Source organism: Lithobates pipiens, unplaced genomic scaffold (genome assembly GCF_037356315.1).
Source record: "Lithobates pipiens isolate NorthernLeopardFrog02 unplaced genomic scaffold, aLitPip1_a1.2 Scaffold_19, whole genome shotgun sequence".
Lineage (NCBI taxonomy): Eukaryota > Metazoa > Chordata > Amphibia > Anura > Ranidae > Lithobates > Lithobates pipiens.
Window position 1 is genome coordinate 55,907,779 of NW_027507764.1, and position 72,089 is coordinate 55,979,867.

Consider the following 72,089-nt stretch of genomic DNA (forward strand, 5'->3'; position numbering starts at 1 on the left):
AAAAGACACAAGTCCATCAAGTCCAACCTATGTGTGTGATTATATGTCAGCATTACATTGTATATCCCTGTATGTTGCAGTCGTTCAGGTGTTATCTAATAGTTTTTTGAAACTATCAATGCCCCTCGCTGAGACCACCGCCTGTGGAAGGGAATTCCACACCCTTACAGCTCTTACAGTAAAGAACCCTCTACGCAGTTTAAGGTTAAACATCTTTTCTTCTCATTTTAATAAGTGGCCACGAGTCATATGTCCCTTCTTTTGAAAAGTTTTATCCCTATTGTGGGGTCACCAGTACGGTATTTATAAATTGAAATCATATCCCCTCTCAAGAGTCTCTTCTCCAGAGAGAATAAGTTCAGTGCTCGCAATCTTTCCTCATAACTAATATCCTCCATAGTGATGGACAAACTTCCGACTGGACGTTTTGCGAACGTGATCCGCGAACGTGCCCAAATGTTCACGAAACGCAGGTTGGCGGCGGACCCCATTCACTTTAATGGCAGGCGAACCTTAAAAACCTGCAGGTCATATTTTCAGCCACAAAATAATTACTAGCTGTGCACACATAGTCCCACCACATGGACACTGACATAACAAAAGTATTAAGTGAATCTGGGATCGACAACGACAAGCATTCTTTTTTTATCTGTGAAATGTTGTCAATTCAGGAGCGTACTATACTATCTTTCTATATTTGAAAGTATTTTATATGTATTACACCCCTATATACTGCACACCAAATAGTACACCTATAGCAGTCCTCAAAAGGACGTTTGTGGACCTAATAGTAGCTAGATAGTGAATTACAGACTGTCCCTGCTCCAAACAGCAAACTCTATCCATATACTGAGAAAAGACAGCTGCAGAATCGGTCAGCACAGCAGTGCACTATAATATAATTTCTATATTTGAAAGAAAGTATATTATAAGTGTATTACAACCCTATATACTGTACACCTATACTAGTCCTTAAAAGGACTTTTGTGGACCTAATAGTAATAGCTAGTGATAAGACTGACTGTCCCTGCTCCATACAGCGTCCTGTCCCTACACTGACAAAAGACAGAATGTAAAATGCCCGCCAGATCAGGTCTATTTATAAGGTAGGGGGGAATGTCCAATTGTCCATGTGCTGAAATGTCTCAATTGGCTGTCCTGTACCCCATGATGGATGTGTCATGGGTCAAAGTTCTTCACAATGTAAACTAAAATGGCCGCCGTGAACAGTGCCATAGGTCCGCCAGTTTGGCGAATTGGATGTTAGCATGAGTGCCTTATTGCAATGACACAAAATAAATAAAATGTTTGCATGCAAAAGAATATTTTTACCATGAAGCGTGTAATCAAAACATCCAGGGCCGGTACTAGACTATTTTGCTCCCTAGGCAAGACCAGTTACTTGCACCCACCCCCCAAAAAAAAAAATGTAGACATCCACCGGGGATGAGCAGCCCAGGACTCCATCACTGACACTGAACCCAGGGGTGGTTCAAAAGCATGTTCTGACTGAACTTAACCACTTCAGCCCCGGAAGGATTTACCCCCTTCCTGACCAGAGCACTTTTTTGCGATTCGGCACTGAAACGCTTTAAGTGACAATTGCGTAGTCGTGCGACGTTGCACCCAAACAAAATTGGCGTCCTTTTTTCACACAAATAGAGCTTTCTTTTGGTGGTATTTGATCATCTCTGTTTTTTGTTTTTTTTGCGCTATAAGCGTCAATTTTGAAAAAAAAAAAGCAATGTTTTTTACACTTTGCTATAATAAATTTCCCCAAAAAATATATGAAAAAACATTTTTTGTTTCCTCGGTTTAGGCCGATATGTATTCTTCTACATATTTTTGGTAAAAAAGAAATTGCAATAAGTGTATATTGATTGGTTTGCGCAAAAAATTACTGTGTCTACAAAATAGGGGATAGATTTATGGCGTTTTTATTATTATTATTTTTTTATTAGTAATGGCGGGGATATGCGATTTTTATCATGACTGCGACTATATGGCGGACACATCGGACACTTTTGACACTATTTTGGGACCATTGGCATTAATACAGCGATCAGTGCTATAAAAATGCACTGATTACTGTGTAAATGACACTGGCAGGGAAGGGGTTAAACACTAGGGGGCAATCAAGGGGTTAAGTGTGTCCTAGGGAGTGATTCTAACTGTGGGGGGCTGGGCTACCACTGACATGACAGCGATCACTGCTCTCGATCACAGGGAGCAGTAGATCCCTGTCGTGTCACTAGACAGAACAGGGAAAGGGGCCTTGTTCACAAAGGCATCTCCCCGCTCTGTGGCTCCGTGACACAATCGCGGGACACCGGTGGACATCGAATCCGCGGGACCCGCGGGCACAGTCACGGAGTACATGGCGGGCGTGCGCCCACAATGCCGGGATTTGAAGGGAACGTACCTGTACACCCATTTGCCCAGCCATGCCATTGTACATCATCGTGCACTAGTCGGCATGTGGTTGTAAGGTCATGCTCTCTAAAGTGAGCGTACACACATAAGGGGGGAGCACTTGAGTGAACACGAGCACACGAGTTTTATCACTAGTACAAGCTGTAAATAATTTTACAATGGACTTTATTATCTAATGATGTTATTTATTCATATAAAATTTTGATATCTGTTTGCACGTAGCACTTTTTGTCACCGGATTGCTTTAATTATTTTTGCATGTATTTGGATCACGATATTTGGTATATGAAGTTTTTGATCCTATATTGTATGACATTTTTGGAGTTTGCACAATAACACTTTATTTGTTCATTTATTAATACTAAGGCACTTTATATATTCTAGTATATATTCGGATTATGAGGTTTATGTTTTGATTACACGCTTCATGTTAAAAATATTCTTTTGCACGCAAACACTTTATTTATTTTGTGTCATTGCATCAAGGCACTCATGCTAACATCCAGATAGCGCAGCATTGCCTTTATAAGTATTGCTTTTGCACGTCCGGGACGTGATCAGTGCAAACAGCTGTCCTGAGAGGAGGTGTTACATATTTACATACGGTAGCTCGCAAGATTTATTTGTTTTAGAGTTTTATGCAACAGTGATCACCCCTGGTGTAAGTGCTCACTTACCAGATTGATATGACCTCTATATGTATTGTAAGAACATCAAAATGCACTTTGTATAACACTTGAACTAAGTCAGACTTTGAAGGCAGAATGGACCAACACTTTAAAAAAAAAGAAAAAAACACATATTTTATTGTACATAGAAAATGAGAAATACATAGACATACAAAATTTAGTTAAAAACATATATATATATATATACATATATATATATATATATATATATATATATACATATATATATATATATATATATATATATATATATATACAATTGACCACAAAAAGGGCCAGAAATACCCAAATTGTGCTTAATATTGCATCATCACAAATGCGTGAGCCCCTGTGCGTCTACTCGTTTCGCTGGTCCGCTTCCTCAGGACATACACATAGGGGGGATTATAAAGACAGGTCTCACTGGCCTAGGCGTTGCTATTCTATTTTTGAGAAAACAAAACACGTGTTGAAAGCTGCATAAAGAAGAATGTCAACAAATTCGCTGCCAAAGTCAACTCCTGCAGCCATACGGAGACCCAGGGAGCTGGCTGTCATGGTAGCTCCCTGGGTCACCGTAAGGCTGCAGGAGATGGCTTTGGCTCTGGGAAAATGTGCAGTGTCACTGCTGGGAATTCACTTCATATCTAATCTCCTATTTAAAATTATGTAATGGATATTTTGCCACTATGATCTGGCTGCTGTTTGTGCAGCGACCTTTTTGACATTCTTTTTTATGCAGCTTTCAACACATGTGTTTTCCCTAGAATAGCAACTCTCTGATTAGATCAGATGACTTGGGATACTTACTGCTTAGTACTTTTGGTTCCGGTGCCCGCCCAGGAGACTTTCCATGCAGGCGCTAACACACTTAGACCACTGAGACCTGTTTTTATAAACCCCCTATGTGTGTCCTGAGGAAGCGGACCAGCGAAACGCGTAGACGACAGGGGCTCAGACATTTGTGATAATGCAATATTAAGCACAATTTGGGTATTTCTGGCCCTTTTTGTGGTCGATTGTATGTATGTTTTTTAACTAGATTTTGTATGTCTATGTATTTTTCATTCTCTATGTACAATAAAATTAGATTTTTCCTTTTAAAAATGCGTTGGTCCATTCTGCCTTCAAAGTACGACTTATGCCGCATACACACGACCCGACTTTTCGAGGGACTAGGTCCGACGGACTTTCGGCGGAGTTCTGACAGACTTTCTGAATGAACAGACTTGGCCACACACAATCACACCAAAGTCCGACGGATTCGAACGTGATGACGTACGACCGGACTAGAATAAGGAAGTTCATAGCCAGTAGCCAATAGCTGCCCTAGCGTCGGTTTTTGTCCGTCGGACTAGCATACACACAAGCGGATTTCTCGGTATCAACTGGGTCCGGCGGAGTTCCGGTGGAAAAATTTAAAACATGTTCTATTTCTAAAGTCCGCCAGATTTTTGGCAAGCAAAGGTCCAATGGAGCCCACACAAGATCGAACTGTCCAACGGACTTGTTCCGTCTGACCTTTGCTGTCAAAAAGTCCGGTCGTGTGTACGTGGCATTAGTAGTTCTCCCTCTTTTTAGTTCAAATGTTAGTATACGGACGTGGCTTAGGAGTGATGGTAATATTTATGCACTTTGTATAAGTAATTCTCTCCTACAGCTCTGCCAACTCTTCAAGGACACCAAGAAGGTGTAGGGTACACCTTTAGCTTTCCCTCATGCGCCTTTAGCTGCATACATCAGGTTTTTGTTTCTGATGTCACTCCTCCTGAAAGTGATCTTTTCTTTACCTTCCCTGACTGAGACAAATCCTTGTACATTTGTGTCTCACACATTCTTCATCCCAGACACTGCCACTCACAGCGGGAGGGTTTCAGTGACAGAGTCAATCCAGAAAGCATTGGACAGGACTAGGTGTGGCCAGGTGCCAACTGACAACCTACAGACTTGTGAATCAGCAAAATCAATGCTGGTAGCCATGTCTCCTGCAACATATTTTTCCCCCCTGTAGTGGCAGTGGGCACAGCCAACAGGGAGGTGACAATACTGCTTTGAATTCAGGAGCAGTGCTGCATTGTTGCCACACCATCACAGGAATCTGCCGCTGAAGTTCACAATGCCAGTGGTATAAAAAATTACCCATGCAGTCCAATAATGAAGTCTACCAGTTGTATAAATGAAAAAATGATCAGGAAATCATTTGCCAAATTGAGCGACAGCAGAGCCTGACATCCTATGTCCTGATTGACTCAGATCTGTGTGGTCCAATGACAACTACGACTCCAGGAAACAAACGTTTTTTTTCTCACAATTAATTATGACTACTCAAGGTATGCTAGGCTATACCTGTTACACAGCAACAGGGGTGGGACAAGAGATGGGCGGGAGGGGCGGCTTCCCTGGACGCAATGGTTTACTGTAGGGATTGGGTGTCTTCCTTCTGTTACAAGGCTGACAAGGGCAGTGACAGCAGCAGTGATTTTGACATGCAAGCGACTGCTGAGTGTAGCAGCCTCTAAACATCCACGTCATGAACTGGAGGGGGGCACAGTTTAGCATCTTTACCTTGGGTACTGGATGGATGACCTTGTCCCAGCACTGACAGCAAATATGACATTTCAGATAAACTTAAACTTTGGCAAAAATGCTTAAAGTACTCGGCATAGATAATGAAACAGAGTAGACAAATGGTAAAACAAAAGCTATTTTGTTGATGCATAGCATCATGTTCCAGAATACAGTACCATACAATCCAGAACAATATGGCAGAATCGTGCTTTTTGATGTGGATATGCCAACCACACATGGGGAGAAGCAATTATGACAGCCAGTTATCTCCAAAACCATTTACCTGAAAAAGCAACAGAGAAAACTCCATTCAAGTGTAGTGCTCATTCCCGCAGGAGCTCGCAGTTTAAGGTCGCCAAGGTCTTTTCCTGTAGTTGCACCCACAGCCAAGCAGTGGTACATCCACAGTTGCACCCACAGACACAGTGATAGTCACTCCTTTGGCTCAATGAACAGTCTAGGGGTATGCTTTTCTGATACTTTATTGCAGAACATGAACTTGGATAGGAGTAGGGTAACTGTGGGATACTCCAGTAACTTTGTTATAAATCTGAGGACACTAATCTTCCTCCTATTATTGTGATTAGAGTCCTTGCACCAGCAGTTAGTGGACTTAGCTATACCAGGACACCAGACATAATGTCCCCTTTAAGCAATGCTGACTCTAGCACCTGAGGAATAGTAGCAGCACATAGTTTTAGGGAACTCTCACTCCAGTCTGTGCTCACTAATGTCCTTGTATAGTTGGATGCCTCCTCCCATGGGCGTCCGCAGAACTTTTTTCAGGGGGGGGGGGGGCATCATTTTAGGGTCACCCATGCACCGCCCCTTTTTCGACAATGTAATTATCACATTATCATCTTTACATGTTCCCATAGACCTTAATGGGGTTCATTTTTCAGCTCTGAACTTTTGCTATGCCCGAAAGTTCTGGTGCAAACTGAACTGGGGGTGTTTGGCCCATCTCTAGTTGCACAACACTTTTATTTCTTTTGATGCTTTTAGGCACATGTCACTGTCACAGCTTCCTGGACTGTCACCAAGGCACTGCCCTTCATAACTGTCACAGTTCTCATAAAGCACAGTTCAGGCAAGATCTCTCTTGCAGCACTGACATAGGGAATCATGGTGCAAATAACCTTTCTCGGGGTCATCCTGGGATTTCTGGGGGAACGTCAATACCAGTTCAGGTAAGTTACATTCTTTCCCTCTGTATGGTGGAGGAGAATGCTTTTCTATAATAACAAAGGTAACATTTACTTTGTATAGAGACACTTTGTTGCATATTATGTACCTGACCCCTACTTAGGCAGCCTATAGACTTTCACATGCCAAGAAACTACAAATCCCATAATTTACAAAATGTAAGAATGAAACCTTGCTGTAGTAAATACTGTTTCTCAAATTAAACATTTTCAGATCCTGACCATGAACTAATGATGTATTTATTGATATTATTTTGTGAAATTGTGGCTAGTTTTAGTTTATGGCTCACTTATATAAATATATATACATTTATATAAACTTGTAAATGTCTAAAACTTATATAAACTTATAAAAGACTCATAATAAATGTATGAGAGAAAAAGAAAACTTCCCTCACATATGGGACTTTAAGGGCTCTAAGGAGGGTGCAAACCATCAAAACTGTATGAAAAAAGTATTTTTATTGGTATCAAAATATATGTTAAAAAGGCAGTTTAAAAGGTATTATCAATACAGTACCTAAACCATAGCTCCCAACTGTCCCTGATTTCGAGGGACTGTCCCTGATTTGGAGCAATGTCCCTCTTCCCTCTTTCCTCCTCATCTGTCCGTCATTATGGTCTGAACTATATATTGTATATAAAATGCACTATTTATCTTTCAAAAAGTGTTTCCCAGTGCTAAACCTTTAGGGTCCTTTCTCACGGGGAGGATCAGTGCTGATCCGCCCCGTGGATATCCGCTTGCTCAACAGGGATCGCCGGAGCGATCTCCGCTGAGCAGGAAGATGACAGGTCTGTCTCTGCACACTGCGCAGGGACGGACCTGTCACAGCGCCGCTCTCCCCTATGGGAGATCGGGTGACGACGGACCGCAGTGATCCGATCCGATGACGGATGGAAAAATAGCTTTTTCCTCCATCACACTTTTTTGGATCGGAGCGGGTTGGATGTCAACGGACTTGTCACCGCTGACATCCGACGTTTCATGGACCTCTATGGAGCATCCGTTCAGGTCCGCCTGAAAAACTGAACTGATCGTCCGTGTGAAAGGGGCCTAAATCCAATTTCTAAATTGCTGCATTTGTAAATGCCAAAATCCAATATAAAGGAATAATAGTGGTAAAAAGCACTTGTGGGTTTAACCAATCATTTTTTTGTATACAATTCTCCTTTAAGGAGGGTGTGGCAGGGGTGTGTCCTATGCCTACATACTTTTGCTAATAGGTGTCCCTCATTCCCATTTCAGAAAGTTGTGAGGTGTGCATAAACAAATGAAAAGATGATCAAAAACCACAAGCCAATGTACGTTTTTTTCACTTTTAGATGTACTAAAAAAGTTGTTTTAGTACATGTAAATATAATTAAAAAAAAAACTCTCTGCATTGTCACCAAATCAATAATAATGTCCATGTGTTGACTGATTCATCTGCTTAACCACTTGACCACTGGGCACTTAAACACCCTTAATAACCAGACCAATTTTCAGCTTTTGGTGCTCTCATATTTTGAATGACAATTACTCAGTCATGCAACACTGTACCCATATGAAATTTTTGTCCTTTTTTTTACACAAATGGAGCTTTCTTTTGGTGGTATTTAATCACCTCTCGGTTTTTTAATTTTTGTGCTATAAAAGAAAAAAGACAGAAAATTCTGTAAAAAAATGAATTTTTCTTCGTTTCTGTTATAAAATTTAGCAGATTAGTAATTTTCTTCATAAATTTTGGCCAAAATTTATACTACTACATATCTTTGGTAAAAATAAGTACAAATTGGTGTATATTATTTGGTCTTTGTGAAAGTTATAGAGTCCACAAGCTATGGTGCCAATATCTGAAAATTGATCACACCTGAAGTACTGATGGCCTATTTCATTTCTTGAGACCCTAACATGCTAGAAAAGTACAAATACCCCCCAAATGACCCCCCATTTGGAAAGAAGGCATTCCAAGGTATTTAGTAAGAGACATGATGAGTTATTTGACGTTGTCATTTTTTCCCACAATTCTTTGCAAAATCAAGATTTTTTTTCCTTTTTTTTTTTTCACAAAATTGTCATATTATCAGTTTATTTCTCACACACAGCATATGCATACCACAAATTACACCCCAAAACACATTCTGCTATTACTCCCGAATACGGCGATACCACATGTGTGAGACTTTTACACAGCGTGGCCACATACAGAGGCCCAACATGCAGGGAGCGCCATCAGGCGTTCTGGAACACCCAGGACAATTCTGACATTTCTCTCCTACATGTAAAAAATCATAATTTATTTGCTAGAAAATTACATAGAACCCCAAAACATTATATATTTTTTTTAGCAAAGACCCTAGAGAATACAATGTTGGTCGTTGCAAATTTTTATCTCGCACGGTATTTGCGCAGCAATTTTTCTAACACTTTTTTTGGGGGAAAAAAACAGTTTTGTGCTTAAAAAAAACCCAAAACAGTAAAGTTAGCCCAATTTTTGCATAATGTGAAAGATGAAGTTATGCTGAGTAAATAGATACCTAACATGTCACTCTTAAAAATTGCACATGCCCGTGGAATGGCGCCAAACGTCGCTACTTAAAAATCCCCATAGGCAACGCTTAAATTTTTTTTACTGGTTACATGTTTTGAGTTACAGAGGAGGTCTAGGGCTAGAATTATTGCTCTCGCTGTAACGTTCACGGCAATACCTCACATGTGTGGTTTGAACACCGTTTTCATATGTGGGCGGGACTTAAATATGCGTTCGCTTCTGCATGCAAGCACATGGGGACAGGGGGGCTTTAAATTTTTTTATTTTTTTTTATTATTCATTTTACTTTATTTATTTTAGTTTGACATTTTTTTCCCCAAAAATACATTTTTGATCACTTTTATTCCTATTACAAGGAATGTAAACATCCCTTGTAATAGGAATATGGGATGACAGGTCCTCTTTACAGTGAGATATGGGGTCAATAAGACCCCGCATCTCACCTCTAGGCTGGGAAGCCTGAAATAAAAAAAAAAGATTCTGGCTTTGATCGTATTGGCGAGTTGGTAGAAGCACCGGAGGGCGGGGCATCTATGGCTGGGTATTGCAGGGTATCTCCAAGTATGGCTGGGTATGGCAACTTATGGAAGGGTTTTGCAGAGTATTGGCAGGGTATTGCAGAATATTGGTAGGGTATTGCAGAGTATTGGCGGGTATTGGCAGGGTATTGCAGAGTATTGGCGGGTATTGGCTGGTATTGCAGAGTATTGGCGGGTATTGCAGAGTATTGGCGGGTATTGCAGAGTATTGGCGGGTATTGCAGAGTATTGGCAGGGTATTGCAGAGTATTGGCAGGGTTTTGCAGAGTATTGGTGGGTATTGCAGAGTATTGATGGATATTGCAGAGTCTTGGCGGGTATTGCAGAGTATTGGCAGATATTGGCTGGTATTGCAGAGTATTGGCGGATATTGGCTGGTATTGCAGAGTATTGGCTAGTATTGCAGAGTATTACAGAATATTGGTGGGTATTGGAGAGTATTGCAGAGCATTGGCTAGTATTGCAGAGTATTGCAGAGTATTGGCGGGGTATTGGAGAGTATTGGCGGGGTATTGGAGAGTATTGGCGGGTATTGGAGAGTATTGGCTGGTATTGCAGAGTATTGGAGAGTATTGGCAGGGTATTGGAGAGTATTGGCTGGTATTGCAGAGTATTGGAGAGTATTGGCAGGGTATTGGAGAGTATTGGCAGGGTATTGAAGAGTATTGGCTGGTATTGCAGAGTATTGTCAGGGTATTGAGGGGTTAAATTCGGTGAGCAGCGATGTGGGCACTGCAGATGCAGCCCACAGCGCTGCTGACACCGATCTCTTCCCCCTCCGCTGTACCGATCGGTACAGAGAGGGGAGGGAGGAACCAGCGTCATAACATGATTGAGCGGCCGTTTACCGTGATCAATGATGCGCCGGGTCCCGGGTCGTGAGAGCAGAATTCTGGGAGGCTGTTAATTAACGGCCTCTCAGAGTTAAACAACCACCCTGAAGCCGTTAATAGGCTATGGGCTGGTTGTTAAGTGATTAAAGCAGAATTTCATTCTCCCAATCAACACTGATTTTTTTTAATTCCCATGCTGCTGGCATTAGTAAATAAATAGGAAACATATTTACTTGTTTTAAACTTTATTTTACATTTCTTCAGTTACTTCCTAGTTTCCATGCCTAGGCAAATTATATCATACGTCCCAGGAGCCTTCAGCAGTGGAGGAGAGGAAGAGGGGTTTTCTTAGCTAAGCACACCCTCTTGCTGCAAGCCTGAGTTAAGGGCAGTTGGATTGCAGGAAGTAAATGCTACTGCCCTTATTCAAGATGGCAGTAGCTAGAAATGCTAGAGTTTTTTTTTTTTAAGTGATTTCTCAGCAAAATAAAGCACAGATACATGGATGGATATGTGAGTTTGCTTTTGTCTATTAAGAATTAATGAAATAGCATTTTTGGCTTGTGGTGCGCAGATGCAGTATAGTTCCGCTTTAAACACTTTCTTAATTTGGAGGGTATATGGTTTTGGTGGGTGAGTCTTAACACTGAGTGGCTGCATATTTGCGTATCGGAATATAAATACAATAAAGCCAAGAGCTTGTGGCCTGCGTACTTCAGGCACAGTTACCGGCGACTAACAGAAAGCCTCCAAACGCTACTTGCGTTCGGGAGTGTTCCAATCATGTGACCGCTGTGACAGCCAATCACAGCAGATACATGATCATAAACCCCACGCCTCCTGGCATCTGAAACCCCTTAAAGGACCAGTAGGCGCTGGCACCAAGGACTTTAAAATGGTTCTAAAGGCTCAAGGTGTTTTACCTTCATGCATTCTATACATGAAGGTAAAAAATCTTCTCTGTGCAGCAGCTTCCCAGCCCACCCTTATACTTACCTGAGTACCCTTGCAATCCATTGACATGCTTGAGAGCCTTAGCTCTCCGGGGACTCTCTCTCCTCATTGGCTGAGATAGCAGTAGGAGCTGGCAATCACAGCCAATGAGAAGAAATTTAGAACTGCTGATAACTAGTGAGCTGTGAATGGCTACAGCTAATCACATGGTACAGGTTACTGTGATTGGCCTGGGTACCATGTGATAGCTGGAGGCCAATCATGAAATAAATGTATTCATAACAGTTCTGTTGACATTGTGATTGGGTGAAAACAGAGGTTGCAGGAGCAGCATGCTGCTCACCTCTAACCTGGAACAGGCTGGATGACATACATGTACGTGATCCAGTCTGTCTGTGCCAGCCACCTGCAGTAAATGTACTGTGGTCAGTCAGCAAGTGATTAATCAACGTTGTACTACCATATTCTAAAAAAATGGCAGTTAGCTGGATTTGTACCTCTGAACTCACTCGGGCAGCTAAAGGGCCCATGAACGGCTATGATCTCAGCTGTAATTGGACAGTCACAGCTGAGATCACAATCACAATGTAGAGAGCCAAACAGATTGTCTCTTTACTTTGTGATCACTGCAAATCAATCACAGTCATCACAAGCATAAACACTAGTAGTGTTTACAAACATTCAGCACATTCACAATGAAGGAAGCTCCCCTTCCTCTGTTATGATCTGTGAACATTTGTGAACAATACAAGATTGCCAGAATAATGGTGAAGAGTGCTAAAGTGCCAATGATTGTGGGATTTTCTTTCATGGTCGGGGGAAGTGGGGTGGGCTACTAATCAGCAATGATTGTGAGATATTTTTTTGGGGAGTTTGGAGGTTCAACTGCCACTGACCACCATTAGGTGTGAGAAACTTTTCAGGGGGTTTAATGTGACACTGACCACCATTGATTGTGGTATTGTTTTCAGGGGCTTTAAAGTGTCAATGACCAGGTTGACTGTGAAATCATAAATGATAAACATAGGCAAACCCAAATTTGTGTTTTTCCTTCCTATAGAAAAAAAATTAAAACATAGTGGTAAGTAAATACCACCAAAAGAAAGTTCTATCGGTCTAAATTAAAAATTAAAACAATTGGGTACAATGGTGCATAACTGAATAATTGTAAGTCTATCACAGCACTGAAAACTGTAAAATGGGCTGGTATTGAAGGAGTATTACATGCTAGCACTCAGACTAGCACAAGTGATTAAATAAAGCATAGGCCACAGTTTTTCTAAGGGGTTCCCTCCTTAATATGCCCACCCAGATCCTTTGTCTCCCGTTTATGAAACGCTACCTTCTAAACTTGGTAAGGGTAGCAATTCCTGTTGAGGAGACCATCCCAGAGTCTACATTTGTGTAGATCTGGTGCCCAGATCAGAACGCAGTCTGAAAGTGAAGATTTGTGCATCCCGGGCGGCTGACGATAGGCATGGTGTTGGTGTACAAATCAGTATGCCAGTGTAAATGGGCCTTGAAACTGCAGAATGATTGTCATGGACTTCAATAAACATTGATTAACTATAGCTGAAGCCCATAGAAACATAATTAAAACTACAGCCAGCATCTCCATTGAGATCCATATTTAGTGCACATTGGCTTCAAAAGTGCATTAAGGACTCAAAGAAGGCTCCCTGGCTCTTGTGAAATGTGTTGGAAATGCCGAATGTCCTTTAAAGTAGAGAGAGAATTTAGAGTTTTAGATATTTTGAAATGCAAACAATATATTTTTGCCAAACCTAGAGGTCATTATTCAGGTTCTGCATGAAGTTTACTGAAACATTGCAAAATAAGTCAGAGTTCAAGTTTTTGGCCATGTCTTTTTTTTTATTTATTTTTTTCTTGCATTGAAGTCAGTTAACATTACAAATTTTAGAAACTCAGCATTGAAAATAAAGGTAAGTAAAGATAGTCAAAAAAGTTACCCTTGTCTAAAGTGTGCCTATTATCAAAATAAAAGCTCATTAATTATGGCCATAGACAAGCAGACGTCTTGTCACGAACAAGGTGAGGGGGCATTTGCCCAAGAAGTTGTTAAGTGCTTGTGTGTAACAATGGCCATAGTTAGAATCTCACTTTATAGTCCCCTGTGATGAGACCCCATACTGCTTGAGTGTTGGATTAAGTCATCAGATTGGGCTGTCTATATTCACTCTAAACTTTGGACTCAATAGACCCATTGTATAGCTCATCACAGGGGTCTCCAAACCTTATGAACAAAGAGCCAGCTTACTTTCCTTCAAACTTTGGGGGGGGGGGGGGGGGGTTGGACTGTGGCCAGTGTGAATAGAAAATGCCCTGGTGTCAATGGGAATAAAGAATACCCCAGCATTGGTGTCAGTGGGAGGAATATTGCCCCAACATTGGTGTCAGTGGGAGGAATATTGCCCCAGCACTGGTGTCAGTGGGAGGAATATTGCCCCAGCATTGGTGTCAGTGGGAAGAATAATGCCCCAGCATTGGTGTCAGTGGGAAGAATAATGCCCCAGCATTGGTGTCAGTGGGAGGAATAATGCCCCAGCATTGTTAGTGTCAGGGCAAGAGATAGTGTACCGGCATTGGTGTCAGTTGGGGGATAGTGCTCAAGAATTGGTGTCAGTTGGGGGATAGTGCTCCAGAATTGGTGTCAGTTGGGGGATAGTGCTCCAGAATTGGTGTCAGTGGGAGGAATAGTTCTCCAGCATTGTTGGTATCAGGGCAAAGGATAATGCCCCAGCATTGGTGTCAGTGAGAAGAATAGGGCCCTGCAGTTGGTACCAGTGGGAGGAATAGTCTCACATCATTGGTGTCAGTAGGAAAAATAGTTCCCTATTGTTAGGGTCAGTGATATGAATATTGCCCTATTGTTGGTATCAGTGACGGGAATTATGCCCTGTTGTTGGTGTAGAAGGAATAGAGCCTTGTATCAAGAGGAGGAATAGTATGCCGAGGGCCTAATAAAGGCAAGCAAAGGGCTACATCTGACTCCCGGGCCACAGTTTGGAGACCACTGGCTCATCATCTAAAGATTACAGTCCAATTATACAATCCCCTTTAAATGTACCATCATCCATGTAGTGCAAAGGTCTTTTTGATAATTAAAAGGTCTGTTAAGACACTAAATAAGTGAGTCTATTTATACTTGTGCATTAAGGCAATGGCATTGATTTACTAAAGGCAATTAGACTGTGCACTTTGCAAATGCAGTTGCTCCAGAGCTTAGTAAATTGGTAGAGCTTCACTGTGCAAAAAGTACCCAATCACCTGCAAGGAAAATAAAAAGACAGCATTTTTGCTTGCATAGGATTGGATGATGGAAGTCAGCAGATCTTTAGCTCTAGGTGTGGTGTAAGGTGAAATTCATTGGCAATGGCACCTCAACCCATTGTACAGTAGAGCCCAATATACTGCAGAGCCTAATAAGTTATGCTGATTATGATTTTATTTTATTTTTGCAGCCATAGAGCTGGCTACTTCAAAGAAAAGGTAGAACCTGTTGATCTTCCCAACTGTCAGCTTGTGAAAGGAATTGGTATGTATGCAATAATTCATAAACTTTCAAAATATTATATTTCTTTGCAAACTTCTTTTTTATGGGGAGGGACATCTTTTAAGGGTGATAGCGATCAGTTTTACTAATGATATGTGAGGAAAAATACTCCATTGGAAACTTTTAAAACGCACTTTTTTCAAAAACATACAACATAAAATATTTTTAAAAATGTTTGCCTTCTTTCATTTATATTATAAACAATAAAGAAAAAAACCCAGTGGTGATCAAATATCACCAAAAGGAAGCTCCATTTGTGTGAAAAAAAATGAAACATTTCGTTTGCGTACAGTTTTGCATGAAAAGGCAATTGCCAGTTAAAGCGGGAGCTTTTTTTTTTTAAGTCAGCAGCTACAAATACTGCAGCTGCTGACGTTTAAAATATGGACACTCACCTGTCCAGCGCGCCCACGATGTCGGCACCCAAAGCCGATCTGTCACTCGACTCTCGGGTGCTGCCGCCGCCATCTTCGGTATGGGAATCAGGAAGTAAAGCCTTGCGGCTTCACTACCTGGTTCCCTACTGCACGTGTGTGAGTCGCGCTGCGCAATACGGACGGTCCCTGCTGTCTCTGGGACCCGTGTGTTTCCCAGCAGACAGCAGGGAAGGGACAGGAAGTGGCATAAATACCCGCAGATTCTGCCGCCATCTATGCCCAGAAGTGGGTGCAAATACCTGTATTATACAGGTATCTGCACCCCCTCCCCCCTGAAAGGTGCCAATTGTGGCACCGGAAGGGGGTAATTTTTTTCCGATATGCGAAAGTTCCACTTTAGGGTGAAACTCCGGTTTAAAGTAGTGCAGTGCTGAATAGCAAAAAAAAATGCCCTGGTCTTTAAGAGGGTAAAACCTTTTGTAGGTCAAGTGGTTAATATGGTGGCTTTCTTATACCTGGTGGAGCCCCAACAATGTCCATGGGAGAGACAGCTTGTATAGAGTGATCGGAAGAGAGCGTAAAACCATAATGCCACGTACACACGACCAGACTTTTTGACAGCAAAGGTCCGACGGAACGAGTCCGTCGGACAATTCGATCGTGTGTGGGTTCCGGACCTTTGCTTGCCAAAAATGTGGCGGACTTTAGAAATAGAACATGTTTTAAATTTTCCCACCGGAACTCCGCCGGAATGAGAAATCCGTTCATGTGTGTGCTGGTCCGACGGACAAAAAACTACGCTAGGGCAGCTATTGGCTACTGGCTATGAACTTCCTTATTCTAATCCAGTCGTACGTCATCACGTTGGAATCTGTTGGACTTTGGTGTGATTGTGTGTGGCCAAGTCCGTTCATTCGGAAAGACCGTCGTACCTAGTCCCTAGAAAAGTCCGGTCGTGTGTACGTGGCCTAAGGATCCCTCCAGATATGAATTTTGATTCATCACAATGAAAGACTCCAACAATTGACAACCAACACACTACAGGGATTAAGCACAAATCCTCCTTCATCAGGATCTACATATATTGTGGAATCTGGACATGGTGTTATTCCTGGATTGTAATTCTTCATAAACTGTAGTTAAAAGCTCAATTGTCTGGCTGTACAATGTTTGTGTTTGAAAGAGTGTACATTTATTTTGGCATAATTAGACATTGTAGGAAAAGTTTAAGTATAGAGGGTGCCATTACTGATTTCTCTGAAGGTACTTTTGCTTCTCTAGCTTTCAAGGTGATCCAGTGGCTTTCTAAGCCATTCTCCCTGAAAATCATTCTTCTCTGCTTCTCTAAGCCAGAAATAGACAGGCAATTGTTTATAGCAATAGGCCAGAAATGACAGCCCTTGTATGATGGGTGACATTGTTAATAACTATGATTACTTTTTTTTTATACAGAGTATGGCTCAGAAGATATTCATCTTCTTCCCAATGGACTGGCATTCATCAGCTCTGTAAGTGCAATGGTTCTTATTTATGGATTGATGCTGCCCCCAGCTAATCTAATTAGTAGTGGTTTTCCAGGTACACTATATTACCAAATACATTGGGACACCTGCCTTTACACACACATGGATTTGAATGGCATCCCAGTCTTAGTCCGTAGGGTTCAATATTGAGTTGGCCCACCCTTTGCAGCTATAACAGCTTCAACTCTTCTGGGATGGCTGTGCACAAGGTTTAGGAGTGTGTCTATGGGAATGTTTGACTATTCTCCCAGAATCGCATTTATGAGGTTAGGCACTTGGACAAGAAGGCTCGGCTCACAGTATCTGCTCTAATGCATCTCAAAGGTGTTCTATTGGGTTGAGGTTAGGACTCTGTGCAGTCTAGTCAAGTTCCTCCACCCCACACTTGCTCATCTATGGCTTTATAGAGCTTGCTTTGTGCACTGGTGTGCAGTCATGTTGGAACAGGAAAGGGCCATCCTCAAACTGATCCCACATCCCACATCCCACAAAGTTGGGAGCATGAAATTGTCCAAAAGGTCTCGGTATGCTGACGCCTTAAGGGTTCCCTTCACTGAAACTAAGGAGCCAAGCCCAATCCCCGAAAAGCAACCCCACACCATAATCCCCCCCCCCCCCAACCAAATTATTTGGACCAGTGCACAAAGCAAGGATGAGAGAGTTTTGGGTGGAGGAACTTGACTGGCCTGCACAGAGTCCTGATTTCAACCTGATAGAACATCTTTTGGATGAATTAGAGTGGAGACGGCAAGCCAGGCCTTTTCGTCCACTTCAGTGCCTGACCTTACAAATGTCCTTCTGGAAGAATGGTAAAACATTTCCATAGACACACTCCTAAACCTTGTGGACGGCCTTCCCAGAAAAGTTGAAGCTCTTATAGCTGCAAAGGGTGGGCCAACTCAATATTGAACCCTACCGACTAAGACTGGGATGCCATTAAAGTTCATGTGCGTGTAAAGGCAGGCGTCCCAATAAGTTTGGTAATATAGTGTATGTCCTAATAGGTTATATCTCTTTGAAGGGCCTGAAATACCCAGGGATGAAAAGCTTTGCACCAGACAGACCCGCAGAAATATTGCTTGTAAATATGAACAACGACATCCTTCTCCCCGAACCACTACAGCTCAGTGAAGGCATTGATGCATCTTCATTTAATCCTCATGGGCTCAGTGCGTACGTTGATGAGACAGGTAAGGAACTACAACCATATTCTATTCTCCATTCACTCCCCTAACCCAATCTGGTGATTTGGATGTTTAGGTATTTGTCAGAAGTAGTTTAGCTAAGGTGAAAACCCTCAATTTTACTCAAGAAGCTTATTAAAGTGTTTGTAACCCCAGCATTTCACATTCCAGATAAGTGCCTGCTGTGCCGTGTACTTGTATGAGAAAATATCCTGTTCTCGTTGCAGTGCTTTCTTTATGTAAAATTCCTGCCAGTCCCTATGCTTTCCTATTAAAAACTGACCACACTAAGCAGGAGAGTACACCATGGTCAGGTCTCTAGCTGTGCTGGGAACTCAGCCTGCTCTCTTCCAATGATCAAACTTGTCCAACAGCCATTCATTGGGAGGTGCTGTTTCTCCTCCCCCAGCTCTTATGCAGCTGAAAACAGAGGGAATGTGCGAGAATCCCACCTCCTCCCTGAAGAAGGAGGGAGGGGCCTTTGGCCAAGATGGTGGTTGCTGGCAGTGAATCAAGGCCCCACTTACATCTGGCATAGTAGGCAGGATAAGATACATCACTGCCTGGAGATGTGCATCAGCCTGGAATGGATCACCTAGACCAGGGATATGCAATTAGCGGACCTCCAGCTGTTGAAGAACTACAAGTCCCATCATGCCTCTGCCTCCGGGTCTCATGCTTGTGGCTGTCAAGAGTCTTGCTATGCCTCATGGGACTTGTAGTTCTGCAACAGCTGGAGGTCCGCTAATTGCATAGCCCTGACCTAGACTGTCCTAGCCTACACAACCTGGGGTTATTAAGAACTGGACTGGTTCCTCCAGTGCTATTGTGGTAAAACCTGTCCATGGAGAACCCATGATTGTGGAGTGGGAGGAGTCATAATCTCTGCTGCCCTCAATGGAGAAATAGATCCTAAATGGATCAGCTTAAGTGGAAGTTACAGCATTTCGTGTTGTTTCAGTGCTGGAGGACTCTGAGTCTGAGAAGCAGTCAAGGGATCCTATGAGTTCAAAAACTGTGAGTATGGCGGGGCTGCATATGGAGACTACTGTGGAATCAGGAGATGATCCAGAAGCTTTGTGGGGAGCCCTGTTGGCCCAGGAGGTCGAAGAACGACCTTGGTATTACAGGGTTCCTAACTCACATGTGATTGTCTGTGGCTGTACTCTGGTGACCATGAAGGAGGAATCTGATGGCATTGAGGAAGCAGTAGGAGCTGGAGCTGCAGATATCTTGTCCATCATGTGCGCAAATTGTACTGGACTCTCTGTATGTTCCAGAGGCATTGCTTCAAATTATTGAGATGGAGCAGCATTTTGTTTTTTTTTAACAAACAGAATGTTCCTTCATTGTAAGCAAAGGCATGGTACAACATCAGCAACATGGAATTAATCTAAGTAACATCATCTCAATTAGAAAATGGTAATAAGGCAATGTCCACAAGTCAAAAAACAATGTACATAGAATACCTGTAAACACTTTTAGAGGCAGGAAAGTCCCACACTTGGTTCATATAACATCCAAAAAGAAAAGGAGGGTATCTCAGCCTTTCCAGCAGAGCACCGAAGCGGACAGTGGGGCAATTACCCCACCTAAGCCGTCCACGGCTGCCAAACCCTCTCATACTTCCTAGGACAATTTCTTCCAATGTAGGTCAGCTTATACAATGGTAGGGCAGCATTAATACATTTTTCCCAGGAACCCACAGAGGGAGGGGAATGGGCATTCCACTTAGGTATATGTCTCTTTTAGCATAAAAAACAAATAGGAAAGCAATATTTTTGTATATCTAAGCCTTAACTCATCATCTGGAATACCCAACAGCACCAGTTCGGGAGAGGCCAAGAGGGGGACCTGGAGGAGAAAGTTAATAAGTTCAATAACTTCCACCCAAAACCGAGCCACCCTCAGAATGCTCCAGAACAAATGTATATACGTGCCTATACCATCTCTACAATGGGTATAACCCTGTGGTGTCCGAGGGTAGATTCTGTGCAGTCTCTGGGGTGTATAGTAAAATCTGTGCAAGAATTTCATCTGAATCAATTTATCCCGGGATGAGATCAGCAACCTGGTACTATCCCCCCAGTCTTCCCTTTCAAGGTCAGGAAGGTCTGCCTTCCACAGTTCCCACAACAGGTCAATTTTAGGGGAGTCCACACATAGCAGAGCGGCAAAATATTTATGAGACTTCTGCATGGGAACACTTACTGGCACCAAAATATAGACAAAACTCTTGTTGGGGACTCTACTACTACATCTGTGTTTTACTAAATGTAATTATGGCAGGCAGGCACTTTGTATTGAAAAGGTGGTGTTGCCCCTGCCTGTAGGGGATGACCTGCATTGACCTTCCAGACCACAGTTATTATCTGGTGACCTTGGCGTGGGCAGTCACCGAACACATTGCCAAATACCTGGCGGGAACCAGTTCAAGGTCTTGATGGATAACAATCCTTTGGCTAATCTCTAACCAACCTTGGTACTTTGGAGCAACATTGTGCAGCCTGCCTGGCAAAGGTTGAATTTTCCTTGCATTATTACTGTGGTGTGCAATGTATCTTATAAATACACATCACTTTCATATATATCTATTTCCCTTCTAAATGCTCACTCCACAGAGAGCATTTTCTCCAACATGGCAGTAGTGCACATTAATACAAAACTGTAATGTGCAGCCTCCTACAGGAAGGTGGAATGCCTCAAATGGTACACATTGCACGCTTTCACTAGTTAGAGCGAGGAGGGAATGAACTTTCAGACAGGACAAATGATTTGTAGACCTGTGGATATTTTTATTATTTATACCGCAATGTGTATTGCTTGGTCAAGACTCAGGACCTCTGACTCTTTCTTTTAGATGGCACGGTTTACCTTTTTGTTGTGAATCATCCTGACCACAAAAGCTGTATTGAAATATTTAAATTTGATGAGAAGCAGAAATCTCTCCTACACCTGAAGACCATTAAACATCCATTATTGTACAGGTATATTCGAAAAATGACATTAACATTCTGAGCAAGCCTGTATGGTAAAACAAAATGAGGGCCTACTGAGTATATTTGTATTTTTTTTGGCCTTTTATTTGTACTGTAGGAGCCTTCTTTCCACCTGTTTTAACTCTAGACCTTGGCTTAAAATTTTTCATCTTTTCTCAAACTTTTCGTACCAGAGAAACCCTTGAAAAAAATGTTTCAGGGACTCCCTTGCTTAAACCGATTCATTGTTGGCCAGTGGGGAAAATGCCCCCCTTATAGGCAGTTAAAATAATTTTAGACCCAAGATCATTGATGTCATGCAAGTGTTGTTGGCTCTGAAACCATGTGGAGCTCATGAAATAGGAGGTCAATCAGCCACTGCTTAAGGAACCCCTAGCAACATTTGGAGAAACCTAGGGACCCCTGGTTGCAAATGGCTGCTCCTGGTAATGCTATGGATGAGCAGTCCATTAAAGATGTTAAATGGTAAATCAATCAAAATAAAAAACAAAAAAACAAAAAAACAATAGTCTATTTTTTTTTTTTTTTACAATTATTTTATTTATTTCAAGAGCAGGCTCGGGTACAAAGCATCGGGTACAATCAGTCAGTTACAGCTTACACACATCTGGATATACACAGTTAGTTACATACCACAGTATCCCAGGGGTGTGTTATGGTTGGAGACAGTGCACGGCCTCCCAAGGGTAAATTAAAACATCGCTACTGGGGTGCCTCCAGTGATCTTAATTCCCCAGTACTGCCTATCCATTAATGTCATGCCAGTGAGGGTCCCGAACCGGCACAATAGTCTATTTCTAAAGATAACATAACTCACCCTAGTAGATCCGAAAATAGCAGCTGGCAAAAAACGAGTCAAATTGTATACAAGTATAAAATCAAATTGCCGCCCTTATAGTGACAAACAAAAATTCGTAAAGGTGAACCATTAATTTATAAATGGAACTGGAATGGAATTGGATCACATAAGATTGTCATTATCACAGCAGTAGATTTGGACTTTGGACACATTTATAACTATCATTTATATTTTTATTTTTTTTCCATTTTTGAATTAGTGGTTCACCTTTATGAATTTTTGATTTTCACTATAATTGTATCAATTTGAATTTATAATAGTTTTTTTTCTCTATGTGCAATCTTGACTGTAATAGTATATCCAGCGTTGTGTATCACTAAGTAATCTAAGGGGATTGCTGGATGAATGTGACAAGCATTTAGCCTTAAACTAATTGTGACCATATTTTGTTTATTACAATGATTTCCTATGATTTTCAGTTCCATCTAGTGGCCATAATGTGATATTTTCCTGGTTGAGGCATTTCAGGAAAAATACCACATTATGGCCACTAGATGGCGTTGAATTTATAAGGAAATCAATGTTGTTGAAGTGCTGTGTTCCAGTGCAGTAGGTAGTGGGAGGCAGGCTGACTAATCAGCAGTGAAAAAAAAGCAATGTTTGTGCCTTCTGTTTACATTTTCAACTTCAGTATATGGGATCGTAAAAATTTGTAGACACCACAGACAGTTATTCAAAATGTCTGCACCCACCCGTATATGTCCAGTACTACATATACCGTAACAAGAAAATTCAACAGGTTATAATATTTTAATTATATAGTCAGCTATTGGACCTCAGGCGCCCTTTTCTTGTAAGAAGTGGAGGACATGGCCTGAAACTTCAACTCACCTACTGCAAACTTGAAACCTTCAGTGCAGCAACCCCCATAGCTAAGAGTCAGAAAACAGGAACACTGACTGGATTATGTAACTGTCCTGGTGATGCATACCGTGCATGCTCAATAAGATTGCCTCAATGGCCAGTATAGACACTCCCAATGGACTAGGAGACAGTGGGTGGGCAGGAAATAGCTCCAAAGTCAGAAAAAGTCAAGCCCTTGTGTCAACCATAGTGAAACCGGGATCAGAGAGGCACACAGGCAAGGAGCTTCTGGCTAAGAAATGTGACAACAACACCTCATGGTGCTTGTTATTTACTTTTAGTATTGCGTCTAAGAAAAGTATTTTATCCACTGGTGTAAGAAAATGTTTTTGTTTTTTATTTTACAGTGTGAACGATATTGTTGCTGTTGGACCGGAGAGCTTTTATGCCACTAATGATCATTATTTTGAGAGCATGCATATGAAATTTTTAGAAAATCTCCTTGGATTACAGTTGTCAAACGTGGTGTTTTACAGTCCCGGGGATGTCCGAGAAGTGGTATCGGGACTCTACATGGCCAACGGAATCGAAATATCAAATGATAAAAAGTATGTACTTTTTTCATTAATAAAAATAAAAATACTAGCATATAGATTAAACTCTTTTCTTTCACAATACATTCATCCGGACCAGGCAGGCTTTGTCCCCGGGCGTCAGATCAGACCTGCAGAATCATAAACCTTATCTCAGCCATTCAGTCAGACTGGGACCACAAGGGACCTAGACAGGGCATGTTGCTTTCGTTAGACATCCAGAAGGCATTTGATACCCTGCCATGGAACTACTTACTGGATATTTTATCCCACTTTGGGTTTGGTGAACGCTTTCTATCGCTCCTTCGAACACTATATAATACAACAACGGCATCTTTGTTGCTTAGGGGGTACTCCCCCCGCTTCCTGGACATTACCAGAGGAACTTGGCAGGGATGTCCCTTATCCCTACTGCTATTCATTCTAGCAATGGAACCACTGGCAATAAGGATCAGTTCTTGTCCAGATGTTAGGAGTATAGAGTATGGAGATAGAGAGCACAAGTGCTTACTATTTGCAGATGACTTCTTGCTGACATAGTCCTCGCCCATCACCTTCCTCCCCAGCCTATATGCAATCCTCAAGCTATTTTCAGAAATCTCGGGCCTTAAAATCAATCACGACAAATCAAGGGCACTAAATATCTCATTGCTGATCTCTACACAGGAAGTTCTTTAATAATCACACAATTAAAATGGGAGTCAGAAGCCCTACCTTACCTAGGAATACGATTGACCCCGTCCCTACACAACCTATATGCACACAATTACCCTGCTCTATACAGACGCCTGTCAGGGGACCTAGCTAGGTGGCAAATCCATCCTCCATAGTTATTCAGCAGACTTCACTTGATAAAAATGAATATTCTTCCAAGACTATTGTACTTGTCTCGTATTAATTGGCATTAATCAGATCTGACCTGTTATCATTTCAAAAAAATATTCTCAAGTTTATATGAGGGACAAGAGGCCCAGGCTGAACAAACGCACTCTATTCACACCAAAACAGAAGGGAGGGCTAGGATTACCTGATCTGCAGAAATATTTCTATGCTGCCCAACTGGCTCAACTTACTAAATTCCACTCTCAACAACCCCAGGCACTATGGCTGACCATGGAATCGTATTCCTGTCATCCCAATCCAATCTTGCATATCATGTGGCTACCAACAAAATAGAGGCCAACTATCTTATGCCCCTCTTTTTGCTTCTCGCTAGACATTTGGGACAGACTTGCGAGGACTCGCCCAGCAACCCACTAGCACCCCTCTTGAGAAACAGAGAGTTTCCCCCCCCCCACTTTTGAATGGTGGTCTAACAAGTGCTTTCTAGGGATTGCAGATCTTTGTGACCTAAAAGGCATGCTATCCATAAGATTGCTGATAAAAAAATACCAACTAACGAATTCTGAACTCTATAGATTCACTCAAATACATTATTATATGCAAACTCTATCACGTAAGGGTGACCTTGTGACAATGACCCCCATGGAACACATGTGTCGACAATATGATAAACTTAGGGGTCATATATCTGCAATCTATACTATTTTAACACATGTCTAAGTAAAATTATCCTACATGACACAGTGGGAACATGATCTACAAGAAACTCTGGACCTCGAGGAATGGCACTCAATAGCAATGGCAGCCTCTAGATCACTTATCAACACCTCAATTATTGAAACGAATTATAAAGTTTTATTAAGGTAGTATATGGCTAGACTGGCCACATTTGAGTCTGGCGCTACTTCAGAGTGCTTTCGGGGCTGCGCCCAGGTGAGATCGGTGTACCATATCCGGTGGCTATGTCACAAGGTACAGAGGTTTTAGATTAGGGTCTACAACTTTGTGTACACCCTTACCCAGATCAACCTGACCAAAACCACAAAGCATGCACTCCTGGGTGGCAGGGTAGCAGAAGCTTCCAAAGCCCATAGACGGCTTCTAACATTCACATTCACAGCAGCCAAAATTACGATAGCCAGGTACTGGAAGTCAGCAGCCCTACCATTCGACCAACTTAAACGCAAACTGTTTTGACTTATGCTAAACGAAAGATTAATAGCAATTGTGCAAGATAAAATTAAGTTTTAATAAAGTATGAGATACTTGGATCAGATATTTAACCAATGATCCCAGGACAATAACTAACCAAGACCCTTCCTGAGTGCCATTATTGGGAGCGTGGAGTCCTCCTCCCCCCCCCCCCCCCCGTCCTCCTCCCCAATCTTGCTGCCTAGCCCCACTGATTTCCTTTCCTCATTTCACTTTGGCCGCGTACACACAGGCGGACTGTTCGCCCAACCTTGTCCGCTGAACAGTGTTTGGGCGGACAGTCCGCTCGTGTGTGGGCTTTCAGCGGACAGTTTCAGCGGACAGTTGGACGGACAAAGTCTTTCGGAAATTCCGAAAAACTGTCCGCTGAAACTGTGTTTGAGCGAACAGTCCGCCCGTGTGTGGGCCTGTCCGCTGTACTTTCGAAATGAGCGGACTGTTCCCGCTCGGAAAGTCCGCCCATTTCGAGCGCGTGTACAGGTAGGCGGGGCCCGCGAAGGAGACGTCGCGGGCTCCGCCGCCTGGAATGGGCTTAAAGGGGAACCCCAACGCCGAAAAAAATCGGCGTGGGGGTTCCCCCAAAGTCCACACCAGACCCTTGTCCGAGCACGCTACCCGGCCGGCCAGGAAAGGGGGGCGAGCGAGCGCGCCCCCCCTCCTGAGCCGTACCAGGCCGCGTGCCCTCAACATGGGGGGGTGCCTTGGGGAAGGGGGGGCCGCGCGGCCCCCCCACCCCAAAGCACCTTGTCCCCATGTTGATGAGGACAAGGGCCTCTTCCCGACAACCCTGGCCGTTGGTTGTCGGGGTCTGCGGGCGGGGGGCTTATCGGAATCCGGGAGCCACCTTTAAGAAGGGGGCCCCCGGATACCGGCCCCCCACCCTATGTGAATGAGTATGGGGTACAATGTACCCCTACCCATTCACCTGTGAAATAAAGTACAAAAAAAAACACAACACAGGGGAAAAAATATTTTATTGCACAGCTCCGGGGGTCTTCCGTCTTCGGGGGTCTTCTCGCCGGACTCCTCCGCTATGTGTGTGTAGCTCTTTTGCTAGCGGAGGAGTCCGGCTTTCTTCCTCCCCGCCGCCGGCCTCTTCTCCCGACTTCGGGGGTCTTGTCCCCCTCTTCGGTTCTTCTGCCGGGCCACCGCGCCTTCTTGTAGCTCTTTTGCAGGCGGTGGCCCGGTCTTCTGTCGCCGCTGCCTTCCGTTCTTCTGTCGCCGCCTTCGGTTCTTCTGCCGGGCCACCGCGCCTTCTTGTAGCTCTTTTACAGGCGGTGGCCCGGTCTTCTGTCGCCGCTGTCGCTGTCGCCGCCTTCCGTTCTTGTTCTTCTTCTTGTTCTTGTTCTTCTTCTCCAGGCGATGTTGACACGTCGCTCCCTCCGGCCGGAATGCCAGAGCCGAGCTGTGCGGTCACTTATATAGTGACAATGGGGCGGGGTCACATGGTATATGTCACATGGGTTGGTCACATTGTGTGACCCCCCCCATGTTGAGGGCACGCGGCCTGGTACGGCTCAGGAGGGGGGGCGCGCTCGCTCGCCCCCCTTTCCTGGCCGGCCGGGTAGCGTGCTCGGACAAGGGTCTGGTGTGGACTTTGGGGGAACCCCCACGCCGATTTTTTTCGGCGTTGGGGTTCCCCTTTAAGCCCATTCCAGGCGGCGGAGCCCGCGACGTCTCCCTCGCGGGCCCCGCCTACCTGTACACGCGCTCGAAATGGGCGGAATGGGCGGATTTGCCTCCGCCTTATGTGGGCGAGTCCGTTCATTTCAAAAGTTGAGCGGACTGTTTGGCAAACAGTTCGTTGAAACAGTCCGCTCGTGTGTGGGCAAGTCCGCTCATGCAAATTTTGAGCGGACTGTTTGCCGAAACTGTTTGACGAACAAGGTTGGGCAAACAGTCCGCGCGTGTGTACGCGGCCTTTGTCGTTTTAGAGGAGTCTGAGTCGAGCCTCTCCATTATATGGGGGGTGGCCTCCCCAAAGTTAGATGGGAGGCAGTATCTCCTGAAGTGAAGGATGCACTCTAGTCCCCATCATGAGAAATTGATGTAGGGATACAGAGTATAGTCTAAGGAGTAAGGTGGAGGATCCACTATATAGTCTGCTATAAATCAACGTAGACAACCCAGATAAGGCAACGTTGATAATAGAGCCATTGTTAAATGGCCTAGAGATAGTAAGAGGTTAATACCTATACTATATGTTAGATGGACTATAAAAACTGTACACTGTATTGCAATAATGCAGAGGCCTTTAATATGTACTGTCAAAAAACTGAATAAAAATTATTGAAAAATAAAAATAATAGTAATAATAATTATTATTATTATTTTGGTTTGTTAACAATATACTTTTTTTTTATTTCTTAAGGTTTATCTATGCTGTTGACCTCATAGGTCATACAATCAATGTCTATGAGAAACATGCAAGCTGGTCCCTAACTTTTGTAAAGGTAATTACGTTTTAGATATTGGCTTTATTCTGTTAATTTATTCTGTTTTTAGTATTTGTTTTTGGAGTCATGGTAGTATTGAACTTTCTTTCTGTATCTTTTTCGAACTTTCTCTCCCTGCCCCTCTTGCTCTTTCTGTTAAGTTCAATTTCAACTTTCAGCCCAGGGAGTTATAGGCTCTCCAGATGCACTACTATATATATACCGCAACTTTTATCTCAACTGTGCAAACGTCTAATTGCTCCTCTTGAAGGCTTTTTCCCTCCCTTCATCTGTAAATGGGAAAGTGAGCTACAAGCATCCCTCACCTTGGCACACAGGGCCATTTTATTATAAATCATCTATTGCAAAAAAAAAAAATCAAGAAATCAGGCTTTAAAGCGGAACTTTGCCTTAAAAGGGAAGTTCCACTTTATGTCCTCTCACCCTCTTCTAACATGTTTGGATAGTTTTATTTTTTTGGGTCCTTTGTTTTTGTAGACCAGTACCCGCTCCTATTTTCAGTTGGATCGCCTAAGTGATTCCACCGGAAGTTCTGTCCCCCCCCCTCCCTGCCCTCAGCCTTCTGGGACACATCACAGGTGCCAAAAGGGTGCGGGACCATTCATACAGCACAGTGTAGCTCACACATGAGCAGTGGGAAGCTGGATGTGAACCTGCAAGGAGTCACTAAATATGCTGGCGCCAGAGACACAAAGACAGGTGAAGAATGCCCCCCCCCCCCTCCCGGGAAGGACGGCTCTGGATCCTTGGACAGGTAAGTGTCCTTTTAATAAAAGTCTGCAGCTACAGTATTTTTTTTTTTTTAAAAGGCTGAAGAATCTCTTTATGTTGCTCTCATGTTGGTATCAGGTTCTAATGTTACTCCAAGAGATGTACTCACTAACCCCAAGTCGCTGTTGGAGATGTCTTTCCCACCCTGGTACACTCACTCCTTCATGTTTTCTGGAGTTATCTGTAAGTCAATCTATTCTGGAAGATGGTGTGGCAGATAATTCTAGGCTATACTTCTGGGGACCTGGAACAGGACCCCATAGACAATTTAATCCACGCCTACCAGATCCCATCAAAAAGTTTCAAAAATTGTTGACAGTCCACATGTTTAAAGCAGTTCATCCTTACATACCAGCAATATGGAAATGTACAGATACCACAACAGTGTCCTTATGGTTTGCTGAAATAAACAAAATCCGATAGGTTGAATATTTCACAGCTTCCCTTTACTTTAAAGAGGAAAATTAAGGACCACTTGGCTCCCATGGACTGCTTTTTGTACTCACCTGTATACTGGGACATGCTGACCTCCCCCTGAATAACATTTGATAGTTTGTCACAGCTTAGTTAGCCTTCTTTGAGCCCTCAGGGGTTACTGACCCACCTGCCCTAGGGGCCTCTGGAACCCTATTTCATTCTGGGCTCAGCTTCACCCTCTGGTGCTCCTCCATCCGCAGCCTTTCCCCTACTACACCATCAATGCCACGTTTGTGTTCTCTTTCATTAGTTCTCACCTGTGTAGTGCTACCCCCATAGGAGCCGCTTAGATTAACTTGGTTCTTTCTCAACTCAGTGCAGTGGCAGCCAGGTACACAACAGTTCATTCACTCTAGCTCATTGAACAGTCAAAGGGTTTGTCTTTTTTTGCAATTTATTGTTTGTAGAAACCTTGGAGGGGATTAGGGGTGATGTGAGATACTCCAAAAGTGCTTGCGCACAATTCTGCAGAGGACAATTCTCTTGCTCTCTAAACAGCAGCAACACAGTCTTTCATTCACATCCTGGAACCATGAGATGGTTTAGTCCATTAGTTGCAGCCTTTTGTAAAGTAATCTAGCATCCAGTCCCAGGGGCACCAGAGGCAAACAGCCCCCTCTTCCTTTCAGCTCTCTGATCTATTCCCACGAAAGGGAGAACGGCAATCTCCTCAGGGCTCCAGACTATTTAACAGCATCCCAGACACCTTCTGGGTACACGTCCCCAGGGACTGGCTTTGCCATGTTCAATATTCAGGCTGTGTCAGAACACAGTATCAGGGATGGCTAAATCTGCATAGATACATAAGTAAACCGAGGCCAGACCACACTGTATATAGTAAAGTAAATGTATTATTAGTAAAACAAAAGACATCCAAACATTAGCAAACAGGAAACACAGCAAACATGGATACAAGTGAACCATAACCCAAAGACAAATTGCATAACAAGCTACCTAACTAACAGCCTAACTAGCAACTAACTACATACAATACATACACAAATGGGGAACATGGATAAACAGGGAAACTGGAAATGCTGGGAACATATGGGAAGGGGGAACCAGGACTGGGATCAGGTTCAAAAGCAGCAGAAAAAAGCAGGGGGGTTCAGGATGCAGGGCAGGAGCATGACCAGGATCTAGGCTCAGAATAAGTGGAAAGCAGTATCTGGCAGAAAAGCAAAAACCTTAAGTGAAGTGTAATAGTAGAGTAGGGACTAAATACCTTCCAGACACACGCTGGTGGAAACCGGAACTGCAACATCTTACTCTGGGAAGCACAGTGCCACCAGCAGGTGATCCAGGTCCTGATCATTTGTATTTCCCTCCCTAAACTCCAGAAACTTCTTCTAGAGGCAGAAGAAGGCAATACAATTCCCAGCCTGTGATGCTCTGAACAGACCAGACTAAACAATTACTGCTCCCCTGATTACAACAGGAGCCAAAACTAAATTTACCTAGTAGCCTAACTAGGAGGATGTTAAATCCCCCCCCCCCGAAAAAAAATAGGCCCTGTACTCATTGGCCATAACACGAATATAGCTCTTGGAACAAGAGCAGAGTATCCCACAATAACAAAGGATGAGGAGAGGAAATAATAGTGTAACAAAAATGTATATGTGGCATTCCACATAGTAAAAGTTATTTATTCTTTAATGCATAATGCATTTAAGGCACTTTATACAACATAGCGAGAGACTGGCACCAGGTCATATCAGGACCCAATCAGGTGACAGAATTTTTACAGCATATATACACATATGTATAGCCTATCTGGGTAGAGCCTCACTTATAGCTAAACACAAAGGGTTAGCGCATTAAAAAATCAACCAAAGTGGTGGTCTTCATTGTGGCTCACCTGTAAAAGAACAAAGTTGGCAAAACATTTCAAACACTGTTTTACAAAATCAGAGCACTCCGACCAAGTCAATAGTGCATAAAATAACGATAAGCCTAAAGTATAGTGTTTAGAGTCCATCAACTATGCTTATGGCCTGTAATGCCACCTAGTGGGCCAACATACACACTCAGCGTCTACTTTGTAATAATCAGAATATGTACACCAGTCTTGACTCATTGTCATCTTCCAGAGTCCTGGAACAAATCAGACAGAGCATATCCTATCTAACTAACTCTAACTAAATACCAACATTTTTTTTCTCTGCATGGCAATAATAACTCCCTAGTATTTCATGCACTGGTATTTACTCTACATAAAGTCTCGGAATCCTGAAACAGGATTAGTGCATAGGTTCAGCCTCTTGTACAGTAATCCAGCATCAAGTCCCATGGGGCACCAGGGGCAAGCTGTCCCCTCCTAGTCTCAGCTTTCTGATTTCCTCAGAAAGACAATCTCCTCAGGGCTCCAAACTATTTATCAGCATCACAGCCACTTTCTGGATACACCTTCCCAGGTTTTGGCTAGGCCCTGCTCAGTGTTCGTGCTGATCATTTCAATTCTCCCTACCTAAACATAAGACACTTCTTCTAGAGGCAGGGGAAAGCAATCAAACTTCCAGCCTGTGAAGCCCTGAACAGGCCAAGCTAGACAATTACTGCTCCCCTGATTACAACAAGATCAAAAAGCAAACCTAGCAGCCTAACTAGGCGGGTGCTACACCTGTCCTCTGCTTCTAGTTATTCAGTTCTTCAATGACCTCCTTTCTTTTGCTAAAGATAATGAAGTGAAATCCGGGATTAGAGCAGAGGGTTTCTGGAAAGCAGTGTCCCTCACTACTGAATACTTCAGGCACCATAGCAAGAAGTGGGCCTTATCCTCTAGGTCTCCCTGGTCACCCTTCTGGTACAGGCTACTCTACTTAGGCTTGTAAGTCTCTCTGTATCATCCTGGTTTAATTCCCAGGATGTGGACATTCACGCTCTGCCATTCTCTCCCTTTCTTTCTTTCTTTCTTTCTCTCTCGCTCACTTTTTCCTTTCTTCTCTCATTCTCTCTATTTGCTCTCTCTCTCTCTCTCTCTTTGTCTCCTCTTGTATATACATGTATTCATGGATACAAAGCACATTATTACATTTCCTTCTTTTTTTTTCAACCAGGCAGTTGACGTAGATACTTGTGCAGATAACCTGTTTGTGGATCCAGTTACAGGGGATGTTTGGACAGGAGCACATCCAAATATATTTAAAGTGTCTGAATACAAGGAGGAAGATCCCCCTGGATCTGAGGTTAGTGTATAAGTTATAATATATTAAAGCATTTAATCCCTCTTCAAGCACCAAAATAATACATTTTAATGTCCATCAACCCTTCTTGAACACCCTTGGAGCAACCCCTGCATTCTTTTTTATTTTTTTTAAATATGATACATATGCAGTTCTCACCCCCAAAGGGGCCATTGAGAATATGTCAAGGTCCCCCAGGCTAGTACAGAGGCTGCCAGCCACCGGCACAGCTCCAAGCACACTGACAACATAGGCTCAGTCTAGGGCAGCAATGGTGAACCTTGGCACTCCAGATCTTTTGGAACTACATTTTCCATGATGCTCATGCGCTCTGCAGTGTAGTTGAGCATCATGGGAAATGTAGTTCCAAAACATCTGGGGTGCCAAGGTTCACCATCACTAGTCTAGGGGATGTCTTTTTGTTAATTTTATTTGCAGAAACTTGAACAGGTTTTAAAGGTTCAGGATACTCAAAAATTACAGCAGAATTCAACAGGGGGACAAACTTCTTATAATATCCTATTGAAACAACCTTGACTGGAGGCAATAGACAGGAATGCTAGGTCTCCAGTTCCAGTCCATCCAATAACCTCTGACCCTCAATTCCCTCTAGGGGAACAAGAACCCCCCCCCCAAGACCAGGTCTTACAATGTCCTAGGCTAGGAAAAGCTGTCTACCACTCAGCTTCCATGTAACACTCTTCAGTGATGGAGAGAAAGATCCTTCTCCAGATCTGACTCCAAGTTGATACTCTCCAGCAAAAATCCTGTTTGCCTTCCTTCTCCAGGCCCTCAGACAAACATCTGCTGAGGTCCAAACTGTAGCTATTGTAATAAACTAGCTGCCTCCCAGGGGAAGCAATCCCAGGAGGATTGGAACCATTCCTGGAAAGAAAAAAAAGCTCTCTGCCCTGGCCTCCCAAACATTTACTGTACATCTGTTGCCCCGTACACACGATCGGAAATTCAGCCAGTAAAAGACCGATCAGAGCTTTAAGTTGCAAAATGCGACCGTGTGTATGCTCCATCGGACTTTTGCTGGCCGAATTCCTGCCAGCAAAAGTTTGAGAGCAGGTTCTCAATTTTTCGGTCGGAAAAAGTTCCGATTGGAAATTCCGATCATCTGTACAAATTCTGATGTGGAAAATTCCTACGCATGCTTGGAAACAATTCGATGCATGCTCTGAAGCATTGCACTTAATTTTCTCGGCTCGTCGTAGTGTTGTACGTCACTGCGTTCTTGACGGTCAAAAGTTCCGCAAACTTTTGTGTGACCGTGTGTATGCAAGCGAAGCTTGAGTGGAATTCCGTCAGAAAAACCATCCAAGTTTTTTCCAACGAAAAATCCGCTCATGTGTACGGGGCATGTGTGAACAAGGCCATGCATTTAGATCAGTAAAAGAAAAAAAAAATGCATGCATGCCTAAAAACATGGCATTTTCGGCATCTGTGTGCAAGAGCTCTAATACTTTCTTTACAATTATATATGAGACCCTCTGTGTTTATGCTGCATTTATGACTGAGAAGCACAATGGAGAAATAACAGTAGTTGTATTGATTTTGCAGGTGATCCGTATACAGAACATTCACTCAGATCACCCGATAGTGACCCGGGTTTACGTCAATAACGGCTCAGTGATTCAGGGGTCTTCTGTAGCTGCAGTGTACAAGAAGAAGCTGATTATAGGGACCGTATTCCACAAAGCTCTGTACTGTCAGCTGGATTGAGGAGCCACCAGGAGCTGGAAAAACTATCCAATCTACATAACAAAATACTGTACTATAATGTTTGGGAAAAAAACGTATCTTTGCGTTACAAATTTTATTTTTTTTGAAAACTGAAAAGTCATTAGGTGTAATTTGCATAGACAGACTCAGGGAATGACAATGGAATTCAGTGCGCAATGTGTGTGGAATGTTACTATTAGCTTGCAAGTTCTTCTGAAAATTCCCCCCTCTAGTGGTCAGTGGTAACATTGCATCAATGTGCAAAAGTAAAATTAAAAGCTCCTGCATGAAAGTCTTAAAGTGGAGTTCCACCCTAAAAACATTTTTTTTTGCATTAAAAGACTACTTTTACCAGGGTGATGGCCAACGGATGGCCCACCGAGCAGTTTGACCTCAGTAGAGGCACAAGGCAGGGTTGCCCCCTTTCGCTGTTGCTATACGCCTTGGCAGCTGACCTGCTGGCCATATCCACCCGGGATAATCCAGAAATCAGGGGACTATGCTCCGGTAATCTGATTGCAAAATCAGTATGTACGCGGACGATACCCTATTATACTTGGCAGACCCGGGACCCTCCTTACGTGTGGCACTACAAACAATTGAACAATTTGGGACCTTTATTTGGGAGAAATCACAGATATTACCAATAGACAATTTCCCACCAACCGAGTCACAGGCCAGGTTACCACTCCAAAGCGGCAGTACCATTAAATACCTCGGGATACATGTGTCTAGAATGTTGACAGACTATATACACCTAAATATCGAACCCCTCATATCCTATGTGAACACAAAGCTTAGCATTGCCGGATTTCAACCTATACTATATTGCGTCCCAATTATCCCAGTTATACCACATTGACAAGACAGACAGAGAGAGAGGTTCCTCCAGCTAATGTGCCCCAAGTGGGCCAGATACACTAAAGACCCACTTTATGTGGTAATGATAAGCCCCGGAAATACTGGTTTACGGAGTGGTGAGAAGGCCCTATTGCATCAATACAGACGCATATGGGACATTGCCTCAGCTAAACTAGAGATTCCTCAACATAACGACTTCACCCCATTGTGGCACAACAAGACCCTACTCGTATTTTGGCAAATCCCTGATGTATATCGCTGGTCCATTCATGGAATCTTCTACCTACATCATTTAATTAAGATTGGGAACCTAAAAACTTTCACACGCTCAAAGAAGAATACAATCTTCCTAACCACATGTTCTTCAGGTATTTACAAGTCAAACATGCAACCCAAACTTAATTCCTATCAATAGCATATGGCCTTAAGCCTCGCTGGGAAAGGGCGGTGGGACCTATAGAGGACGAGGAATGGGCGGAAGTTCTGGAATTTTGTAAAGCGGTTTTGCCAAAACTCTGGGACAGACTGACCAAATTTACATAATCCATCAAGCGTACCTCACTCGCCTCAAGGTAGCCAGATACAGAAACTCCCAGTCCACTTAGTGCCAAATGTGTGGAAGGGAGACATGCACATTTATTCACTTATTGTGGTTGTGCCTCAGAATACAGGGACTCTGGACACAGATAGTGAGATTCCTCCATGACAACATGCGCTCTCCATCCACGCTTGACCCAAAAATGTGCCTTTTAGGACTTTTACCAGACTTGACCGATAGATACACAAAGACATTTCTACGAGACGCTATTTATAGAGCGAAAGGCAATAGCTTGGAAATGAATGAGGACTTGTCCGTCGAGCATTGCAGACTGGAAAGCGGAAATAAACAACACCCTCCCATATAAAAAATGTATATACACCAATAGACACCTGAGACACCTGAGAAATACTTTAAAATTTGGTATAGGTGGCTGCAGGAGTCAGACACTTGTTCATGACCTAACTCTCGCACCACGCACGGGAAAGTCAACGGCATGTGGATCACCAAGTCCATGGGTAATAAAGCAAACCACAAAACATTGACATTAGGTACCTCTTTACTTCATTTATTTCATGCATAGGACTTGTGATAACAAACATTTCAGACGGAGATACGACTGTTGTTTGAAGATTTGTATAATATGTACCATACCTGGAAATGTACACTATAACATGTATGCACTGTAAACAAAATAAAACTTGTTGATTAAAAAAAAAGACTACTTTTAACCTAGAAAAAAACATTTGGAGGGAATTTTTTTGTATACTTTCCAGAAAGGCCCTGTTGCTATGTAGTCCTCGTAATCTGCCACTTCTTGATCCACGGAGCTCCTCGTGACTTTCTCCCTCGCCTATGCTCATGGGAAATGATGTGCCATCATTTCCCAGGAGTCTACGCTATGGCCGCTGTTGAATCGCACATGCGCGAGATCAAGAGGTTATCCAGCATGCACCTCTTAAAAGCTATCACAGGAAGCGATCTCGATTGGGCTTCACATGCCCACATTCATGATGGAACGGAGGAATAAATAATTACAGTAAGAAATTTATATTATTGAACAATCGATCATGATAATTGTATACTGTTTTTTTAATTCAATACCCAATGCCTGAGGTGAGTTATTCCCATGGGGCTCCACCTAGTTCCCTGTTGGAGCTTGGCCAGTTCCTCATACAATTTATTCCACCATAATGGGCCGTAAGCTGTGTACGGCGTTACTTGCTGCAATTGTTTGACCTTATTCCACACCTTCTGAAGGAGTGTGTAAGTGGCATTTGTTTGTTAGGCCATTGGAACAGATGTGCCTCCAGGCCCTCCGGTATGGACTGTGCCAGTAATTAGGAGTTTGGCTGACGAACCAGCAGGCTTGGGAGCCATAGCTCCAATCAAGCATTGCAGCCGTGCAGCTAAATAGTATTTCCAGTTTGACCCCAGGGGCCTGGTTGTGCCAAAGGAGTAATCTGAATAAGGAGTTGACCACTCGAAAAATTTTAAATAGAATAACCACAGGTGTGTTGTGAAGCAGGTATAGAAGTTGGGGCATAAGGATCATCTTAATATGGTTTGTTTTCCCCACCAAAGACATTTTAAGTTAATTTCCTATGTTTATTTTGTCACTGAAGCGAGTCAGTAAGGGGTATATATTTTGGCTGTAGTAGTCAGTCAGCTTGGGTGAAACGTGGATACCCAAGTATTTAAAGGAAGTTACTACAGGGACAGGGCAGGGGAGCTCCGTGTCTGACCCAGGTGCTCCATCCAGAAACATCAATGTGGATTTGAACCAATTAATGGTTAAGCCTTAGTAGTGGCCAAAATCTGTGATAAGCAGCGTTGCATGTGACAACATCCACGTCCTCCAGAAAGAGGAGCATGTTGTCGGCGTAAAGCATTAATTTCTCGTGCACGTAACCATAGCAGAATCCCCTGATCTGTGGATGATCCCGCACCTGGGCAGCAAAAGCCTCAATGGCCAGTGCAAACAGCAGGGGGGGCAAGGGGAAGCCCTGTTTAGTCCCCCTGCCCAGTGCAAAGGCAGCTGATATCCTGTCTGACAAAGGTATGGCAGCCTGTGGAGAGCTGTACAGTAGCTTTGTCCACTTGATAAATCTAGAGTCAATTCCAAATTCAGACAGTACAGCCCAGAGATAGTGGCAGCTGACACTGTCTAAAAACCTCCCCACAGCATGATGCTGCCACCACCATGCTTCATTGTAGGGATGATATTGGCCAGGTGATGAGCGGTGCCTGGTTTCCTCCAGATATGACGCTTGCCATTCAGGCCAAAAAGTCCAATCTTTGTTTCATCAGACCAGAGAATTTTGTTTCTCATGGTCTGAGAGTCCTTCAGGTGCCTTTCGGCAAACTCCAGGTCATGTGCTTTTTACTGAAGTGTCTTCCATCTGGCCACTCTACCATATAGGCCTGATTGGTGGAGTGCTGGAGAGATGGTTGTTCTTCTGGAAGGTTCTCCTTTCTCCACAGAGAAATGCTGTAGCTCTGTCATAGTGACCATCGGGTTCTTGGTCACCTCCTTGACTATCTCACCCAATCGCTCAGTTTGGCCAGGTGGCCCGCTCTAGGAATAGTCCTGGTGGTTCCAAACTTCTTCCATTTACGGATGATGGAGGCCACTGTGCTCAGTGGCACCTTCAATGCTGCAGAAATTTTTCTGTACCCTTCCTCAGATCTGTGCCTTCATACAGTCCTGTCTTGGATGGTCTACAGACAATTCCTTGGACTTCATGGCTTGGTTTGTGCTCTGACATGCACTGCTAACTGTGAGACCTTATATAGACAGGTGTGTGCCTTTCCAAATCAAGTCCAATCATCTAAATTTACCACAGGTGTACTCCAAACAAGTTGTAGAAACATCCCAAGCATGATCAGTGGAAATAGGATGCATCTGAGCTTAATTCTGAGTGTCATGACAAAGGCTGTGAATACTTATGTACATGTGTTTTTTTTTAAATACATTTTCAAAGATTTCAAACAAACTAATTTCATGTTGTCATTATGGGGTATTGTCTGGAGAATTTTGAGGAAAATAATGAATTTAATCCATTTTGAAATAAGGCTGTAACAATAACAAAATGTGGAAAAAGTGAGGTGCTGTGAATACTTAGATTGGTGCACACCCAGTAGTCATAATTTGATGTTTGTATTCAGTTGGTGCTACTCAAAGCGGAACTACAATGCATCTGAACACCACAAAGCAAAAACACCATTAATTCATTTTTAATATTCAAAGCAAACTCCCCTCCCCATGCATGTCTCCATGCTTTATTTTGTTGAGAAGTCTTGTTGAAAAGCACCCCCTTAGCATTCCTGGCTGTGGTCATATTGAGTAAGGGCAGATGATTCATGTAGCATTTACTTCCTGGAATCGATCTGCCCTTAGCTCAGGAATGCTCAGAATGCAGACAGGAGGACGATGTGTTTAGCTGAGAAAACCTTTCCTCCCCTCCTGAAGACTGCTGGGATGGATGACATAATTTTGCCTAAGCATGGAAAACAGGAAGAAACAGAAGAAATTTAACAAAAAAGTTTAAAACAAATAAATATAATATACTGCCCCATCTATTTACTAATGCTAGCAGCATAAGGATTAAAAATAGTCAATATTGACTGAGAGTGAGAAGTTCTGCTTTATGCACCCTTAATATGTAATTTTCTTATTAGTTTTATTTGTTATTTAATAAAATGTATTACAGAAGCAACTTTATTTTATTTTTATTTTTTTTTATTTTTTTTGGGGGGGGGGGGGGGGCAGTCTTCTGAACACCTTGAGTTGTGATGGCATAATAAAGATTTCCAGTATGGGGATAAATGTTTCCTCTGACCATTATAAGGTGTATCAGATTGGAAGAAGTGTTTCAGTATTTGGATTTATGACTTATGCATATAATGACCTTCCTATTAATTTGGAGGTCACAACTGCAGGTGAGTGAAATCCTATTGGAAGGTCCATAGCAGAAATGTAAAACCTGCTCTGCTCTAAGGAGGTAAACAGGTGGGAGAGGGGAAGTGGACAAGGTGGGCACTGCGGTCCTTAGTTCACTTTTTATGGGAGTGAATTATTATTTTTTACCTTTTGAAGCCTAGTCCCCTTGAGGACTACTAGGATTTACCTGCTCATCTTCATCACCATGACCCTGTGAACCTTCCAACCCACCTGACACTCTGGGTTTTGAAATCTTTTCACAAGCAAACACCTTTAAATGAAACGTCACACAAGTCAATATATTTATGCTATCCCATCTTTTACTGAAGTAGCAAAGTAGTATTAGTTTGTAAGGCTTGATTCACACTAACGCATTTTTTGATGCATTTTTCAGAAATGCAGGGACATTTTTTAACATGGGTTCCTATGAAACATGTTCACATCAATGCATTTTTGTGCCTCTGCGTTTTTGGAAAGGGTCAGGGACTTTTTTTCATGCAAACTGCAGCGTTTTGCATGTAATAGAAGTCAATGGACCTTCATCAAAACCGCAAGTACTGCGTTTTTACCATGTCTTTACCGTGATTTTGCAGCGTTTTGCGAATTTCTTTTTCATTTTTATTTCTTTTTTTTCCACTGTATATAGCTGGTTGCTAAGCAACCACAGTGTAAAAAAAAAAGAAAAGAAAAACACAAAATGCAAAATCGTGGTAAAAACGTGTGTCCAAAAACGCGACAAGCACCGCAAAAAGCACTGCAAAAATGCTCAAAAGCAACATGCATAGATGTGAATCGAGCCTAAAGGAGGAGAATAGATCAACCGAGTTCTGAATAACAGCACAGACTCAGTAGAGAAATTTCCCCAAAGAACAGCTTAAGAACAGTTTAACAGTATGTAGATATAATTTACATATATTTACAATGTTATAACCCCTGTAGCATGACCTGAAGGACAATGAATGGTTAAGTGTTTAATGCAAGTAGTTACTCTCTAAGGAGAATCCCAGGCCAGCCTATTCAACCTTTAAATCCTAATGAGAGATCAATCAGAATAAGCATGGTGTAGGGCAGTGGTCATCAACCCTGTCCTCAGAGCCCACTAACAGGCCAGGTTTGCAAGGTAACTGAAATACATCACAGGTTATATAATTTGCTGCTCAGTGATTGCAGTATTCTAGTCTGCATCTCCCCAAGGTAATACATAAAACCTGGCCTGTTAGATCGCCCTGAGGACAGGGTTGATGACCACTGGTGTAGGGCCCTTTAATTAGTGACAACAGCAATGTCCATGGTGCAGACCTGATAAGTCTTCACCGGCAGTTGAAGCTCATTCAATTATATCCAACAAAGCGAGGATTATATCCAACAAAGTGATGGATGAACAGACTGACTGCCTTAAACGGGCTAATGGTATTCCTTGAAGTGCTTGTAGGTAAAGGTGTCTATGCACAGTTTTCAAATAGAAGTGCAGTAAAGTGTTCCAAGTAAAGGTGTCTGTACACAGTGCTCCAATAAAGTAACCAGGGAAATAATGCAGAAGGTGGGAGGTTGCCCTCTCACCAACGACTGGTCCAAATTAGAAGCCTTGAATTAAGAGACCCGGGAAGAGATGTCCGTTGAGGGAGCCATCAGCGAGGACACACGGATGCAGAGTGTGAACGAACATGGTGTTGAGTTGCTGAGGGGGTGCCGATAAGATGTCTGGTGAACAGTCACATAGATGGGCCCTACAAGGCCCAGGCTGGAGTTTCTTGACACCGCGTGTTGGGCTGCAACCTCTCTCTCTCCGTGACAGAGAGGTATACTTTACACGAGACCCAGGAAGAACAGAGCGCAGAGCGGAACTACTTCCTTTATAGTCTCTCCCTGAAGTCCCCTGGATGGTATCAAGGATCCCTGGGATACGTTGTCCTATAGTTATGCAACAGAACCGCTGGTCACAACGACTACTGGTCCCACAATCCAGTGGGTTGGCTCGCAAATTTATTTGTCCTGGGACTTTAAATGATGGTCACCTCCTTGACTATCTCCCCCAATCGCTCAGTTTGGCCGGGCGGCCTGCTCTAGGAATAGTCCTGGTTTGTCCAAACTTCTTCCATTTACGGATGATGGAGGCCACTGTGCTCAGTGGCACCTTCAATGCTGCAGACATTTTTCTGCACCCTTCCCCAGATCTGTGCCTTCATACAGTCCTGTCTTGGATGGTCTATAGACAATTCTTTGGACTTCATGGCTTTGTTTGTGCTCTGGCATGCACTGCTAACTGTGAGACCTTATATAGACAGGTGTGTGCCTTTCCAAATCATGTCCAATCATCTAAATTTACCACAGGTGTACTCCAAACAAGTTGTAGAAACATCCCAAGCATGATCAGTGGAAACAGGATGCATCTGAGCTCAATTCTGAGTGTCATGGCAAAGGCTGTGAATACTTATGTACATGTGTTTTTTTTAAATACATTTTCAAAGATTTCAAACAAACTAATTTCATGTTGTCATTATGGGGTATTGTCTGGAGAATTTTGAGGAAAATAATGAATTTAATCCATTTTGAAATAAGGCTGTAACAATAACAAAATGTGGAAAAAGTGAGGCGCTGTGAATACTTAGATGGTAACTTTGTAAGTTCCTGAGTTGTGTATGTTATGTTTTGAAACATGCCTGTTTAACCATAATTTCTAATGTGACAAAAAAAATGTTATACAACAAAGATGTTGGTTTGTTCAAAAACCCCTTTTCTAATGCACATGTGATTGTGCTTTGAGTAAAATGTTTTCTACTCAACATTGTGTGGCTTCTTATTTCAATGCTCAGTTTTTGTAGCAAGGTGGTGTTTACAGTGACAATGGGGGTTATTTACTAAAGGCAAATCCACTTTGCACTACAAGTGCAGTTTCAGGGCACTTGGAGTTCAAAGTGGAATTTCCTTTAGTAAATAACTCCCACCGTGCTTTATAATTTGCCACAATCAGGCCATTTTTGTGACTCCACAAATTTCAGTCATGGTGTTGAAAATGATGAATATTTTTAACAGTAATGCATTCCATATATTAACAACAAAACAAGGTGTGTGTGTGTGTAGCAGACCCACAACATAATAGTTCGCTGAAGAAGAGATTGTCACCTCATGTATCCCAAAAATTACGTTTGCAATATTGCCCAGGCGCCCCTAATTGACGGGCCGCCACTGCCTGAGACTGGAAAGTCATTCCAAGGGTTCCTCTGTTGAGAAAGGTTGCTCTAATAAGCAGCTAAAGTATATGCCCACCAAATTCAAACACTGTGCTCCATGAACCAAAAAAAAAAGACACCACTTAGTTATAGTCTGCTTGTGAACCAATATGTGTATTTAGTAGTGAAAGCCTGTGGTCATTTACTGCCTGTGGTAGCCAGCATTCTTAACAAACAGTGTAAATAGTTGGTTGTTAAGAAGCGGGTGTCCTTAATAACCAGAAAACATGGTTGTTGAATGAATGAATGAATGAAATACTTGTATAGCGCACAATGCGAACTGAATCGCCTCTAGGCGCTGTGGCGAGCTTTGATCATCTGCTAAAAGAGGAAGGTCTTGAGTTTTTTCCTAAAAGCCAGGTGATTTTCTTCCAGGCGGATGTTGATTGGTAGAGTATTCCATAGCCGAGGCCCTTGGACAGCGAATCTCCGATCCCCCTTGGATTTATACCGGGCTTTGGGCACGAGGAGGAGGTTTTTGTTGGCTGATCGAAGAATGCGGTTTGGTGTGTAATGATTTATTTTCTCCATTAGGTATTGCGGAGCTTCTCTATGCACGCATTTGTGGGTGAGGCAAAGGGTCTTGAACGTGATCCGATTTTTTACAGTTAGCCAATGTAAGCTCCTCAGCGAAGGAGAGATGGATTCCCAGGTTTTTTTTCCTGTTATCAGCCTTGCCGCCGTGTTTTGGATCAGTTGTAATCGCGCAAGTTGATATTGTGGTAATTCTATGTAAAGCAAATTTGCGTAGTCCAGTCGTGAATTAATAATTGTTCCAACTACCACTGCTTTGTCATTCTTTGGGATAAAAGGGGTGAGTCTGCGAAGCATGCGTAGCAGATGGTGAGATCCACTGACTACAGATCCTATTTGCGCATCCATTGACATTTGTGCATCTAAAATAACCCAGAGACTCTTCGCTTTGGTCTTTGGGGAGATAGTCTGCCCAAAGACGGTTGGTGGAGACCAGGAGGTTTTGGTTGCGGGCTTATGATTTGGGTGTAAGATAAGAAGCTCTGTCTTTGATTCGTTCAGCTGGAGGGAGTTAGTGGTCATCCAGTCCTCTATTGATTTGAGGCAGTTTTCAAGTTGTTGTTGGTGATCTTTTTTTCCATTGATCCGGAAATAAAGTTGCGTGTCGTCAGCGTAAGAGTGGAAGCAGAGATCTGAGCATCTGATGATTTGGAGAAGTGGGTGAATGTAAATGTTGAAGAGAACGGGTGATAAAGGAGAGCCTTGAGGGACTCCGCAGGTGACTGCCCGAGTTTTGGAGAGGAATTTTCCTAGTTTCACTGTCTGTGACCGATTTCCTAGGAAGGACGCGAACCATTGGAGATCTATGTCTTGGACTCCGGCTACTTCTGTGAGTCGGACGAGTAGAGTATTGTGATCTCCTGTATCAAACGCTGCACTTATGTCTAGCAGTTCGAGGAGACACGGCTCTCCGTCATCTGCTGCTTCGAGGGCGTCATTCCAAATCTTGAGGAGAGCTGTTTCTGTTCCATGACCCGGGCGGAAGCCTGATTGCAGCAGGTCCAGGAGTTTGTGAGTATCCAGGTGAAGTTGTAGCTGATGTACTACAGCTTTCTCCATGATCTTAGAAATGGTGTTGAGGCTTGTAATTGGCCTACGGTTGTTTGGATTGGTTTCTGGGGTAGAGGTTTGACGATGCCTTGTTTGAGGATGCTGGAAACAATCCCTTCGTGGAATGATCGGTTTATGAGGTGGGTTATGGTTGGAGCCACGATGTCGGAGCATTCTTTCAGTAGTTTTGTGGGGATGGTGTCAATAGGTGAGGTACTGTCACGCAGTTTATTAATGATGTTTTTTGCGGTGTCTATGGTAATTGGGGATAGTGAAAATTTCGGCGGTTGCGGTATGTTGGTGCAGACATCCTCTTTATGTATTTGCTGGCTGAGGTTGGATGTTTTCTTCTGACAAATTGTTTACCTGATGGTTTTGACTTTATCGATGAAAAAATCCGACAGTTTGTCACAGTAATCCTGGGATTCGCTTTCTGGGGGTTCTAGGCACACCGGATTCATTGATTGATTAACCAGTTTAAACAGTTCCCGTGGTTGGTTTGCGGCTGTTGAGATTGTATATGAGAAGTGGTCCTTTTTGGCTTTGAAGATTGCTTTCCGATAATTCTCTGTGAGACCTTTGTAGTTAAAGTGGTTTTCCTCTGTGGTGTTTCTTCTCCATGTTCTTTCTGCTCTTCTGCGTTCTTGCTTTAGTACGGCGAGGGAGCTATTAAACCATCCAGAGTTTTTCTTCCTAAATGAGAGGTGCTACTGAGTCTGCTGATTGCAACAATGCCCTGTTCAGGGAGTTGAGTGTTTCCTCCGTAGAGTGGTTTAAGGTTATTGTAGTTATCTTGTTGGACAGAGTGGATTTGAAGGATTTGGAGTACAGTTTTTTATGCGATCTGGTCCAGTGCGTTGTTGTTACAGGTTTCCGTTTTTCGTTGGTGATGTTGGTAGCTATTTTGAATTTGATGGCGTGGTGATCCGTCCATGGCAGAGTTATGTTGACGAGTATGTTGACGTCAATGTTCTGTTTGAAAATGAGGTCCAGGGTGTGTCCTGACCCATGCGTGGGAGTCTTTATCAGTTGCTGGAGACCCAGTTCTTCTAGTTGATTGATGCAGGCAGTCGCAATGGGGTCTTTAGGCTCATTTGCCCAAAGGTTGAAATCTCTGAGTGCCAGGAAATTTTTGAATTTTAGGGTGTGCATTGCAAAGGATTCTGTGAGGGGTGAAAGAAGATTGGACTTTGGTCCCGGTGGTCTGTAGCACAGTAGAATATGAGTGGTGTCATGGGGTGTTGGTTGAAGATGTAGCGTCAGGGTTTCCATAAAAGGCACTGGGTTCTGCGATGATGGTTTAGTGAGATCCAGGTGACCTTTAAACATCACTGCTAGGCCTGCTCCTTTTTTCCCTATCCGGTGTTCGGTTAGGATCCTGTAGTTTTCCGGCACCAATTCGGTGAGGATGGTGTTGCAGTCAGAGGTTAACCAGCTTTCGGTGATGAAGCGGCAGTCTACATTGTTCTCGATGATGAAGTCGTGTACTTCTAGTCTATGTTTGACTGCAGACCTGACGTTAATCAAGGCGCAATCTAATTGTAGTGGTCGAGTAGATGTCTTCCTGTGGTTGGGAGCTGCTTGTCGTCCGGTTTTTAATAGTTGTTCTCTTTGAAGTATTTTTTGTATGGAAGATGGCAATGTGGTGTTGATGTTCCTTAGGCCGCGTACACACGGGCGGATTGTCTGTCCAACTTAGTCCGCTGAACAGTGTTTCAGCGGACAATCCGCTCGTGTGTGGGCTTCAGCGGACTTTTACAGAGGACAGTCTGACGAACAAAGTCTTACGGAATTTCCGTAAGACAGTCCGTTCAAACTTGGTTTTGTCCGTCCAAACTTGGTTTCAGCAGACAGTCCGCTCGTGTGTAGGCAAGTTGGACGGACTAAGTATGGCGCATGCTCAGAAAGGGTTTACACGGCTGAAGGTTGCATTGCAGTGTATAGGACGTCGTTTTTCTAGTCCCGTCGTACGTGCTGTACACGTCATCACGCACGCTTTCAGCGGACTGTCTGCTCATCGTGTGTGGTCAAGTCCGTTCATGCAAATTTTGAACGGACTGTCTGTCGGATTGTCTGCCGAACTTAGTTGGGCAGACAATCCGCCCGTGTGTACGCGGCCTAAGTCTGTGCAGAACTTCAGCTGAGTATTTGAAGTAGCACATGGTTTGTGGATGCTGTTGATGGTACTATGGGCCTAAGATGATGATCCTGATCAGGGTATTGATCCTGAGGAGGGGCTAGGTATCAGACTTGCCGCCGTGCTTGAGGCTATTAGCGCGCAAGTTGATCAGGGGATGCCTATATGGATGCAGAAGGAGTTGTTGTATTCGGTTGCTGGCTGTTCCGGCTACCTTTACTTAAGGTGAAGGTCTCTGCTCAGAAAAGAAGTCTGGCTGTGATCTGGAATAGTCGTCCTAGGTTAGCGTGAAAAATGGAATGGAGGCCGGAGGTAGGGGTATGCTAACCTACGGTTGTTCCTGATTGTTCCAGAGGAAGGTGAAAACCCCCCTGACAGTAGCAGCCAAACGCACCAGTGGGGCAAAAATTCCTTCCTGACCCCTGTAGGCGGTCGGACGGAGTCCCTGGAACAATCACTGAGGGGGGGGGGAAGTGGAGGTGCGAGCTTACCTGGCTGCGGTGGTCCCCGTTAAACACTCTGGTTCCGGTGAATCTGGCTTGCTGTCAGCCTGACGTTTCCGGTTGTTAAGGCGCCATCAGCTGTAAGTGGGGTAAGAAAAAATAAGAAAAGAAATAATAAGAAAAAAAAACAGCAATGGGGTCCCCCCTCCCAATCCATACCAGGCCCCTTGGGTTTGGTATGGTGTTTGAGGGGAACCCACATGCCAAAAACCCCCCAAAAAAACTGCGTCCTGTTGGATTTGCCGGTATCACATGGCGGAACAACATGAAACAGGCTAATTGGGGCCTCGGGCTCTGGTCACTTGCTTGTGAAGGGGTGACGGACCTTGTAGAGACCTGTTGGTTTAGTGACCCGCACAGTGCACAGCCACACACATGGGCGGAATTTGCGGGCTTTTGGGGAGGAGCCCCTCCGCTCCTTGTGGACCAGCTGCCACTGGTACTAATGACACTAACCTCTTCCCTGCCAAATTCAGGGGCAATCAAAGGGTTAAATTTGTCCCTAGGGGGTGCTTGCTAACTGTGGGGGAGGTGCTTATACTGTGGGATAGCAGAGATACAAGTCCCTGCTTATCAGAAACACAGGATCACTACCTTCACTACTAACAGAACGGCGATCTGCCTTGTTTACATAGGCAGACCACCGAACTGCCTCTCTTGGGAACAATCAGCGGGTCCCTACGGACATCAAGTCTGCTGGGCCCACAGATTGTCTCCCGCTGCTGTATCCAATCACAGCAGGAGCGGGTCACTGGCGGCGCTCCAGACCCCGGAAGTGCAAAATCACATACCTGCATATGGTTTTGCATAGGGAAGCCGCTGCCCCATCACATGTCTGCAGTTTATGGTCAGCAAGAAGTTAAACAGCATTGCAATCTAGTTATTCATTGTTTGTATGTAGTTATTCTTTGATCATTACCTGTCCAAAACATCTCCCCCCCTAAAATGTTTACAATGGGCCATCAGAGGGGGTGAGGCATCTGATACGTGGACCTTAGATTTTTTACTTTAAATACTCCTTCAAATAAATGTTAATACTGATTTTGGCCAAGAGTGTTTGTGTCTAATTTGCTTGCAATGTTTATGTGCAAAATTACAAATTTTTATTTTCTTGTTTGACTCCAGTTTCCTTCAATGACAGAGGAATGGCAGACTGTGGCATCCCAGTTTGCCCAGCGGTGGGACTTTCCCAACTGCAGAGGGGCAATAGATAGGAAGCACGTCCACATTGTCCCACCCCCCAACTCAGGGTCATACTATTATAACTATAAGGGGTTTAATAGTATTGTGTTGTTGGCGGTTGGGTTGGCGTGTGTTGATTTCCTGTATGTGGACATGGGGAAGAATGGCCGGATAACGGATGGTGGAGTCACCTCTCAGACCAAATTTTACAGATGGCTCCAGAATGGTGGCTTGGGATTGCCACCTGCTGAAGAGAATGTGGAAGGACTCCCGTTCGCTTTTGTCACTGATGAAGCATTTGGTCTGGATGAACACCTGATGCGGCCGTTCCCGATGAGAACCCTCACCCCGGAGCAGAGGGTTTTTAACTACTGGCTGGCCAGAGCCAGAAGAGTGGTGGAAAATGCCTTTGGAATAATGGCCAGCCGGTTCCGCCTATTCCTCCCTGCAATAAACATGGCGGAATATAGAATCAATCATATCGTTATGGCATGCTGCTTATTGCATAACTTTTTAAGAAAAAATGCATCGAACTACATGGCCTCAGTTGGGACTGAGGACGGCTTATTACCGGATACAACAACCCTGATGGCTGTTGAAGCTGGCCGTCCTGGCTTGCCCATCCCCCCCCCCCCCCAAAGCGCCCGTGAAGTTTGTGAAAAGTATCTAGAGTACTTTACAGGTAGGGGGGCCCTTTATATGCCACAAAACGTTTAACAAACATGTGAAAAATAAAACATTTTTTAAACGAAAATAATATTTACTTTGATTTACTGCTTGTGTTTCTTTTAGCTGGCTCCAAGGTTATCCAATTGGCTTTTCTTTTTTCCCTTTTTGTTCAATATTGCAAACGTAATTTTTGGGATACATGAGGTGACAATCTCTTCTTCAGCGAACTATTATGTTGTGGGTCTGCTACACACACACACACACTTTGTTTTTGTTGTTAATGTATGGAATGCATTACTGTTAAAAATATTCATCATTTTCAACACCATGACTGAAATTTGTGGAGTCACAAAAATGGCCTGATTGTGGCAAATTATAAAGCACTGTGGGAGTTATTTACTAAAGGAAATTCCACTTTGAACTCCAAGTGCACTGAAACTGCACTTGTAGTGCAAAGTGGATTTGCCTTTAGTAAATAACCCCCATTGTCACTGTAAACACCACCTTGCTACAAAAACTGAGCATTGAAATAAGAAGCCACACAATGTTGAGTAGAAAACATTTTACTCAAAGCACATTCACATGTGCATTAGAAAAGGGGTTTTTGAACAAACCAACATCTTTGTTGTATAACATTTTTTTTGTCACATTAGAAATAGCCTTTTTTTGGTTAAACAGGCATGTTTCAAAACATAACATACACAACTCATGAACTTACAAAGTTCAATTTTGACAAAGTGTAGGCAAGATCAGACATTAGTATGTCCAAACTGTATTGATACTGCCTTCATCAGATGGGGTGATGTCACCCCTGTGAAAGCAACATTTTGAAGATGCACACAAATTGGGGTTCAAAATGGGGATTTCCCTCCTGATCCCATGCCTAATGTCAACATGTGCTACCTCCCATCATGGGGGATCAATGGATGTGTTTTGGGGGTGCAACCCCTTCCTCTCACCTACTTCAGTTGCGAGGAAGGGGTTGCACCCACGAAACGCGTACATTGATATCCCGTGATGGCAGATAGCACATGTTGACACACCGTGTTCTTCTTCAAAATTTGGCTTTTAAAATACTTTAAAACTTATTTTTAAGGCAAAAATACACAATAGCATTTTGTGTGTTTTATATTCTGCCTAAAACATCAATGATGTTCTTCATTTTTTATTGAACATCATTGATGTTTTCCTTTATATTTTCTAAATCACCATTGCACACCATTATCTCCCCGATGAGGATCTGGGCACTTTCACTTGTGAAATTAAATTCTTTTAGACAACATCCACATCACCTAAAAATAAATAAAAAAAACACACCATGTATTATAAATATGCAGGCATCCATCTTTTACCTGAAGCTGTGGTCTCAGACACTCACCTGTTGTGGTAACTATTTAGCCCACTTCATAAATGTCTCCCTCCTCATCCTCTACTTGTGGTTTTGGGATTTCCACTTTAGGAGGTGTGGGGTTCCTGGTGTCTGTCCTCAGATATCCAGAGTCTTTTCTCCCCTATGTGAATAAAAAAGGTATACTTAGCACACAGATATTTAGGCCAGAAATAGGAATATGAAACATTGCTTGGAAGTGTTGTCCAATTGTCTGTTTTGGCAGAGTTCCAAGCTGAAGAAATTTTTAGTCCCTTTCTAAAGCTGGAATACTTCTCTATTTTTGTACACATTTCACACATGGAGACACCCCTATAGTATCCACTGGAGCACTTGTGTGGGACACCCTAAAAGGTATGTTATGGTGTCCCACACTAGTGCTCCTGAGTCCAGATGAGTAAACAGCTGCTGAGTGTCCTTTCCTTACACTGAATCAATTTTCCATTTCATTCTAGTTACAAACCCATCTAGACAACAAACTTCTTTTAATACAAATAGGCCTGAACTGAAATGTAGTTAACCTGCATCTGCCCAAAACATCATATGAGTGGGCGAACAAACAATGTTTCCTATGACCGATTACTGTGCCCATGAACATGAAAGTGGCCATTTTAAAATGTACAACAGTAAAGAAGGGCACATGGAGCAGCATGCAAGTAATATTAATAATAATAATAATAATAATATGAACACATGACAACTAATTACTTTTTTTAAGAACTCTTTTGATCTTGAGTCAGGTATAGCAATGTTCAACATATTTCTTGTCGTAAAATATATGAAAAAAGGACAGAAAAATAAGTCCAGTGCAAATGAATGTCCTAAGTGAGTGATCACTTCAGTGCAAATATATTCCTCCAATATAAAGTGCTTTTTTTATCCAATATAGGAGGAATATACTTGCACTGAAGTGATCACTCACTTTTCTGTCCTTTTTTCATATATTTTTTGTTGGTATTTTTTACAATATGGAATTGCACTTTATATATTGGTATTATGTCTTATGTCTTCATTAATGGTGTATTTGTATTGGGGAAATTATAGAGGTTTTAATATATGCACGGCACTTTAAATTTGTATACGGCACTGTGAAAGCAAAATTTAATGAGCTGGTATAGAGTGGTGATAGTTAGTGCAATCCATATCATATACACATTCCTTGAATTCGTTTACTCACAAGGTGACATTCATATTTGATTGCAGCAAACTAGGATAAAATGTGTTGGTTCCTTTTTGCATCGGTAGTCCATTGTTTTTTATATATATCTCTTTTACCGAGAGGTAGAAATTGTTCATTGCTGAAGGAACCCTTAGCAACCTCTGGAAGAACCCTGGATTAGAGCAAATGGCTGTTGCACAACACTTTTATTTCTATTTATACATCCAGGTACCTGTCACAGTCACAGCCTCCTGGATTGCCACTAAGGCACCACCCTCAATAACTGTCACAGCTCTCATCCAGCACAGTTCAGACAAGATCTCTCTTATTACAGCACTAACATGGGGATCATGGGGAAAACAACCCTTCTCGGGGTCATCCTGGGATTTCTGGGGGAACAGCATTACCAGTTCGGGTAAGTCACATTCTTTCCTTCTGTATGGTGGAGGAGAATGCTTTGCTGAAATAACAAAGGTAACATTTACTCTTTATAGAGACACTTTGTTGCATATTATATACCCCTACTTAGGCAGCCTATAGACTTTCACATGCCAAGAAACTACAAATCCCACCACTTACAAAATTTACCAGCTAGAATGAGACCTTGCTGTAGTAAATACTGTTCCTCAAATTATAATTTTCAGAACCCGACCATGACCTAATAACTTATTTATTAAAAGTATAATAAATGTATAAAAATTATAAAGATAAAAACATAAACCCCCAGATGAGACTTTATAAACTGCATATTCCATGGCTATACAATAAGAATTAAATTCCTCCAGCTGAAAGTTGAATGGTGGTTTACTTTTGATATAACGCTAACCCCCCCTACTTTCTATTCCCCTTATGTGTATATGCACAACTCATTTAAAATCAAAATAATAAACATATATAATGACGGAAAAAATATCTGCCATCAGTCATACTGTATATAATCACAAAAGAAAATATGATTTTATATAACAATAGTACATATAAATATAATTTTTAAAACTCTCCACATTGTCAACAAATGAATAATAATAGCCATGTGTTAACGGATTAATCTGTGTAAACACTTTCTTTATTTGGAAGGGGGGGGGTGTTTTTTTTTTGGAGTTGGGGGTATGTTTAGGGGAATTTTTTATTTAGCATTCTTTGTATTTGTGTATTTTTTTAGTTAGTTGTTAGTTTACTGTTGCTTTTTTATTTTATTTATTTTATATTACCTTTCTCCACTTTTTTGTTGTATGAAAAAAAAATCACAAAAATAAGGCCAATCATTGGCCATTTTTGGCACAAGAACAGGTAAAAAAATTGTTGAAAAAGCTTGATACTCCAAAGTGCCATTTAAAACCCAATGCACCCTTAAACCTACTACATCTCCCATGATGCTCAACTACATTGCAGAGTGCATGAACATCATAGAAAATGTAGTTCCAAAACAGCTGGGGTTTGCCATCACTGGTCTAGGGGTTGCTTTTTCTGAAATGTATTGCTGAATAAAACTTGGATAGGACATTGGCATACTCCATCAACTCTGAACAGTAATGACACACTTCACTTTGGCACTACTCCTTAGGACAGTCTCCTTTTGTAATGGCCCAGAAATTGGACTGCACTGGGACACTATCAGAGATATCCCAGGCCAGGCAAGCACTAATACTGACACACGAGATGGCAGCAGCAACAGCCACCAGGGTGCTGCATTTCAGTTCTGTACTCACAATGCCCCTGGATACTTGCCTTCAATATCAGATGGACATTTCCCTAGTGAACTCTCCAGACCAGATCTTCAGTGAACTCCCTTGAATAATTCCAGAGATAACAGATAGCAAACATGCCCCCCAGCTCCAACATGGCTGGGACCTCGATGAGCACATGTAGAACTTCAGCTGGGCTGCGTAGAAGGGCAATAGCCCTTCAGGCTGGGAGCTTCTCTTTCTGGACAAGAACTGAGCAGCTCCAAAACCAAGATCATTTATGCACTCCCCAGACACCTTCTGGGCACTGTCCCCCAAGCATTGGATGAGACCACATACATTTTCAGGTTGCTGATTTGCCTTTCCAGTCCACTATGTGCTGGAATCCTCCATAAGGCAGGTGGAACTACAAAACCTACAATCAGTGGAGCCCAGAACATTCCAAAGCAATCACAAGCTGCTCCACCAACTTCAGTGGAGCCTAAAAAAAACAAATTTACCTAGCATCCCTAGTAACCTTTCTAGGAGGGAGCTACGTCTATGATATGGATAAGTAACTATAGGAACTAGGGTTGAGACTAAGGATGGAGAAGGAGGGGCAGCTGTCCTGGGCATAGTGTTTTTATGTGTTAAGGGGGTGCCCCAAGGCAACAGCCAGTAGAGCATATTCAACCAATGCAAGCGCCTGCCCTCACCCCTCAATCCTTTAATAACATGCCCTGCTGCCTAGATCTGCCTTAAATGACAGGAGGAGCTGGAGTATAGGAGCACGGATGTCTCTTGTGGTGAGATCCATTGTGTGTATCAATGGTGTACTTAGGGAGGTCGGGGGTGCATTCCACACTGGGGACTGGCACTCTGGGATTGCCAGCCGGTCAACATTTTTGTTGTTGTTGTTGTACCATGCAACTGTCAGACAGGCAAAAGTGGTGCTGTAGTGCTACTATCCTATATCTTACCTGCAGAAGGTGATCGGGGGGTACCCCCATCAGGGGGAGGGGGGCACAGTTTGGCTTCTTTTCCCTGGGCACTGGATGACCTTGTCCCAACACTGACTGAAATCCATAACTGTTACGTATGGTGTAACTGGGAAAAGCCAGCAAAGTAATTGCCCAGGACAGAGAAGACGGAGGTGGGGTGGGGGGGGGGGGGGGCAGAGGGAGAGAAAGATTACATTAAGGCTGCTTTCACACTGGGGTGGGTGGGCATTAACATCATTTTAGTGGAGCTATTCGGCCACTAGCGGGGTACTTTTAACCCCCGCTTGCGGCCGCATAAAGGTTTAAATGCGCTTGTGTAGCACCACTGCCAAAGAGCTTTGCAGGACCTTCGGCAGCAGTGCCCATTCATTTCATGGGCAGGAGTGGTGGAGGAGTGGTGTATACACCGCCCCTTACTGCCCCAAAAATGTTGTGTGCAGGACTCTTTTTAACGTCCTGCCAGAGCATTGCCCCAGTGTGAAAGCACTCTGGCTCTCACACTGGGGCTGCAGGGGAGGTGTTTTTCAGGTGCTTTACAGGCGCTAAAAACGCCCCAGTGTGAAAGGGGTCTAAGTAATCTATTTATAAACAATTCACAGAGTAAATGTTTCAGCCATTCACACAGCTGTTACAAATAATCCCCCTAATTTGCCTAATTTGTTTATTTCCTATGCTCATCAGCTCTATCTAGTGGCCATAATGTAGTATTTTTCTTAATTGTGGTATTTCAGGAAAATATCACATTATGACTACTAGATTAAATTGACAATCATAGGAAATTAACATATTTGGCAAATTATGGGGAATATTTTTGACAGGTGTGTGGGATATTTGCACAGTGAATTTTTAAAAAAATAGATACCTAAAGGAAAAAAACAAGGACTGTACAAGGGACTGAAAAGCAGTGTGGTGCTTTTAGATTTTTATCATTTTGTCAGAACTGCTTTTATCCTGAGACATCAGACATACAAAATCAAAACTGAAAAATACAGAATGTTTTTTATATCTGTTAGACAAGTGCAAAGAAATAACACTTTATGTCCAGCCCATAGCAAAAATACGTCATTATTTTGACGATAAATACTGGGGTTATGGCAGCAACTAGCTACCATAACACCGATACTGTTTTTTTTACTATGGTTAAATCTCTGTAAGATCAAAGTGGCCCTGCGGGTGGATTCACCACGGCATCACATTTAGAAGCGTCATGAGGGGTGATTCCCCCCCCCCCCCCCCATCGCTTCCTGGTCGTTCCCATCTATATCTGAGCCATCGGTGCTGGTCTGATGCCCAGATCAGAACGTGGAGATTTGTGCAGATCTGAACAGGCTGCCTGCATTCCCCTTCAACTGTGCATCCTGCATGGCTGAAGATAGCCCTTTGCACAGGTGTACGAATCAGTATACCAGTGTGAACAGGGCCCTAAGCGGCAGAATGGGGATCCTGGGCTTCACTGAACATTGATTAACGGCTTCCCACCCGCCGTTCTGTAGACTAACAGTCGGGCCAACCTGCACTTGTTCTGGGAGGAAGTCATTGCATCACCGATTGTGGTAAAGAGCCGACGACGTAGACTCTTTACCATGTGCTCAGTTGGGTCCAATCACAGCTGATCACATGTAAATAAGTGCTGGTTATTGGCATTTCCTTTCCTCTGCGCTCTCAGTATCTGAGGAAAGGAAAGAAGATAACCAGCTTTCCTGTGGTGACAGGGGCATTTACACTGATAATCAGGGCACTGATCATCAATGCAGCCCCATCAGTGCTGCATATCAGTGTCTATCAGTGCAGCATATTACTGCCCATCAATGCCTTATCAGTGCTGCCTCATCAATGCCTCTTCACCAGTGCCCATCAGTGTAACGTCATCAGTGCAGATCAACTCAGCCAAGCTGTGCCCATCAGTGCCACCTATTAGTGCCCATCAATGTCACCTTATCAGTGCAGCCGCATCAGTCTCCATCAGTGCAGACTATCAGTGTCCATCAGTGCAGACTAGGGATGAGCTTCATGTTCGAGCAGAACATACGTTCGACTCGAACATCGGCTGTTCGCCCGTTCGGCGAATTCTGAACGTTATGCGGCGTTCGTGCCAAATTCGTGTGGCGCTCACGGCCCACAATGCACTGCGATGGCGCAGTGCATTGCTGGCTCATGATTGGCCAAGCATGCACTGTGACCCCACATGCTTGGCCAATCACAGCGCCGGCAGCGAGGAGAGCCATGATTGGCCACAGGCAGGATGCCTGTGGCCAATCATAGCTCAGGCTGTGTAGTACACGCCCCACACTATATAAGGCCGCCAGCGCGGTGGCCTTGTGTAGTGTGTTGGCGTCTGTAGCAGTTAGTGGGTGTTCTGTGTACCTTCAACACAGTACACACCGATCGTTATCGGCCGATTTTTCGTTCTTGCTCTTCTGTAGTGGTTGTTGTCTGCGTGCCCTGACCGCAGTATACACCGCTATATTCATCTATATAGCTAGCGATATATCTATCTTTTATAATAGAGCTTGCAGTCAGTGTTAGGAGATTGTGCGTGCTGTCTGCGTGCTCTGAACGCAGTATACACCACTATATCCACCTATATAGCTAACTATCTTGCTCGTTTTAAATAGAGCTTTCAGTCAGTGCTAGGAGATTATGCGTGCTGTCTGCGTGCTCTGAACGCAGTATACACCGCTATATCCACCTATATAGCTAACTATCTTGCTCGTTTTAAATAGAGCTTGCAGTCAATTGTAGGAGATTGAGCTACACTTTAAAAATGTACCAGTTGAAAATTACAAACAGATTCAACTTAACACAAAAAGTCCCTGTCTTGTTTGCACCGCCTGTATACTGCTGTTCTGAGTATATAAGGCCTGGGGGCCGCACGCATTTCCTTTTTTTAATATGGGTACGGGGTTCCCCTTAATATGCGTACAAGACCCAAAGGGGCTGGTAATGGGCAGGGAGGGCTACCCATGCCATTTTTCTCAATGATTTTCAACCATATTGCAGGAACCAGATATAACATTAAAACCGCAAGCAGTTTTAAATGACGTTATTTCCGTTAAATGTCATTTTGTGCAGGGACTGTTCTAAACACGGGAAACACGTGGCACTTCACAGGCATACTACAGACACCCCCCAGGCACGATATTTAAAGGAATATTTCACTTATTTTTTACACTTTAATCGTCATTAAAATCAGTGCTCCCGCCAAAACGGCCATTTTTAAAACTTTTTTTTGCATTGACCCATGTCCCCTGGGGCAGGAGCCAGGTCCCCAAACCCTTTTTAGGACAGTATCTTTCATATTAGCCGTTAAAATTAGCACTTTTATTTTCGAAAGTTCGAGTCCCATAGACTTCAATGGGGTTCTAACGTTCGTACGAATTTGGGGTCCGTTTGAAAGTTCTGGTGCGAACCGAACCGGGGGGTGTTCAGCTCATCCCTAGTGCAGACTATCAGTGTCCATCAGTGCAGACTATCAGTGTCCATCAGTGCAGACTATCACTGTCCATCAGTGCAGCCTCATCCGTGCAAATCAGTGAAGAAGAAAAATAACTTATTTTCAAAATTTTACAACAAAAAACAAAGACATTTTTTTTGTTTTTAAAAATGTCCAGTCTTTTTTTTGTTTGTTTAGTAAAATATATAAACCCCATTGGTGATTAAATGCCACCATAGGAAAGCTCTATATGTCTCAAAAAAGTGTAAAAATGTAATTTGTGTGCAGTGTTGCATGACCGCACAATTGTCATTCAAAGGGTAACAGCACTGAAAGCTAAAAAATTGGCCTGGGCGGGAAGGGGATGAAAGTGCCCGGTAGGCAAGTGGTTAAAAAAAATAGCGAAAGCCATAGAAAAAAATTAAAACTACAGCTAGCATCCCCATTGAGATTCATATTTAGTGCCCATTGGATTGAAAGGCGCGCTAAGGACTCAAAGTAAGCAGCTTGACTCTTGTGAAATGCTTACTGAAGCTGATGCCATTTAAAGTAGAGAGGGCATTTAGTGTTTTAGATATTTTGAAATTCAAACATATATTTTTGCCAAACCTAGAGGTCGTTGTTATCCGGGTCCTGCATAAAGTTTACTGAAACATTGCAAAAAAAGTCAGAGTTCAAGTTTCTGTCCAAGTTTTTTTTTTTGCATTGAAATCAGTTGACTCATTAACGTCACAAATTTTAGAAATCCAGGATTAAATATAAAGGTAAGCCAAGTTTATTGAAAAAGTTACCCTTGTCTAAAGCATGCCTGTTATTAAAATAAAAGCCTTTTAATTATGGCCATAGGCAAGCCAATCAGGTGTCTCTTCCAGAACAAGGTGAAGGTTATTGTTAGAATCTCACTTTATAGCCCCCTATGAGACCCCGTACTGCCCGAAAATTGCACTCAGCCATCAGATTGGGCTATCTATAGTCAATCTAAACCTTTGGCTTAGTAGAAACATCATAAAGCTCATCGTCTAAAGATGGTCACATCTCGTTTAAATGTACCATACCATCATCCATGTAGTATAAAGGTCTATCTGATAATTAAAATGACTGCTCAGGCAGCCCCTCGCACTACATAGTTAGTGAGGGCCTATTCACAATTGTGCGTTGTGGTAATGTACGCTAAAATGCTAGGTGTAGTGTAAGTTGGCATTAGTGTAAGGTGGCATTCATTGTCAATAGCACCCCAACCCACTGTACAGTAGAACCCGATATAATGCAGCAAACCACAATGCATATACCCTGCACATACAGTACTATGCACATTTTTATGTTTGCAATAGAATAGATTTATGTCTGAGAAGCTTATGCTGATTATGAGTTTATTTCATTTTTGCAGTCAAAGATCTGGCTTCTTCAAGGAGGTAGAACCTGTTGATCTTCCTAACTGTCAGCTTGTGAAAGGAATTGGTATGTATGCAATAATGTATGAATTTCCATTTGGGCTCCATTGGTGGAGCCCCAACAATGTCCCTGGCAGAGTCAACATGTATAAAGGGGAGAGATCACCAATCCATAGAGATCTCTCCAGATATAAATTTTGATTCGTCACAATAAAGGAGTCCAACAAGAGTTGACAACCAACACTCTTTGGGGGTCAAGCCCAAATCCTTTTTCATGAGGTTCTAGATTTATTATGGAATCTGGACATGAGGTTAATCCTGGATTTTAGTTCTTTGCAAGCTATAGTTAGAAGCTCAGTTAAATGATCTGGTTGTACATTGTTTTTGTTGACAGGAGTGTAAATTTACTCTGGTATAATTAGGCATTTTAGGAAGAAAAGAAGTATAAATAGTACCATTATTGACTTCTAGGGAGGTACTCCGGCTTTCAAGATGATCCAGTGGCTTTCTAAGCCACCATGATACAGACACATTATTGACCTTTCTCTGGCTTTTAAGGTGATCTTACTTTCTGTCTACAAAAAATTCTTGTTCTGGGTAGGTGGCCTAATTTATCTCAAAGCTAGAACCAGGCAACAGTTTATAGCAATAGGACAGAAATGACAACCCTTGTATGATGGATGGCATTATTAGCTATGATTGCTACTTTTTTATACAGAGTATGGCTCAGAAGATATTGAACGTCTTCCTAATGGACTGGCATTCATCAGCTCTGTAAGTACAATGTTCCTTTTTTCTGCATGGAAGCTGCCCCAGCAAATGTAATTAGTAGTAATTTTCCAGGTATGTCCTAATAGGTTATATCTCTTTGAAGGGCCTGAAATACCCTAATGTAAAGAGTTTTGCACCAGACAGACCCGGAGAAATATTGTTGGTAGATATGAATGATGACGTCCTTCACCCTGAACCACTACAGCTCAGTGAGGGTGTTGATGCATCTTCATTTAATCCTCATGGGCTCAGTGTGTACATTGATGAGACAGGTAAGGAACTACAACCAAATTATATTCTCCCTTAACTCCATCTACGCAGTCTGGTAAATTGGATGTTTAGGTATTCATCAGAAGTAAGTTTGCTGTAGAGGAAACCCTAATTTTTGCTTTAAGCTGCTTAGGCAAAATTTGCAATTAAACAAATTATCTACTTTTTGATTTTGTGTTTCTTTGAGTATTGAAATACTTATGTACCTCTGCTTTAAATAGAACTAAGCCTTTAATATAAAAATGTATCAGCATGTAGTCTTTTGGTAGAAGAGACTGTATAAGTCTCTCCTGACCAAAAAAACGTTTTACTTACACCTGATAGTGATATTTTTTTAACTGTAGACTGCATGTAAAGCACAGAGTACAGTCCCAGCACATACCTGGCTTCTGTAAGATGACGGGAATGGAGCCAGGTGTGAGATGAATGAACACTAGCACACCTACTTCATCAATGACATCATCAGAGGCCACCGAATGGGTAAAACAATAAATTACCAGGCCTGAAATAAGAGGGAAAGAACATGGCAGCAGTAGGGATGGAGTGTACATGGGGAGTCTGGACCATGTATTGGTGAAGAAGAGCACCTAGTGCTGAAGAAGATACTTATTCTCTTCCACTGATTAAAAAATCCTTTCTGTCCTAGGACAGGCCAAATATTTTTCCACACTTGATTTTGCCAGGTATTGATAGATCAATGTTCCCAAGGCAGACTAGCCAAGGACTGTTTTCATTACTTCCATGGTTTTATGTCTGCCACATTCCAGAGGACGATGGAACATTGCCTTGGGGACATGAACCCAGATAGTATCTGTCACAGAACCCTGTTGAACTCCACTTGAGTGCTTCCGTCAGTACGCTGCTTCCTCCAGTCTGGACCTTCAGATATCAGATATTACAGCCACATGTCGTAAACCAAGAACCAGGGGAGACTAGCTCAGTTACAAACTGGAATATGGAATGTTTATTTGAACAAGAGTACAGGCTTTTATACACTTGAGAAGGAGGTCACTCACCACATTAACAATGACCCAAATATTTACCCAAAACGTCACACAATGGTTTAGCTAACAAGGTACAGCTGATTCATGGCTGGCTAATCCCATCATAGAAGATCCTTAAGAGTTTGGTCAAATTAGCCCCCTGGATGACTCCTGGATGACAGAGATTTCATTCCAGGTCTGAATTGCTGTCACTGATTTCCCGAGTACAATACACATTAACATAATTATAAACACAGAACCTCTTCAGACAATAGCAGGTGACCTCAGTAGCCGACTGTCCGTCTCCTACACAGTTCCAGGCCAATGTGATCAGCTCTTTCAATTAACATGTATAGTTCAGAATCAAACAAACCAGGAATAGTCTTTATGTATTTTCTGGGAGATATTGTGGATAAATATTACTGTCCCATCTGAAATAATCCAAACTGCATTCTCAGTGTCCATTAAGTGGTATTTCATCATTAGAGAATCCTCTCTCCCCCTGGGTCATAGTCAGTGGGTAAGAGGCTTGCTCATAGTCCTCTCCAGAAGCCCCTATCTTGGTTAGGTCTGTCACAGTATCCTCATCTATCTGGATGATTTAATGGTGTTTTATGCCACCATCTTCTGCACTTTTTGTTATTTGGTTGGTCAGAAAAAACTCATCTGACCTCTGACTCTTTCTTTTAGATGGCACGGTCTACCTTTTTGTTGTGAATCACCCTGACCACAAAAGCTTTATTGAAATATTTAAATTTGATGAGAAGCAGAAAACGCTCCTACACCTGAAGACCATTAAACATCCATTATTGCACAGGTACTGACAATGACATGAAACCACGTCAACATTTTGAGCAATATCATATGAATAAACATAAAGCGGGCCTACTAAGTCTATTTATATTTATTTGGCCTTTTGTTTGTACTGTATAAGCCATCTCGCCACCTGTTTTAACCCTAGGTTTTATCATAAAATCTCAGCATTTCTGTAACTTTCTATCCCAGAGGAACCCTTAAAAGAAATTGCAGGTCTCAGGGAACCGCTGCTAAAATTAATTTATTGGTGGTCACTGAGAAAAATGCCCCTTACGTTGGTGATCAGTGGAAAGAATACCTCTTTTCAGACAACTGAAAAGAACTTTAGGCCCAAGATCTTTCATGTCATGCAAGTGATTTTGACTCCAAAAATGTGCAGGCATCGTCACATGGGAGCTTAATTAGCCACAGCTCAGGAAACCCCAAGCAAAATTTGGACAGAACCCTGGTTGAGAATGGCTGCTCATGCTAATGCCAAAGGTGAGCGGACCTTTAAAAATCCTTAAATGTTACATTACTCAAAATAGAGCATGAAACAATAGTCTCTATGCACAATCTTGAATAATCATTAAATCCTGCAATGTGCATCACTCAGTACTCCAAGGGGTCTATTTAAGAAAAAAAAATGCTGGATGATTGGCACAAGTATTTGCCCAGCCTTAATGAATTCTGACCATATTTTGTATAATCCAGTGATTTCCTATGATTTTCAGCTCTATCTAGTGGCCATAATGGAGCATTCTTCTGATTGAGGTATTTCAGGAAAAGTAACTCATTATGGTCACTAGATGGAGTCGATGATCATAGGAAATCAATACGGTTGATTCCTTGTGATGCATATCTGTTCAATGAGAGTTCTTAGTGGCCAGGACTAGAAGGCAGTGGGTGGGCAAGAAATGGCCCCGAAGACAGACAAGTTCAGCCCCTAAAGCAAAGTGAAATCAAGAACATAGAGGTGGATAGAGAAGCAGCTGCTGGCTAACAAAGATGATAATAGACACCTTATGGTGGTTGTTCAGGGCAAGTCCTTTAAGCCTCGTACACACAATCTGATTTTCTGACGGGAATTGTATGATAGCAGGCTGTTGGTGGAAAATCCAACTGTTTGTACACTCCATTGGACAAATGTTCTCTGATTTTCTGCAGACAAATGTTGGATCGCAGGCTTTCAAATTTTCCGTGGACAAATGTCTGTTGTCAGATTTTCGGAGAGTGTGTCCACAAGTCCGTCGGACAAAAGTCCAAAGTACAAACACGCATGCTCAGAAGCAAGGACAAGCCAGAATCGGTCGGTCTAGTAAACTAGCGTTCGTAATGGAGAATTAACATTCATGACGCAGGAAAATGATGAAATCTTGAAATGCAGCGCACAATTCTCTTCTTTAATGGGATAATAATGAAGCTGCTTTGCTGGTGATACTGATGGAGTTATTGCAAACGATTTTTCAAAAGCTTATTTTTCTAGTGATATCAAGAATATTATTATTATTCTTTTTTCTTTTTTTTTTTGGTGCAAGTTGCCACAACACCGTTAGGCCCCTTTCACACGGGCGGCTGTTCTGCCGCAGGAATCATGTTTATTTTTTTCTACAAAATTCAAGGCTCCAGGCACAGCGATCAGCTGCGTTTGCACAGTGCGTTTACCAGCGTTTACATGCGTTTACATGCGTTTTTATGCGGTTGCGTTTAACTGCAGTTTTTATTCCCATAGCAACCCTTTTATTTATTTATGTTTTTGTTCCCTGGAATGTACCCATGATGCATTGCAGTCCTCTATATTTAAACCTGTTTCTTTGTTCTCTGGCTGAGTGTGTGTTGGAGTTTTGCAGGAGTGGAGAGGAGTGCTGAGTTTTGTGCCAGTTTTTTTGAAAAATGAATGCAAATATGGGTAGTTTGCTTGCAATGCTCATTTTGCTGATGATGAGGATGAAGAGAAGAAGAGCGATCCAGAGTAGGCGACGTCCTCGTCGTTACTGGGTCCATCCCCTAACGTCTCAGCGCCTATCGATCGGCTACTTTGCCCTCATGTTCGGTGAGCTGAGGACTCATGGGGACAAGTTCCACAATTACACCAGGATGTCGGTGGCATGCTTCGATGAGCTGTTGGGACTTGTTAGAGGACGCCTGACCAGAACCACGACCAATATGCGAAGAAGCATTAGTCCAGAAGAACGGCTGTTACTTACGTTAAGGTAGGTTTTCCATATGTTGAACAAATGCTTAAATTCATGTACATGCAGGCTTAGGCAATATTGGCAATAGTGTGTGTGTATGTATGTATGTATATGTATATGTATATGTGTGTATATATATATATATATATATATATATATATATATATATAGATGAATCTATAACCTAATCTATATCACAACAGCGATTTTTCGCACATTACTCCCATTACCATTATTTTTTATCCTTGAAAACTATCTATCGTGCCTTGCACAGTCAGTTTTATTTTTTGCAAATAGGAAACGTCATCAAATTTCAGTAGTTTCTCATTATGTAGGTGAGCTCTGAACACAAAGGCAGAGTTTTGCATTAACAAGCAAGGTACCACCAAATAATATTTTGTACTAGACCAACCCACCACCAGGCTTCCTGTTTGGATGCCAGCACCTACTACCAGAGCCGAGGGATTTATCTTTGGGCTGCAATGTGTTAAAAGTCATCAGCTTATCTAGATGCTGATGTTTATTTGTTACCATGTAGAACTCCATATGTATATTGATTTTTTTTTAAATTTTATTTATTTTACTATATTTTATATTTTCTGAATTGTTATCAATTTTGTATTGCAGATACCTTGCCACTGGTGCCAGTTTCACCTCCCTCCATCATCAATTTCTGATGGGAATTTCCACCGTATCCACCATTGTGCATGATACCTGTTACGTCATCTGGGAAGAACTGAGAACATCAGTCATGCCGGAGCCAACATCCAGTCTGTGGGAGGAAATAGCGGAGGAATTTTGGGAGAAGACCAACTTCCCAAACTGCATTGGGGCATTAGATGGGAAACACATCCGGCTCATCAAGCCTCCAAAATCCGGTTCCCGCTTTTTCAATTATAAGAAATACTTTTCTATTGTGCTTCTGGGACTCAGCGATGCAAATATGAAGTTCATCGCTGTGGATGTTGGAGCGTATGGGAGTTCTGGAGATTCGAGAATTTTCAGAAATTCCGTAATGGGGCGGCGTTTTCAACATGGCGAATTTCAGGTGCCACAGTCAAGGCCTCTCCCTGGTACTACTGGACCAGATCTTCCACTTGTAGTGCTGGGAGATGAGGCATTTGCCTTATCCACGCACCTGCTAAGGCCCTATACCAGGCATGGTCTCACTGCCAGGAGGCAAATTTTTAACTATAGACTCAGCAGAGCTCGAAGAATGGTGGAGTGCGCATTTGGCATTTGCGCTGCCAAATGGCGTGTTTTGATGACAGCCATGCATCTGGAAGTTGAGCATGCCGTCAATGTGGTTCTAGCGAGTTGTGTTCTCCACAATTTTTTGAGGGGTAAGGAGATCGTGGCCACCGAAACCCCTGTTTATGAGGAACCCATAGGTCCTGTTACTGGCACTCGTCCAAGTAATCAGGCCCTACAAGTCCGTGAACATTTCACTGATTATTTTTTGAGTGAAGATGGACAGCTGCCATGGCAATTGGACTATGTATAAATTTTTAACCATTGTTGCATGTTTTTTTCATCACATATTTCAGGTTTTTGTGTCAGTTTTCACGTTTGCCTTAAATAAAGTAGTCGACAATTTTCAACAATTTAAATTGTTTTTATTTCTATCGTTTGCAATGCACAGGGTGTATTTAAAAAATTGAAAAACATTACAAAAACATTGAATGCTTGCAAGTATAGAAAAATGTTTTTTAATTACTTTGGAATATATATATATAAAATCTCCTTTTAGTTTCAAGTATTGAATTTCAAGTGCAACAGATAACGAGTCCACAAAATATCCCCCACTACCCCCCGTAAAAAAAAAAAAGGTTACAGTATTCCTGCACTGCACAGGGTGTATAAAAAAAATAGAAAAACCTTACAAAAACATTGAATGCTTGCAAGTATAGAAAAATGTTTTTTAATTCCTTTGGAATATATATATATATATATATATATATATATATATATATATATATATAGAGATATATATATATATATATAGAGATATATATATATAGAGAGATATATATATATATAGAGATATATATATATAAAATCTCCTTTTAGTTTAAAGTATTGAATTTCAAGTGCAACAGATAACGAGTCCACAAAATATCCCCCACTACCCCCCGTAAAAAAAAAAAAGGTTACAGTATTCCTGAAGTGCTGTCAGGCCCCTTTCACACAGGGCAGATCAGTAATGATCCGTCCCGTGAAGATCCGCTTGGTCGGCAGGGATTGTTCCATTGTCCCCACTGAGCCGGTGGCAGACAGGGCTGTCCCGGCACACTGTGCCCTGTGAGCTCTCTGTTCTCTTCTATGGGGATCGGAAGAGCACGTACAATCTGTCCGTGTTCATCCAATCCGCTCTGCAGATGGCTAGAAAAATTGGATTTCCCTCCGTCTACAGAATCGGACAATTGCGGTGGCACCCGATATCGTCCGCCTCCGCAACAGTCCGATTCTGCAGACGGAGTAAAAACCTATTCTATCCGTCTGCAGAGCCGATCGGATGGACACAGACAGACAGTCCGTGCTCGTCCGATCACCATAGAGGAGAGTGGAGAGCTGACAGGGCGGTCCCTGCACAGTGTGCGGAGACCGCCCTGTCCGCAGCCGGCTCAGCGGGGACAACGGAGCAATCCCGCTGAGCGAGCGGATCATCACGGGGCAGATCATTACTGATCCGCCCCGTGTGAAAGGGGCCAAAGATGGGCACTGAGTGCGGTAAACAGTTCTGAAATATTTGGCTAGATGGAGAAAGTGCAAAAGATGTCGCCATGTACACTCCACTGTGTAGATGGGGTAATCTCCCACTGGGCCAAGTCTCTCAACCTAAACAATGCTAGCACCCAATCAGAAAGTTCAGGTATTGTGAGAGCAAGTGGGGCCAAGTAGCAACATGTATAAGCTTGGGACAGTGGGAGATTCTTCTGTGCGTACAGTTCAGTGTACATGGAGGAATCTGGGGTTTGTTGTAAACATTAGTTCGTGTAGGTAAAACATTAAGTAGTGTAGGTAAAACATTAAGTAACATTACACAACAAGAAAAATACAACCGTCATATCACTGCCATAGGAATACTATAAGTTTTCATATATTGAATAATTAGGGTTACGCAGGGAAGAATGGCTTGGTTCACTGCCAACATCTATGGGTGATCCTGAATGGGAAGATGAGGGTGAAGACACTGGGTGTGGCTGCACATGCATCCTTTGGTAACCAGGATTAGACGGGTAAGATGTATACAGTGGTGGGGGTCCTACATAAGGGTTAATGGCAGATGTTGTGTCATGGCACTGCTGACTGGGCATTGGTCTACTGAAAGACCCACTAGGTGAATTAAAACCCATAGCCCATGGCTGAAATTTAGGATATGGGCGTTGCTCTTTGCAAGCGGACACAATATACGTTAAATAGGCATGTATATCACCCCTGACCTCAGTGCGCTTATCTGCAGGAATCTCCCTGATTACACAAAGCAACATTCTTAAAAACATAACATCGGGGTCTGAGATGTTGAGGAATTCATCATCTTTTGCCTGGTTTTGTGATTGGTTTCTCATTTCTTCAATGATACGGTTGAAATATTCCTCAAAAGGTGTCTCTTGTTGAGTACGTGTTCGACGGGTGGTAGTAGTAGACCGGACTCTCCTATCTGGATTTGCCTGCAATATTATAATATATAGATTATGCATCTGATACTGAGGTCACACTGAACAGCATATGATGGCTTGCACAAATATTGCAGCACCTGTTTAGAATAGATCACACACAGGTACTTGTTTTGTTGCAAAAACCTGATCTCACTGAAGACCTCCAAAGCCAGAAGAACAAGTCACACCTTGCCCAAAAAAACAAGTCGTTGTTGTTTCTACAACATTTGTGCCAACACCAGCTGCCTTTTCAAAATGTAACGTCTTTTGTGGACAGAAATTGTGACATTTTTAAAATACATACCGCAGGTTCTTGAGTGGATGGATGATATTCTTGGGATGACACTGTTTCTGTGGTTTCTTGACTGGTGTCAGCGTCTCCTGATGGTGATGGCGACGAACTTTCGCGCCTTGCGCTTGCTCTCACAGGGACACTTGACACAGTTCTAGGTAACAATAAAGATTACACGTTTAAAAAAAAAGTGAACATGAATATGCCTTTAATGGTCACAAATCGCTAAGTAAAATAAATGGATATACTTACGTGCGCATCTCAGTGGTGCGCCTCAAAAAAGACAAAGCCTCTGCATGGGGGTTAGGCCTGCGACGAGTTGAGGGTGCTCCGCTTCTCTCCGCAGCCTTCTCTTCGTTGACTTCTTTTTTGTAACGGTCGCGCAGGGACCTCCAACGTGTATAAACCTCCTTTCCTGCAATATATAAAAAAAACATACAATGGCCTGGTCATTAGGGGGTAAAATCTTTACTAGGATGCATGTGTACCCTGCTGCATAGACACAACAAACCTTGCACTCACCTCGGTTATCCTGTTCAGTTGCAGACATCTCGTCCCAGTTCGGTGTGACATATTTGTAGACTTCTTCCCACTTTGCTCTCTTCAGCACTCGGTCTGCATATCCTGGGCATTCTGAGTCCCATAACTCTGGTCGGGCTTGCACCAGTGCGATGATGGCCTCGTGTGAGATGTCTCTTGCCGCCATGCTGTCTTCTCCCCTTTCATCCCTCTCAACTTCCTGTGTCATTTCCCAGGTACACCTGCTGTATAGGATGTGCTTCCGGGTTTTTTTTTTCTTCTTTCACGCTGCTGGCCGCAATTGACACAAAAGACTGCGATTACCTGCGGTTATGTGCTTATAGCTGCGCTACATCGCACCTGGACGCATACAATTCTATTTTTTCTATTCGCACCGAACCGCATGTAACGAAATCGCCGCTAAACGCTGTGTGTGAATGGGGCCATAGGAAAGCATTGTGTGCTTTTAGCTGCGGTAGAAATGAAGAAAATCCGCAGCTAAAAGCACCATTCTATCCGCCCGTGTGAAAGGGGCCTTATCCTCTAGTTTTTAAGATCAAAGATACAACTATGTTGGTGTCCCTTGTTAATTTTACATTGTATTCTTTTAAATGTAACTGCCTACTCCCAAACTGTTATTTGAAGTAAAACACATAGCCAAGTATTATTCTCCACAATTGTTTTATTGTGCATTAAAAAAAGAAAACAAATACAATTAGACATGCTATCTGGTGCCAATAGAACTTAACTAAAAAGTGCATTCTATGCATACAAAAATATAGAAAATATACCAAATCAAATCATTATTATTCAACCAAAAAAAAAATAAAAGCCTCATGCATGCGTCCTGCTTCTTAATATAGGAGGTCAACAATGCCAAGAGTTGGTGAAAGCATCCGTCATCTGGAGATAATTACGAAAATCATCCAGATTATTCTCTTGGAGCTCCTGCAGCAAAGGCATATGACATAATTGGTCACAATTTATAAAGCAACCAATTTTTTGTCCAAGAAATCCTCCTCCTCCTGTTCCTGGACTGGACTTGGGTCAAAGCAATAACTCCAAGGCCAATAATAAATACCACGTTATCTCCTCCGATTCCGTAACATGGCTGGTTGACGAACAGCCATTCAGAAATGAACTGAAAAGCGCAAAATGAAAAGCACAAAATGAAAAGCGCAAATCAACACTCACCAAACTTCTACTAACAGGAAAATATCAGAAGGAGCCCAAAGGGTGGTGCTAAATAGCTGAAAAACATGTAGTACATCATTACGTTCGTGTTTGTTGGCCAACAATTGTGTGCAGTTTGTATACAAGACAAGTTTGGGGCCAACGCCCTTTGGACAAAAGTCCAAGGTTTTGTCTGCAGAAAATCCGAACGTGTGTACGAGACTTTACTTTCCATACTGCATCTTAGAAAAGTATTTTATCCATTTATGTGAGAAAAGTTTTTTTTTTTTCCACAGTGTGAATGAAATTGTTGCTGTTGGACCGGAGAGCTTTTACGCCACTAATGATCATTATTATCAGAGTACACATATGAGATTTCTAGAGGGCTTCCTTGGATTAAAGTTGACAAATGTGGTCTATTACAGTCCTGGGGATGTCCGAGAAGTGGCATCGGGTTTTTACAGTGCCAATGGAATCGCCATATCAAATGACAAAAAGTATGTAATCGCTTAATAATTTCTAATGCTGCGTACCGGTTTTTCCGTCAGAATAAACTCTGACGGTATTTCCGACGGAGTTCCGATGGAGTTCTGCTGAAACAGACTTGCCTAAACACAATCACACCAACGTTCATTCGTTTAGAACGCAATGACGTACGACGGAACTAGAAAAAAAGAAGTTCAATAGCCAGTAGCCAATAGCTGCCCTTGTGTCGTTTTTGATCCGTCGGAATAGCATACAGACGAACGGTTTTCCCGATAGGACTTGATTCCATCGGAAAGATTTAAAACATGTTCTATTTCTAGGTCCATCAGAATTTTTTAAAAAGTCAGATGAAGCCCACACACAATCGGAATATCCGATGAAATTATTCTGTCGGACCTTTTCTGCCGGAAAGTCCGGTCATGTGTACGCGGCATAATAATAATTGGTGTTTGTTCACAATATTTTTATTTTTAAGGTTTATCTATGCTGCTGACCTCACAGGTCACACAGTCAATGTCTATGAGAAACATGCAAACTGGTCCCTAACATTTGTAAAGGTAATTACATTTTAGATATTGTTTTCAGTTAATTTATTAATGTTTTTATTAGCAGTTTTAGTAGCAGCGGTAGTATTGGTCTTTCTTTCTTTCTCTGTCTCTTTACCACTCTTTCTCTGTCTCTCTCTTTCTATTAAATTCAAATTCTATTTGTGGGCTATCCCATGTTAGACTCTTTAGACACACTACCTAGTATATACCGCACTTTTTTTTTCAGTTGTACGTGCTTCCTTTTTTGATTTGTGTTGGGAGACCTTGTACTGTATATATCACACCTTTTATCTCAGTTGTACAATATCCTAATTGCTTCCCCTGAAGGCTTTGCCCCTTCCTTCATCCATAAATGGGAGAGTGGGCTGCATGTGAGCGGGGTGTACTGTGCCCATACACGTGGGGTAACTCTCGCTCGGAGCATGCTCATCAATGAGCAGGACCGGACAGAGACCACGGCCATGTGAAAACATCTATTTAGGGCAGTTCTCCGACTTAGAGATGGGCCTCACTGTGTGCAGTAATAAAGCGCAGAGTTTCTCTGAAAACTACACTTCTGATCCTTATCTTACCACATTAATCTTTAGTCGTTGTGTTACTTCATGCCCCATAGTGAAATTACAGACCCAGGTTCTTTGGAATATGCCAGAACCAACATGCACACCTTCAGAGCCGTCTTTAATTTTAATTGGACCCTGGCCAATTATTTTCTTGTTTCGCTCTCCACCTGCTCTGAGACATACAATAAATAGCAGCTAGACTCAAAATCCATTTACTGAATCACATCAGGCAGCAATTGCGATTGGTTGCCAGATGTTACAGTGTATCATTACAGTTCACTGACTGGTTCCTAGAGGTTACAGCACACATTACAGCTCCCTGATTAGTTGCTAGAGGTTACAGCACATGATGTCTGCTTGTTGATTGGTTGGTAGAGATTACTGTACATCAATACAGCTCACTGATTGGTTACTAGAGGTTACTGAACATCATTACTGCTTACTGATTGGTTGCTAGAGGGTACAGCACACCATGGACTGGGGAGGAGAGGGAACCCATTAATAGACAAAAACTCCTAGGGATCCTAGGACTCCTGGGATCAATGGCAGTGTTGGGGGAAAGGAGGGTGTGATCAATGGCAATGCTGATTTTTTTTTAGTGACTACCAATAGGGGTTTACACTGAACAATAATGTAATAGGGGTTTACACTGACTCTTCACATTAGAGGGGAAAGTTTAGGACCATGTGACTCCCATGGACTACGTTTTTGAACTCATCCGCATACTGGGACATGCACAATTTAGCCAACCTTCTTATGTGCTGATAACTGAACCACCTACCTTTAGGGTGGCTCCTGCAACTTGGGGGAGTGACTTTTTTTTTCTGAACTCTTGTCTCA

The 72,089-nt window shown here is 42.7% G+C and overlaps 3 protein-coding genes across 3 annotated transcripts in view; 2 read left to right on the plus strand and 1 right to left on the minus strand.

Annotated features, from left to right (window-relative positions):
• The first annotated feature begins 6,707 nt into the window (after positions 1-6,707).
• Positions 6,708-38,711, plus strand: LOC143995975 (serum paraoxonase/arylesterase 2-like). Its single transcript, XM_077490757.1, has 9 exons — positions 6,708-6,859; positions 15,217-15,290; positions 17,138-17,193; positions 18,230-18,398; positions 21,253-21,379; positions 23,462-23,662; positions 28,074-28,155; positions 32,463-32,591; positions 34,155-38,711. The coding sequence occupies exons 1-9, from the start codon at positions 6,795-6,797 to the stop codon at positions 34,314-34,316; spliced, it is 1,065 nt and encodes a 354-aa protein (XP_077346883.1). The 5' UTR covers positions 6,708-6,794; the 3' UTR covers positions 34,317-38,711.
• A 13,077-nt stretch (positions 38,712-51,788) lies between these two features.
• LOC143995978 (serum paraoxonase/arylesterase 2-like) overlaps positions 51,789-72,089 on the plus strand; it is a 23,480-nt gene continuing 3,179 nt past the window's right edge. Inside the window, exons 1-7 of the mRNA XM_077490759.1 lie at positions 51,789-51,924; positions 58,995-59,065; positions 59,717-59,772; positions 59,873-60,041; positions 61,713-61,839; positions 69,952-70,152; positions 70,617-70,698. Of these exons, the coding sequence (XP_077346885.1) occupies positions 51,851-51,924; positions 58,995-59,065; positions 59,717-59,772; positions 59,873-60,041; positions 61,713-61,839; positions 69,952-70,152; positions 70,617-70,698 (780 nt within the window). The 5' untranslated portion in view covers positions 51,789-51,850. The remainder of the gene's footprint in view (positions 51,925-58,994; positions 59,066-59,716; positions 59,773-59,872; positions 60,042-61,712; positions 61,840-69,951; positions 70,153-70,616; positions 70,699-72,089) is intronic.
• Positions 66,369-69,013, minus strand: LOC143995977 (uncharacterized). The gene is made up of 4 exons (XM_077490758.1): positions 68,486-69,013; positions 68,216-68,378; positions 67,976-68,117; positions 66,369-67,683 (listed from the first exon to the last, which is right to left on the minus strand). The coding sequence occupies exons 1-4, from the start codon at positions 68,709-68,711 to the stop codon at positions 67,099-67,101; spliced, it is 1,116 nt and encodes a 371-aa protein (XP_077346884.1). The 5' UTR covers positions 68,712-69,013; the 3' UTR covers positions 66,369-67,098.

Bases quoted from the DNA above. Each gene is read 5' to 3' on its own strand.
- LOC143995977 (XM_077490758.1), bottom strand. From the start codon at position 68,711: ATGACACAGGAAGTTGAGAGGGATGAAAGGGGAGAAGACAGCATGGCG. The intron at 68,379-68,485 runs GTGAGTGCAAGG...TATATATTGCAG, and splicing joins AACTGAACAGGATAACCGAG to GAAAGGAGGTTTATACACGT. The intron at 67,684-67,975 runs GTATGTATTTTA...ATAATATTGCAG, and splicing joins CATCCACTCAAGAACCTGCG to GCAAATCCAGATAGGAGAGT.
- LOC143995975 (XM_077490757.1), top strand. From the start codon at position 6,795: ATGGTGCAAATAACCTTTCTCGGGGTCATCCTGGGATTTCTGGGGGAA. The intron at 18,399-21,252 runs GTAAGGAACTAC...TCTTTCTTTTAG, and splicing joins TGCGTACGTTGATGAGACAG to ATGGCACGGTTTACCTTTTT. The intron at 28,156-32,462 runs GTAATTACGTTT...TTTTTCAACCAG, and splicing joins GGTCCCTAACTTTTGTAAAG to GCAGTTGACGTAGATACTTG.